This window comes from Lynx rufus, unplaced genomic scaffold (genome assembly GCF_022079265.1).
Source record: "Lynx rufus isolate CCGP_SWC_20201006 ecotype Redwood Valley unplaced genomic scaffold, mLynRuf1.p SCAF_9, whole genome shotgun sequence".
Classification (NCBI taxonomy): Eukaryota; Metazoa; Chordata; class Mammalia; order Carnivora; family Felidae; genus Lynx; species Lynx rufus.
In genome coordinates, this window is record NW_025814897.1 from 101,754,748 (window position 1) to 101,812,427 (window position 57,680).

General features: G+C 36.7%; 4 protein-coding genes and 1 pseudogene across 4 annotated transcripts; 4 read left to right on the top strand and 1 right to left on the bottom strand.

Moving 5' to 3' along the window:
• Positions 1 to 12,746: 12,746 nt before the first annotated feature.
• Positions 12,747 to 13,694, top strand: LOC124505527 (olfactory receptor 8J3-like). The gene has a single exon (XM_047071490.1). It carries the CDS (start codon positions 12,747 to 12,749, stop codon positions 13,692 to 13,694), a length of 948 nt encoding a protein of 315 aa, XP_046927446.1.
• A 10,426-nt stretch (positions 13,695 to 24,120) lies between these two features.
• Positions 24,121 to 25,080, top strand: LOC124505401 (olfactory receptor 1044). The gene has a single exon (XM_047071352.1). The coding sequence runs from the start codon at positions 24,121 to 24,123 to the stop codon at positions 25,078 to 25,080; it is 960 nt and encodes a 319-aa protein (XP_046927308.1).
• A 4,935-nt stretch (positions 25,081 to 30,015) lies between these two features.
• LOC124504669 (olfactory receptor 5AL1-like) lies at positions 30,016 to 30,983 on the top strand (annotated as a pseudogene).
• Positions 30,984 to 38,660: 7,677 nt separating this feature from the next.
• Positions 38,661 to 39,602, top strand: LOC124506489 (olfactory receptor 5AL1-like). Its single transcript, XM_047072563.1, is given in 1 exon segment — positions 38,661 to 39,602. A coding segment is annotated over 1 exon segment (942 nt).
• A 2,427-nt stretch (positions 39,603 to 42,029) lies between these two features.
• Positions 42,030 to 42,989, bottom strand: LOC124505151 (olfactory receptor 1038). Its single transcript, XM_047070967.1, has one exon. The coding sequence runs from the start codon at positions 42,987 to 42,989 to the stop codon at positions 42,030 to 42,032; it is 960 nt and encodes a 319-aa protein (XP_046926923.1).
• Between the last annotated feature and the right edge of the window lie 14,691 nt (positions 42,990 to 57,680).

Consider the following 57,680-nt stretch of genomic DNA (forward strand, 5'->3'; position numbering starts at 1 on the left):
TTTGTACACTCTCTTTTTCCCAAAGTTAGGACCTTTAGTTTTTCTTGTATTTTCACCCCATATCTAATTAATGGCTTCATGCATACAAGCTTTTAGTTTGGAAATTGGAATATATTTGTATCAATGATTAAATGGAATTAGTTACAAGGCCCTAATGTCTCAATTGCAAAGCTCACGCTCCAATTATTTCTAAAAGTCCTTGAGATTGATTTCCTACATGGACTGTACATTGATTTCTTGAATTCCTTTCCTATCACCTCTGTTTAAAAAACAAAAAACAAAACAAAAAAACCCCCAAGATATACTGTTTCTTGAAGGGGCTTTTGCAAACACTTAAAATTTCCCATATAGAACAGAAAGCCATTCTGGCTTCAAGAAACTGGAGAGAGTTGGCTCAAAAAAGAATGATCTCTTGGGGTGCCTGGGTGGCTTGGTTGGTTAAGCGTTGGACTTCGGCTCAGGTCATGATCTCACGGTTGGTGAGTTAAGCCCCGCGTCAGGCTCTGTGCTGACAGCTCAGAGCCTGGAGCCTGTTTCCGATTCTGTGTCTCCCTCTCTCTCTGCCCCTCCCCTGTTCATGCTCTGTCTCTCTCTGTCTCAAAAATAAATAAACGTTAAAAAAATTAAAAAAAAAAAAGAATGATCTCTTTTACTATGTTATCCTAAGTATCCAAGTAGTTCATCCCTTAACTTAACATCATAGGGTCAAGACAAAAGTACAACTTTTAACAAGACTCAATGTTAAGTTTGGGATCAAATTTTGATATGAAAATAATTTAATAACTGCTACCAAATGTGATCCTTTTCAGAGCAGAATGTTCTAAACCTAACCTTATGGTATGCAAGCTAGGTCCTGCGTATCTGGCTTTAGGTCTGCTTTTAATACAGTACACAAAAGATCCAGAATAGCTAAAACAATTTTTCAAAAAGAATGAAGTTGAAGAACTTACAATATTGATTTAAAGACCAACTATAAACCTGGAGTAATCGAGAGAATAGAGTGCCCCAAACATGTACACATATATGTTCAATTATCAGCTAAGAAACCAATGTGACTTAATAGGATCCAAGATATATTCTACAAATCAGTAACAAAAGACACTATGCAAAAACTGGAGAAAAAGATTAGAAAATACATTTCACAGAAGAAATATAAAAGGCCAATACACACATATAAAAAGTTGAACATCCTTAGTCACCAGGGAAATGAAATTAAATAACTATGAGCTACCACTTGCCACCCACTAGGGTGGATAAAATTTAAAATAGTAGGTTGCCAAAGAATCACATATACAAAGAATCATATCAGCTGCTACGTTCAGCTCCTGAAATTATCATACGTTGCTGATTTGAAGGTACAAAGGTACTTCACTTTGGAAAATGGACTGGCAGTTTTATGTAAAGTTAAACATGTTACTTCCAGGAATTCTTTTCCTAGATGCTTACACGAGAGGAATAAAAAGATCTCCAGCAAAACAGGTGTATGTTAATGATACTGGTAACTTTACTCATGGCAGTACAAAATGGAAATATTTCAACTGTCCATCAATAGATAAAACATAAATTGTAGCATATGCATCGACTGAAGTACAAGTCAACAGTAACATGGAATACACATGGAATACCTGTCCATGTGTATAACAGAGTGTATGAATCTCAATAGCATTACGTTGAGCAAAAGAAACCAGACATAAACATTATTCCATTTACATCAAGTTCCGAAACAGGTAAAATTCAGCCATTGTGAAAGAAATCACAGTAATTGTGGCTTAGGATACAGTGTGGGGTAATTAGCTGCAAAGACACACATTTTAAGGTGATGAAACTCTCTCTAATTGGAAGCAGGAGTAATACTGGAAATGTTATTTTTCAAGTGGTGTCCATGCACAATCGGCATTTTATTTTCCCTAAGTTATACCTTAAAAACATATTGTCTTATTTACATTTTTATTTAATTTTTAAAAATACATCGTTTTAAAAGAACCCAGTATAATATGGTCATTTTTTCCTTTTTCTTTCCAAGTTTTTATTTAAATTCCAGTGAGTTGACGTACGGTGTAATGTTAGTTTCAGGTGTGCCATATAGTGACTCAACCCTTCCATACAACCCTTGGGGCTCGTCACAAGTGTCCTCTTTCATCCCCACCACCCTATTCCAACCACTGCCTCACTCACCTCCCCTCCAGGAACCATCAGTTTGTTCTGTAAAGTTAAAAGTCTGTTTCTTGGATTGCCTCTCTCTGCCCCCCACCCCCGTATTCATTTGATTTATTTCTTAAATTCCACATATGAGTGAAATCATATGATACTTGTCTTTCTCTGACTTACTTTGCTTAGCATAATACTCTCTGACTCCATCCACATCACTGCAAATGGCAAGATTTTATTATTTTTGATGGCTAAGTAATATTCCATTATACATATGTGTGTGTGTGTGTGTGTGTGTGTGTGTGTGTGTGTGTATAAGTATATATACACTATAGCTTTAGCCATTCATCAGTTGATGGACATTTGGGTTCTTTCCATAATTTGACTATTGTTGATCATGCTGCTATAAACATCAGTGTGAATGTGTCCCTTTGAATTAGTATTTCTGTATCCTTTATATAATGTAAATACCTAATTGTGCAACTGCTGGATCGTAGACTATTTCTATTTTTAACATTTTGAGGAACCTCTATACTGCTTTAATATTGCCTTTTTAATACTATTTTCAGTTTGTTTCTCAGAAGCTTTTGGTTTGTTTGTTTGTTTTTCAGTTTTAATTCTTATTTTACGTATATTATTCCGTTCACAATTTCTTCTTAGTTTCTACTTTCTCCCTTTAACAAAAGGAATTTGTTAAATTTGTTAAATAAAGAATTTTCAAAAAGGATCTTGCATTGAATATTTCCTGCTTTAGCAATTGAGCACTTTAAGGCAAAAACGATGCATACATTTTATGTATACATAGTGGGAAGTACTAAATAGGATTATACAGTTGCAAAGTTTCTACATTTTAAAGTAATACAATATTAACACTAATTAAAATGTGAAAAATTAGTGGTGTACATTGTGCTCCCTAGAGTCACCATTAAATATATATAAATGGAATTTTAAAAACTCTAGAAACATTTCTATAGTCCAAAATTAGACAGCAAAATAAAAACAGGAATAAAAAACAGAAGGAGAAAAGTGGAAAACAAAAGTTGTTTTTATACATTTCTTTCAAGTTTTTATTTCAATTACAGGTAGTTGACATACAGTGTAATATTAGTTTCAGGAGTAGAGTTTAGTGATTCATCACTTACATGCAACACCCAGTGCTCATCACAAGTGCCCTCCTTAATACCCAACCTAAATACTCTTCTAATCCATTCTCCCTGCCCACCTCCCCCTCCAGCAATGCTGTTTGTTCTCCATAGTGAAGAGTCTGTTTCATGGCTACTCTTTCTCTTTTCCCCCTATGTTCATCTCTTTCAAGTCTTAAATCCCACATATGAATGGAAGCGTATTGTATTTGTCTTTCTCTGACTAATTTATTTTGCTTAGCATAAGACACTCTAGGTCCATCCACATCATTGCAAATGGCAAAATTTCATCCTTATGGATGGCTGAGTAATATTCCATTGTGTATATACATCACGACTTCTTTCTTGTTAAAATGTCTATGCTACCCAGAGAAATCTACACAATTAATGCAATCCCTATCAAAAACCACCAGCATTTTTCACAGAGCGAGAACAATCTTAAATTGTGTATAGAACCACAAAAGATCCCAAAATAGGAAAAGCAATCTTAAAAAAGCAAAACAAAGCTGGGACATGATAATTCCGGACTTCCAGACTTCAAGCTATATTACAAGTCTATAGACATCAAGACAGGATGGTACTGGCACAAAAACAGACACATAGATCAATGGAACAGAATAGAAAGCCGGGAAATGGACCCACAACTATATGGTCAATTAATCTTCAACAAAAGAGGAAAGAATATCCATTGGAAAAAATACAGTCTCTTCAACAAATAGTGTTGGGAAAACTGGACAGCAACATGCAAAAAAATGAAGCTTTTTTATAGCACACACACACACACAAATTCAAAATGGATGAAAGACCTAAATGTGCAAGAAGAAACCATAAAAATCCTAGCGAGGAAAACACAGGAAGCAATCTCCTTGACACTGGTTATAGCAACTTTTTACTAGACATGTATTCAGAGGTAAGGGAAACCAAGGCAAAAATGAATGATTGAGACTTCGCCAAGATTAGAAGTTTCTGCAGAATAAAGGAAACAATCAACGAAACTAAAAGGCAGCTTACAGAATGGGAGAAGATATTTGCAAATGACGTATGTGATAAAGGGTTAGTATCCAAAATCTATAAAGAACTTGTCGAACTCAACACCCCAAAAATAAATAGTATAGTTAAGACATGGTCAGAAGACATGAATAGATATTTTACCAAAGAAAACATACAGATGGTTAACAGACACATGAAAAGATGCTCAATATCACTTATCATCAGGGAAATACAAATCAAAACCATAATGAAATATCACGTCACACCTGTCAGAATGGCTAATATTAACAACACAAGAAGCAACAGGCACTGACAAGGATATGAATGGATAAAGAAGCTTTTCAATTTCTATATAATAAATACAAAGTTTTAAAGAATATATAAAATTATATTAATTATGTATGTTTATAATTTACTTAATAAGTTTCCAAACTACTTAGTTTCTACTATTTTGCCATACTAATAATATACTCATGAAGATTTTTATATAATTTAATAACTTGTATTATTTTGCAAAGCAGATTTCCAGAAGCAAGTTTTCTATATACTGAACATATGTACGTTTTCAACTGTTTTTGGACCTAAGGCAAGATGTTTAGAAAAATTATATTCCTCAGTTCATGACATTGTATCATCATTGGGCCAGGCAAAGGCCCTCTCTTTCCTTAGTTTATTTTTCATTCCAATTTGTAATGCGCTGAATTGTGTCGCACCAAAATCATATGTTGAAGCCTTAACCCTCAGTATTTCACAATGTGACTGTATTTGGAGGTAGAATCTTTAAAGAGGTAATTTGATTAAAATGGCTTGTTAAAGTCATTTGGATAGGGGCCCTATCCAATGTGACTGGTGTCCTTATAAGAAGAGGAGACTAGAGGGGCGCCTGGGTGGCGCAGTCGGTTAAGCGTCCGACTTCAGCCAGGTCACGATCTTGCGGTCTGTGAGTTCGAGCCCCGCGTCAGGCTCTGGGCTGATGGCTCAGAGCCTGGAGCCTGTTTCCGATTCTGTGTCTCCCTCTCTCTCTGCCCTTCCCCCGTTCATGCTCCGTCTCTCTCTGTCCCAAAAAAATAAATAAACAAAAAAAAAAAAAAAAAAGAAGAAGAGGAGACTAGGACACCCAGAGAGAAACTAGACATGTACCTGGAACCGACAATGACCATGTGAAGACATAGCAAGAAGGTGGCCATTTACAAGCTAAGAGACTCCTCAGAAGAAACCAAACCTGTCAAGCCTGTGATCTTGGACTTCTAGATTCCACAATTGAAAAGATACATTTCTGTTGCTCAAGCCACCCAGTCTGTGTTTTTTTGTTATGCAGCCCCAGCAAACTCTACATCTTTCACCTTATTTCTTTATTCAGTTCCCTCTCCCACTACCAGCAGGTAACCTTCCTGATGTATTTAATTTCTATCTGTTTTTTGTGTGTGTGTTCTTACAGGACAGTTTCCTTTCTACATAATCCTATTGTTCATTGCATGCGCAAAGATGTATGTATAATTATTACACCTATGTTATTATATATATATATAAGATTTACTGGTTAAAATATATATGTAGGTGACAGGAAATTTATGGATATAACCAAGAGGCTTCCTTTTTAAAAAAAAATTAATCTTTGGGGCGCCTGGGTGGCTCAGTCGGTTAAGCGTCCGACTTCAGCTCAGGTTATGATCTCGCGGTCCGTGAGTTTGAGCCCCGCGCGTGGGGCTCTGGGCTGATGGCTCAGAGCCTGGAGCCTGCTTCCGATTCTGTGTCTCCCTTTCTCTCTGTCCCTCCCCCCGTTCATGCTCTGTCTCTCTCTGTCTCAAAAATAAATAAACGTTAAAAAAATATAAAATAAATAAAAAATAAATTAATTAATTAATCTTTATTTATTTTTGAGAGAGAGAGAGAGACAGAGTGTGAGCAGGGGAGGAACAGACAGAGAAGGAGACCAGAATCTGAAGCAGGTTCCAGGCTCTGAGCTGTCAGCACAGAGCCCGAAGTGGGGCTCGAACCCACGAACTGCGAGATCATGACCTGAGCCAAAGTCAGACGCTTAACCCACTGAGCCACCCAGGTGCCCCAAAGCTGACCTTTTAAATACTGTGTTTGATTCTTCCCTAGTAGTTACGTTCTACCTTTCCTCACCTGAAATATAATCATTAAGAAAAGATAAAATGATAATCTTACTACCTGAGGAATGTTTTTAGAGGACACATTATCCTTTTAATATCTACTTCACCCCATGAAATAATGGTTAATTGTATTATTTGAAGCAAAAGTGAAGGAAAAAAAAGAAAAGGTGGTATAATAAAAATTTTTTAAATGTGTATTTATTTTTGAGAGAGAGACAGAGACAGAGCACAAGCAAGGAAGAGGCAGAGAGAGAGGGAGACACAGAATCCGAAGCAGGCTCCAGGCTCTGAGCTGTCAGCACAGAGCCCGACACAGGGCGCAAACCCATAGACTGGGAGTGATCATGACCTGAACCAAAGTCAGATGCCCAACTGACCGAGCCACCCAGGTGCCCCAAAAGTTGGCATAATAAAATACTATTTATGGATAGAGATTGTTCTAACTTTACTGCCAGGCCATTGGTTTCTACCTCTTTAATATTGCATTTTTGCAATAATGAATCTCTGAATGCACATGAGTTACTTTGACACACACACTTTAATCACTGTGTCCCTGAGATATCAGGGAACTGAACTCACTTCATTAATGGAGGTTCATAGTGCCACAAACAACACTCAAGGGATGTCTGGTTGAATTCCTGCAGGGAGATCTTGTTAAGGAGCTATTTCCAAGTGGCATCTTCCCCAAGGATATAAAAGGCAATTTGTGGATTCTAGAATCACCCGTGCTTCAGAGTTAGGTATTTTATTGAACCGCATTTAGAGACTGTCACTAAGAGCCTGAAGCAGATTCTCCATTAGAGGTGGGTAGAAAATATTTGTCTTATTTTTGTATAATGGCTTTTGAAAGATCCAAAACTCAACCTCAAACTGAGCCCCTTCACTTCCATTTTGGAAGGCACTCGACACTATGAATAATCCAATAAGATGATACATTAATCTGTTTCCAAGATTTGTAGCCTTTGGGAGAATACATGTTGTTAAATATGATCTGGCTATTATGTTTCCAAATCAGGGCTGGTATTGTTATGTCTTATGTACCTAAATAAGTTATATCCCTACTGAAACCATAACTTTTGCTCACCGAGTTTATGTATATCATAGTTTTATTTCTTCCATATTAGCTAAAAGAAAACTGCATATTCCCCCTGACAATCTGTGAGAAAAAGAATTCCAAATGGCGTTCCTTTTTGAGAATATAAAATCACAAATTATCTTGAGAAAATTCCCATTGAATATGATAACATACAGATATACTATCTCATAGTAAAACTAATCTGCCAATATTATAGTTGAGAAGATCTCACTCATAAAGAAAAACCTGTCTTTGAGGAGAGACGCTGCATAAATAGAAGTGAGACTTTAAGAAACCGCGAACTCCAAGATCTCTGGTTTTATAGGACAGAACCTCTATAACAAGGAAGAAAATGTTCACTTGCTGGGTTGCCCTTACCTCACATGACCCAAAATAAGACGTTCAAAAATAAATTTACTTTTTAAAAAATTCTGCCTCATAATTTTATAGTAAAAGAAGGCTCTAAGTACATGGAAACTATTTCCATATATACTTTTTAAGGTTATTATTATTAGCCATGAAACATTGGTGTTAATGAAAGCTCAACTTTTTACCCTCCACGTTACTCATTAGTATTCATAAGAAGATTGAAAATGCCTAGAGTATGATCAGAGATGACATTATTAAATACTCCAAAATTCACGTTTGTTAGCTTCATTTGACACTACTTTTATTTCTATTTTCTGATCACATGGGGCTCCCTGCTACAAAGGATGAGCAAACTTCCTTCATATAACATGTCACCTCTCACACACAAAGAATGGAGTCATCTCAGGAGAATCAACATGAGGACACAGACAGCCAGAGATGAAAATTATGTTCACTGTGTATCCGATAGGATAGTATGGCCAGAAAATTGGTATAGCCCTGATTGTGGAATGCACTGAAAATGAAGCTGAAGCATCTTTCAATTATTATTATTTTTAAAAAGGCTCAGATTATACACCTTAATTACGCAAAAAGCTTTAGCGACTGCCATTTTTCTACCAGCTAACCTGAGAGAATTATGATAGGGAAAGCAAGGCAGATGCAATAGTCAAGTCCAGTGATAAAGAAAGCTTGACCTAAGCAAGTAGAAGAGGAAGACGCTTAGGATGGGGAAGTATTTAGAGAAATTGGCCAACAATGCATATGCAGTTTTGAAAGAGCAAATTGGAGGATGAATAGGATGTTTGTCTTTTAAAATGGTTGCTTTTTAAAATGTATTTTTGCTTTTTAGTATGAAGGATATAATGAACAACACATCAGATTCCAGCAGAAATGGAAGAGCTGATATAATTTAGATTTTTTTTTTTTTTGCTTAGAGTTGATGTGTTTGCCAAGGGAGACAATGCAGAGCCAGAAAGCTGTGAAAAAATATTAAAAGTCGTAAACAAAGAAGATAAGGTCATAAAGAGGCATGGAGGTGGGGACCCAGAAGCAATATTCTGTAGTGTAATGTTTGAGGATAAAAGAAAAGCTAGAATCTCGAAACAGAGGGTTGTCCCTGTGTGGAAAAGGATGAAGATTGAGGAACATATTAGAAGTTAGGGTTTTTTGTTTGTTTGTTTGCTTTTTACAATTTAAAAAAAAATTCTTGGATTAGATGAAAAAAATGCTATCTTAAGTATCTATAAGACCAACCACACTAATGTGCTCCAGACTTAAATATTAGTTTGTGTAAATTATTGTTTAAATGTCTCATAAGCCTCTAACGCTTACTATGTTCAAAATGCCACTGTAATCACTCCATCTTAAACCACATTCTCTAATATTCAAAAACGTCATGGCTATTGATCCAGTAGCAAAAACTTAAAAGAAAAAAATCACAGTCTTTCCTGATCTGGCCCCATCTGTTAGTCCCTCATATCTGTCTCACATAATATGAATTATGTTGAAGATACCATTTTCTTTCTGCTACCAACTGTTAAATGTATCTCCTTCCCTCTACCTCCAGCTTCTCCACTTGAACCCAAGTCAACATTATCATCCCCAGGAGCCTTATAACAAATGCTTGACTCTCTTTCTAAATTTCTATTCATGTGTACCTCTTTCCAAACCTATAACTTATTATCTTCATGTCAGTAGGAGTTCTCATTTTAAATTTAAAGTTGATCATGTTATTTACCTACCTTAAAACTTTTTGTTTCTTTCATTTTTTTAAATATGTATTTATTTATTGAGAGGGGAGGGGCAAGGAGGGAGGGAGAGAGAATCCCAAGCAGGCTCTGCGCTGTCAGCTCAGAGCTCCATACGGTGCATGAACTGTGAGATCATGACCTGAGCTGAAGTCAAGAGTTGGATGCTTGACCTACTAAGGCACCCTGGTGCCCCAAGTTCCCTTTTATTTTTTTATTTTTATTTTTTAAATGTTCATTTATTTTTGAGAGAGAGGGAGATAGCATGAGCAGGGGAGGGGCAGAGAGAGAGGGTCTTATCTGTCAGCACAAAGCCTGATGGGGGGCTTATACTCACAAACCACGAAATCATGACCTGAGCCAAAGTTGGACACATTACCAACAGAGCCACCCAGGTGCCCTCAAGTTCCATTTTAAAAATGAACAAAACACTGGGGCACCTGGGTGGCTCAGTCTGTTGAGCATATGACTCTGGATTTTAGCTCAGGTCATGATCCCAGGGACGTGGGTTCAAGCCCCACATGGGATTTTCTCTCTCTCTCTCTCCCTCTATCCCTCTCCCTGACTTGTTCTCTCTCAACCTCTCTCCTAAATCAATAAAAAATAAATAAACAGGAACAAGTTGTAGTATAAGTTGTAAACAGAGAAGACAAGTTCTTTTCTACTCCTGTGAAGTATCTTCAAGAAATACATGCCTGCCTGAAATCCTGGAATGTTCTTCCTGTGATCTATGAAATAGTTGGTTCCTTCCAACACTTTAGGTTTCAGTTCAAATGTCACTCTCTCAGAAAGGCCTTCTGCTAACATCCTATGTGATATCATCATCCCAGGTTATACTAATGTATGTTTTCATTCAATTTATTTATTGTGTTTATTACAACCTTCAATTATTTCATTTACAAGTTCCATTACCAGCCTTTGTCTCTTCTTTATTATTGGAATAGAAGTCTCATGAACTGAGGGACAAGTAATTTATCTGGAGATTGAACATTCTCTTGCACAAGTAGGAAATAAACAAATACTTGGTAAATAAATAAGTAAGGAGATGGCTCGGGGTTCCTGGGTGGCTTGGTCAGTTGAGCATCCAACTTTGGCTCAGATCATGATCTTGTGGTCCATGAATTTGACGCCCGTGTCAGGCTCTGTGCTGTCAGCTAAGAGCCTGGAGACTGCTTCATATTCTGTCTCCCTAACTGTCCGCCTCTTCCCCACTCACAGTCTCTCTCCCTCTCTCTCTCTCTCTCTCTCTCTCTCTCTCTCTCTCCCTTGAATAAGAAAATGGCTCAAAGAAACCAAGAAAAGAATGATGATGTAGTAAATACTCTACAATGTTAGAAGTTATTTTTGGTCTTGTTTTTTCTGATTCTTTCTATATTGTTGCTTCATTCATTTTTTCTCACTGCAGAATGGTTCTCCATTCCATCCTATTGTAAGAGAGAAAATGTCAACAACTTGAGCTTTAACAGTTCAGGCATTTATGACCTGTAGTCTTTTTTTTAGACCACTTTATTGAGGTATGGTTGACATACAAAAAGCTTATACATGTTTGATGGGTACAATTTGATGAGTCTGGAGTTACATCAGTGAATCCATCACCACAACATATCATAACCATATCCATCATGTCCGAACATTTCCTCCTACTCACTTTTATTATTATTATTATTATTATTATTACTATTAATTTTGTGTGTTTATGTGCAAGAATACTTAAACTTCTGCTAAATGGTGGATGTTATGTTATATGATGATATAGTCTTGATTCTCTAGAATGTAACACAAGATCTTCATAGAAGAGGCAATCATGGTACTCTTTTGGACATGTGCCCACCACTGGAACTATCAGTTGTAATTGGGAAGGGATTCTAATTGGCTTAGTTAGGAACAGATGACCATTCTCGAAACAAGCAACTCTAGGAAAATATTCAGTCATATTATAATAGCATGCTGATTCGTTGGGAAATATATGCAATGAAATTATCATAGAGGTTTTATAATGTAAGGATGTTTATTATCATTGCAGTAGTGAAATATGTCAAAAGTAGGAAAATATGCAAGATAAAGTTCAACTAAAAACAAAGGCCAGATATATTATGTTTTTAAAATAATGTTATAATATTCTATAAATTAAAAATACTGATTAAAAATAACCATGATGGAACTTTATAACTTGTGAGGCAAGAAGGAAAAGTTATGAGAAAAAAAAGGAAAAAGAAATAGTATCCAATAAAGCATAATGGGTTGTTTTACAAATATTTGTAATTTTTACAGGTCTTATTTTCTGAAAGCTGAAGAGAAAATAAGTCATCTAAAAAATAAAAGACATATTTCCAGGTCACCTGGGTGGCTTAGTCAGTAAAGCACCCAACTCTTGATTTTGGCTCAGGTCATGATCTCACAGTTTGTGAGTAGAGCTCTGCATTGGGCTCTGGAAGGACAGAGTGGAACCTGCTTGGGAGTCTCTCTCTCCCTCTCCCTTTGTCCTTCCCCTGCTTGTGTATGCTCTCTCTCTGTGTTTATCAAATAAATAAATAAATAAATAAACGTAAAAAAAAGACATATTTCCAAGTATTTTTGTCTGGGTTAATAAAATGGAAAATGAGAAAAAACAGTTAACAGATATGGATGGTAGAAATTGCAAATTCAATGTCCATCAGCTAGAAGTTATAGAAAGATAGGATAAAGAAAATGGGGCAGGATAGTGACTAGAATCATCCAATCTTACAATAAAGCAACAAGTCCCAGATTGAGAAATCACAAGGAGAAATTGGATTTTTTGAAGGCATACAATTCCTCAAGGCTTTTCACACTCAAGAGACATATAAGATAGAAATCATGGCTTCAAATACCTGGCAAGCTAATAAGATATTCAAAACTGAATAAGAATGTGAGGAAGGAAATCCTCCAATAATGAATGAAGCTGGGTCATCTATTTAATCTGCTGCACTTGCTTTTTCTCTCTTCCAAATGACTGTAGTTTATTTACTAGTCCTAGCACCTTGATTTCAATAACCGAGTTAGATTCATACATCATTCCAGGAAATCTCACCTAAAGAATTACCCTTACTGCCTAATGAAAGTCCTAAAAAATAAATCTTTAGAGTTTGTAACCACTTCTCCTTTTCTTCTCCAAACAGATGATTTTCCAAACCCTTACATGGCTCCAGGGAACCTCACCCTGGTGACTGAGTTCATTCTCATGGGAGTCTCAGACCGCCCAGAGCTCCAGATTCCACTCTTCTTTGTTTTCCTGGTGATCTATGGGCTGACCATGGCAGGGAATCTGGGCATCATCACCCTCACCAGTGTTGACTCTCAACTTCAAACCCCCATGTACTTCTTCCTGCGCCATTTGGCTATCATCAATCTTGGCGATTCTACTGTCATTGCCCCTAAAATGCTGATCAATTTTTTAGTACAGAAGAAAACCACCTCATACTATGAATGTGCCACCCAACTGGGAGGGTTCTTATTTTTCATTGTAGCCGAGGTGCTCACGTTAGCTGTGATGGCTTATGACCGCTATGTGGCCATTTGTAACCCCCTGCTTTACATGGTGGTGGTATCTCCACAGATCTGCCTTCTGCTGGTATCCCTCACATACCTCTATGGCTTTTCCACAGGTATTGTGGTTTCATATTGTATATTTTCTCTGTCTTATTGCTCTTCCAATGTAATCAATCATTTCTTCTGTGATATTGTCCCACTGTTAACATTGTCCTGCTCTGATACTTACCTTCCAGAGACAATAGTATTTATATCCGCAGCTACAAATTTGATCTTATCCTTGATAATAGTTGTAGTATCTTATTTCAACATTGTTTTGTCCATTCTAAGGATGCGTTCATCAGAAGGAAGGAAAAAAGCCTTTTCCACATGTGCTTCACATATGATGGCTGTCACTGTGTTCTACGGGACCCTTCTCTTCATGTATTTGCAACCTCAAACTAACTACTCATTGGATACTGATAAAATTGCTTCCGTGTTTTATACACTGGTGATCCCCATGTTGAATCCCATGATCTACAGTCTGCGGAATAAGGATGTGAAGGCTGCCTTACAGAGATTTCTAACAATTTCATGCTATTCTTTAAAATCAGTGTAATTTTAGAGCTCTATACATCAATGATGAGATGGTTAAGATAGGTTACCACATGTCGGAGAAAGCAAACAGGTGGCTGACATAGGTTTACAATTAATCCCAGGAATTAAAAGGAGCTAGAATTTGGGAAGCATTGAATTAAAAAGTAAACTCAAGTTCTTGGAAATATGAGGTTGTTACAGAAACAAGCATTGCTCACTAACTTCATACCCAATTTTAAAAGAAATATTTCGGGGCACCTGAGTGGCTCAGTCAGTTGGGCGACCGACTCAGGCTCCAGTCATGATCTCACAGTTTGCGAGTTTGAGCCCCGAGTCTGGCGGGTTCTGTGATGACAGCTCAGAGCCTGGGGCCTGCTTAGGATTCTGTGTCTCCCCCTCCCCTGCTCACGCTCTGTGTCTCTCTGTCTCTCAATAATAAATAAATGTTACAAGAAAATTTTTAAAGAAATATTTCCAGGAATTGGGAGAGACATATGTTTAAAAAAAGTAAATAAACTTGAACAAAGTAATAAAATACAGCTGAGAGAAGTAAATTGATCCTTCTTATCCTTTGGTTTCTGTTTTTGCTTTGTGCCTGGGTATGTTGGGGTGTAGTGGATCACTGCATTTTGAAGAACTATAATCCAGATAGTTAAAATCCTCTTCAAAGCCAAGTGAATAAAACTGAACTGAAAAATATGTTTAAAATAAAACTCCTTACCACTGTCTGATTAAAAAAAAAACATATAATACTGATGAATTTACATTCTGAACACTAAATATGATTGACATTATTTTATTTTATTTTTAATTTAAAAAAAATTTTTAACTTTTAATTTTTTTAATGTTTATTTATTTTTGAAAGAGAGAGACAGAGCTTGAGCAGGGGAGGGATAAAGAGGGAGGGAGACACAGAATCTGAAGCAGGTTCCAGGCTCTGAGCTGTCAGCACAGAGCCCAACGTGGGGCTCAAACCCACGAACTGTGAGATTGTGACCTGAGCTGAAGTCGGACACTTAACCAACTGACCCCCCCCGCGCCCCCGATTGAAATTATTTTAATGAAATTAATACAGTTTATATAACTTTTCAGTGAAAGACCCAGAGGACAGTCATTGATATTTTCGTGTTGATTCATAAATTTACTGGAGGATTTTCTTTTTTCCCTACTCTCTCAGTCTTCTTTATTGTGTATATGTCCTGTACTGTGATATCATTAGACATTCCAGGGATCATGTTTGTGAGAATTCCTTGTATCATTAGAGGGAAATTTTTGTTGTTGTAATAGACTTTTTTGCTGTTTTTTGAGAGTTTTTGATCAGTGAGTATACACCAATCTCTATTGTACAATTTTGAATAGAGGTAACCAGATGGTATTATGGACCTATTGAACCAGCATCACCAGAAAAAGGTTAATAAATCCATATTTTAATCAGCTCTATGGCTGATTTCGACACTTACCCTTAGGAATGAGTCTTGACAAATAGTCAAAGAACTAAACTGGAAGAGATATGGGCATCTGTCATTTCATTGCATTTTGCTTTATTGCACCTCACAGACATTCCTGTTTTTAAAAATGTTTGTGGCAACCCTGTTTTGAGCAAGTCTAGCAGCATGATTTTTCCAAAAGCATTTGCTTACTTTGTGTCTCTAGCACATTTTGCTAATTCTTGTGATATTCCAAACGTTTGTTATGGTAATCTGTGGCCAGTGGTTATGAATTACTGAAAGTTCCGTTGATGGTTAGCATATTTTAGCAATAAAGTTTTTTAAATTATGTACATTGTTTTTTAGACATACTGCTATTGCACACTTAATAGACTATAGTGTAAACGTAATTTTTATATGCCTTAGGAAAACAAAAAAATTCATTTGATTTGCTTTATTGTGATACTTTATTTATAACAGTGGTGTGCAACTTAACCTTCAAAATCTTTGAGGTATGCCTGTATATAGAAAATCATGTTAACCTGCTATGGGTATGTTCACATTACTTATAAATGAATTCCAGTGTTGAAGATCTTCTTCAAGTATAGGCACTAAATATTTAGGCATAAGAACTATGATATAAGAAAAGAAATGCAATCCTACAAAACAAAATTAGACTCATAGACATGAAAGAATTGTAATTGAGGTATCCTTAGATTACCTGCCCCCCAAATCCTTTTTAAACTCTTCCCTACTAATTTCCTCCCTAATTAAGTTAAATTCTTTCTAAACTACCCAATTTGGGGAGAAGAAATTTGAGGCATCCCAGAGAAATGTTGGGGTTTTTTTTAAGTTTATTTATTTTGAGAGAGAGAGAGACAGAGAGGGAGTGGGGTAGGGGGGAGAGAGGCAGAGACAGAATCCCAAACCAAGGTTAAGAGGCAGATGCTTAGTCAATTGAGACACCCAGGCTCCCCGAAAATGTTTTCTTTTATCAGTTATACTAACATCGTGACAAAGCCTTTAGTGGATACTTTGCATTGTCCCTTGTTTCCTTTAATTTTTTGTAAAATTATTGATGAATGGTCCTAGTTTTAGAATGGACAGCTAGAGCAGACGCTTTAGTAAGCAAGGAGACCACAAAGTCCTTTGGAATCTTCTTATTACCCTGAACTTAGGTATGGGAATGTATAGATCCACTAAGTAATAGGAAAGAATAAAATTATGTAGTGTTTAATTTATTTTTTTAGGTTTATTTATTTATTTTGAGAGAGAGAGAGATAGAACATGAGCAGGGGAGAGGCAGAGAGAGAGAGAGAGAGAATCCCAAGCAGTCTCTGCACTGTCATCATAGAGCCCGACACGTGGCTTCAACTCTTGAACCATGAGATCATGACCTGAGCCGAAATCAAGAGTCAGATGCTTAACCAACTGAGCCACCCAGGCGTCCCATGTAGAGTCTTTTAGTATGCACCCACTATTGATGTTAAAATATTATTGATCTAGTCTAATGTTACAAGATGGAAATCCTTAATTTACTACACTTGTCTGATCAGCCAAGTTCTGTTCACTGAGCATGGTTTTATTATACATTTATTCGCAGACACTATGCCTTATAAATCTTGTTTGTGATGAGACATGAGTGAGGAAATGGATGCTTGGGAGGAGCTAAGCCATGAAATACTTATGGATACTGACAGTGATTGCTACAAGTCTGAATAGGAAGGTATGGATTGACATTAAACAGGACCATCGGGTAAATGTACATGCAGGATTCATGGAATAAAGTTTCTGGATTCCCATATAAAATGTAGGTATGGTTTTCCATGACCGTTTATAAAATGTCTTCTATCAGTTGTATTTTATTTAATTGTTTTACCTGATACAATATTTTAAGATTAAAAAAAAGAATTGAGGAATCGAACGTAATTTCTGAACTCTTTACATATTTCTTTTTATTTTTTAATGTTTATTTATTTTTGAGAGACAGAGAGAGACAGCGCATGAATGGGGGAGGAGCAGAGAGAGAGGGAGACGCAGAATCCAAAGCAGGCTCCAGGGTCTGAGCTATCAGTACAGAGCCAGATGCGGGGTTCGAACTCAGGAACTATGAGATCATGACTTGAGCTGTAGTCAGACACTTAACCGAGGTGCCCCATACTCTTTAAATATTTCTGATTCAGAGGTGCCTGGGTGGCTCAGTCAGTTAAGTGTCCGACTTTGGTTCGGGTCATGATCTCATGGTTCCGGAGTTCGAGCCCTGCGTCCGGCTCTGTGCTGACAGCTCAGAGCCTGGAGCATTCTTCGGATTCTGTGTCTCCCCGTCTCTCTGCCCCTTCCCTGCTCATACTCTGTCTCTCTCTCTCTCTCAAAAATAAATAAACATTTAAAAAATAAACAATTATTTCTGATTCATTAGTAAGAGTGTCCTTTTAATTACATTCAGCATTGAATGCCTTGCTCAGAATCACTGCTCCTCAGGATTTTGTTAGTTTGTTTTTAAGTGTTGTACTGTACATAATGGACAAGCATCTCAATGCCAAACCTCAAGTCGCGGCATTTTATAACAAGACACAAGTAGAGATGGGATATTTAGCCAATTGTACCAGATGTGTTCCCCAAACAGGGACGCAGAAGAAAAAGGCAGTATACATTCAAAGTATTACTTAATATCTGGAACATGTAGTTCAAACATATACAATTTCCTATCTTGATCTTTCCCTAGCTTGATCATCATTTACACAATGTAAGCAGCATGTGATTTTTAAGCCTTTGCTATATTTTCTCCTTCACAGTGTCTTTTTAATACATCATGGAAAAGAAATGTAAGACTCCATCCCCTTCTTCATTATATCGCAGCCCAGTGTTATAGTTAACTTTTTGCTCAAAGGATAGGAGAAAATTTTAAATTCATAGCCAGTGTATAAAATTCACGTATCCACACTTCATTCCCCATGCACCACTGGCAACATATTTCTTATTCATCATCTAGGTCAAAGTGACTAGGGTGGAAACTAATGCCCAGAGCTTTTACCAAATGCCCTGTGCATACAGCATTAAGGGGGAGGTCCTTAAAGGAAATAGATACTCATCTCACAGGAAGTTATGAGAGTTTTAAAAATGTAATTCACACCTGCCCTTTAAATCTCAAAGATTGACACTAATCATCTACTACCACAAAAATAATGTTTAAAAATTAACTAATCATAATATTTTAAGAGTTAGGAGAACCTTAGAGCAATAATACTGTACTAATGACAGAGATATAGATATGCAGTTCTTTACAAACAGGGAATCACATCAATAAACCTTCAAAGCTTTCTCGAGGTATCAATTGAACAGGGACTGTAATTTTTCTAATAATCTTGCTTGCATCATGCTGTGAGGCAAGATCTTTTGGGACAGAGACACTAATAAATACGTGCAGTCACCTGCTATTCAGACCCATTGTGTGAAGAAAGAGGAGCACCTTCTACCTGGGTAGATAAGAAGAATATATTTCAAAATGGTGGGCTTTGACTTATTGACTTATTAACAATCCTGTAGCAGCTCAAGATAAGAATTTTAAAAATTAAATAGAGTAGAGGGTGCCTGGGTGGCTCAGTCGGTTAAGCATCTGACCTCAGCTCAGGTCATGATTTCATAGTCTGTGAGTTCATGCCCCACATTGGGCTCTGTGCTGACGACAGCTGGGAGCCCGGAGCCTGCTTCGGATTCTGTGTCTCCCTCTCGCTCTCTGCCCCTCCCCCACTCACGCTCTGTCTCTCTCAAATAAATAAATGTGAAAATTTTTTTAATTAAATAGAGTATAACATGATGGACTAGTGCATTTCGTAAAATAAAAGTAAACTGTTTTCTCTGATTTTGCATTAGATATATTTATATTTATATTTATATTATTTATATTTATATGTGTTTCTTTTTGGATTTAAATATATATTTATTTATGCATATTTTTATTTTTAGATTATATATTTTATATGTATTTTATTTCGTATATATAATTTCTTTTCAGATTAAAGAAAATAAAAATTTCAGTTCAGAATCTCTGAAGAAATTTGGAAAAATCAGGCCCGTGACTTATCAGATTATAATCTATGCCAAAACTGTGTCTCTGCATTTATTATAGCTAGAGAATTCACGCAGGATTAGTGGGGAGTATATTGGACAAAGATCACCAGTGTGTCTTTAGAAATATTTTCCAAAGCAATGACTGTAACATAAGAATAAGAGGAAGAAATATTCAAATATAATTATTATGATATTAATCTCAAAATAGTTAACCGAATGTTACTATTTATTTCTTTATTATCTAACATGTAGAAGAGACTGCACTAGGAAATGACAAAAAACCATCATGGCTCTCAATTTTAAAATGTCTAACTAACATCTAGAAAGGGAAGACGTATGGATACAGATGGTCGTTATACACGTGGCGAGAACTATAAATGAATTATGTCTCAAGTGATTCTAGAAAAAACATATGAAATATGTTAACATGGGAAATAGCTCTTCACAGAATAGATGATGTTTCAACAGGCATTAAGGATAAAAGAATGTTCCTTTCATCATCCATTTTTCTTGTAAAGAAGAGTACAGTAAAACCTTGGATTGCAAGTAACTTGTTCTGTGAGTGTTCCACAAGATGAGCAAACATTTATAATAATTTAATTTGATAAATGAGTGATGTCTTGCAATGCAAGCAGTACATGATGCTGAAAGTAACATGATCACGAATAAGCCAAAGGATCTTCAATCTTTCTCTCTCTCTCTCTCTCTCTCTCACTGCGGGATTGTGGGTGATCATCTCCCATGCTTGGATGCTCAGTCTCAGGCTCTGGTGCCTGGCAGAAATCAGTGATCTTTCAGAACTTTGGATGGAGCCCACAACTGGCGCTAGTGTATTTTTTGTCACTTCGAAGCACCTACGGACAGTCCTTTGCTTTTCCATACAAGACTAAGCTTGGGAATGTTTTGCTTCATTCTAGATCATTGGATAAGTTCTTTGTTAAAGTTGCAGGAAAATAAAAAGATTCCATCGGGCCAATAGATAGCAGTGGTTCCGTTAGTTATAGTGAAAGTTGTCCCAGACAATAACCCTCCTGTCATTCATCTCCCTCACATCAACCAAGAAGGTTTTCAAAGGTAAATGCAGGTTAATTGTTTATTTGTCTTTATATTTTGTATTTTCTTTATTATTCTGTATTATATTACAGTATTGTAATTCATTTTTTATATGAATATTTTGGAGTTTGACAACGAATCATCTGAGTTTCCATTATTTCTTAAGGGGAAATTCACTTTGATAAACAAGTGCTTTAAATTACAAGCCTATTTCTGGAATGAATTATGCTTGCAAACCAAGGTTTTACTGCACTGGAAATGGCAAGAACAAAGTAGAGAAGCAAGGAAGGGCATGCTGTTATTGACAAGTGGAGACCAGTTTGATTAACTGGACCAGTGGATGTCCACTGCTCGTAGAGAGAATTGAATGGAATTGCGATTATAAAAATATTAAGGGATGAGATTATAAAAGTTTACATATACTTTTAAATATAATTCATGCTTTACTTTTAATACAAAGTAAAATGGTTTGTCTGTACAAATGTCAGAATTTTGTGTGTTGTAGTGAAGCAAAACAATTGAGAAGAAAAGAGACCAGAAAAATAAAGGAAATTGAGGTAAAGCTTTCTTTCCAGTCTAGTCTACTGCCTATTCTTCGGCTGCTCAGTTCTCAGACAGTAGTGCTTGGAAATGAATGGTTCTCAATATATATTATTGAAAGAGTGAATGAGTTAATTGAGATAGGCTCCTAAGGGAGTAGCAGTTGGACATAACCAAGAAAAGGGTGGAATGTGCACAGTCTTGCTTATTGATCAGGATGGGAGGTGTTGCTTAGATCTGTTTATAGGTAAGTTGCTCATCTACTCAGATTAGTGAGATTGGTGATGGTGTGTGTTATGCTAGCGTGTAGCTTTTGGAACTGTGTTGTAACTACTAGTAAGTAGATCATGATTCCATTTTTAGAATCTTAACTGTAATATTTCAATTAATTAGAACAGATTCTTTGTTTGAAATATTTTTTGTAGTTACATATTTTTCTATTTTTTTAAATTTACATCCAAATTAGTTAGCATATAGTGCAGCAATGATTTCAGGAGTATATTCGTTAATGTCCCTTACCCATTTAGCCCATCCCCCCTCCCACAACGCCTCCAGTAACCCTCTGTTTGTTCTCCATATTTAAGAGTCTCTTATGTTTTGTCCTCCTCCCTGTTTTTACATTATTTTTGCTTCCCTTCCCTTATGTTCATGTGTTCTGTGTCTTAAGGTACTCATATGAGTGTAGTCGTATGATATTTGTCTTTCTCTGACTGACTAATTTCACTTAGCATAAGTTCCATCCACATAGTTGCAAATGGCAAGATTTCATTCTTTTTGATTGCTGAGGAATACTCCATTGTATATATATATATATATATATATATATATATATATATACCACATCTTCTTTATCCATTCATCCATCAATAGACATTTGGGCTCTTTCCATACTTTGGTTATTATTGATAGCGCTGCAATAAACATTGGGTGCATGTGCCCCTTCGAAACAGCACACCTGTATCCCATGGATAAATGTCTAATAGTGCAATTGCGGGGTCATAGGGTAGTTCTAGTTTTAGTTTTTTGAGGAACCTCCATACTGTTTTCCAGAGTGGCTGCACCAGCTTGCATTCCCACCAGCAATTCAAAAGAGATCCTCTTTCTCCACATCCTCACCAACATCTATTGTTGCCTGAGTTGTTAATGTTAGCCATTCTGACAGGTGTGAGGTGGTATCCCATTGTGGTTTTGATTTGTATTTCCCTGATGATGAGTGATGTGGAGCATTTTCTCATGTGTCAGTTGGCCATCTGGATGTCTTCTTTGGTGAAGTGTCTATTCATGTCTTTTGCCATTTCTTCACCAGATTCTTTGTTTTTCGGGTGTTGAGTTTGAGAAGTTCTTTATAGATTTTGGGTATTAACTCTTCATCTGATATGTAGAACAGTTTCTATTCGAACACAAAAGAACATGCAAGGTAAGTGCATGCCGGGTAATGAGAGTATCATTCTGGATATATTTATTAATTTCATTGCCATCATGTAATAACTATTTATTTCTGTGGTTTGTGACACAAAAATGTTGAGTCTGAAAGCTAATAGTCTACAGAAAGATCTTTTATGAGCAGACCAATAAATAAAAATTTTATTTTATTGCCTCCCCCCCCTTTTTAGAGTGTGGGGGGAGAGGGGCAGAAGAAGAGAGAGAGAGAATGAATCTTAAGCCCTGAGCATGGAGCCCAACTCAGAGCTCAATCCACAATGCTGGGATCATGACCTGAGCCAAAATCAAGAGTTGGAAACTCAATCAACTGAGCCTCCAGGCACCCCATTATTTTCCCTTTCTTGTTCCTTTCTCCTTTTAAAAAAAAAACATTTTGCTTAGATTGACTTTCATTTTTAATATGAAAATTAGATATCTGGAATAGATGGGTTGCTAATTCTTATTTATATCAATTTCCATTTTGCTGTAATTAGACATTAAAACTCCATGAATATTAATGTTTTAGAAAGGAATATACAATTTATTTATGATAAAATTAAAGTAAGTAAGTATTTCTTAAAAGTTTTTACTTACCCCACAGTGTTTCCCAATAAACATACTGATTGAAACAAACAAAAAATAACTAAAATGCGTTTTTGGATAAGTTGAATAATAGTTGTAAGAGCTACAACAGAGCTATTAGTAAACTCTGGATAAAATTTGAAGAAACATAAATTTTTATTAGATTTGTATATTTATTCCCTGTTCAATTTCCAGAGTGTATAAAGCAGTTTGCATGAGTTTATCTAAGAAAGATTTGTTTTCATTTCTCAGGTATAAAGATGAGACAGAGAGATAGAAGGAGAGAAAAAGAGGGAGAGAGGGAGAGTGAGAGACAGTCAGAGAGAGAGGGAGAGAAAGAGAGAGGGAGAAGAAAAGGAGAAGAGAGATGACATTTAACATTAACAGTATGAACACAGTTCTATAATTCTTATGGTTTCCTACAATAGATTTCCATAAATTATATTTAGATGTTCAATAGTTCAATTAGGAAAGTCAGTCAAAATGAATAAGAAAAATAAATATCCAACCTAAAGTAAGAAAATGAGGATGAATACAAAAACATAATTTAAATTTATATTTCCTTAATAAAAGGTAAAAAGAATTGAAAGAAACATAAATTGACTTATAAAGAGACATACATTTTCAAATCTCTTGGAAAGCAAATATCAGTTTATTTTCATTCGAAATATATTGTAAAATTTGTGAGGGTTCATTCCCTTGGATCATGTAGGTTCATGTTTCAGAGATAACGATGTGTGGGCAGTATGATAGAAAGCAAAATTTGAAAATGATGAGATATGGTCTCCTGAGTTAAAAACATACGAGTGTGAAACCAAACTACCTATACTCAGACCAGTTATCTGCTTTTGTTTCAGGTGTTACTACTTCAGTTTCCTCTTCCTCGTGTGTAAAGTGGGCATTACAATATGGTTTTTACATAAAGGTCTAGCAAGATCAAATGAGACCAATAAATATCTCATTGTACCCTCTCTACCCATTTTTAGTATTTGAATTGTTAATATAACTATGAAGATTATTCTGCAACCTAGAAGGGACTTTAAGTGACAAATTATTAAAGTAAGATAAAAAATACAAACTATTTTTCTGTCAGCTTTGGGACAACAATGTGGACTATTCCATGGGTCCCATCTTTCTATAGACAATGGATTTGAGAGAAGGGAAATATGCCTTTCCCGCATATATTTCTTTCTGTTCTCCATCTCATTCCCAGAATCACAATATGCTAACAATCACTATTTTGGCAACTAAACCTCTTCACAAGACAGTAAAGTATAAAATTACTACTCATAGGAGTAGCAACTTGAATTTAACTCTTTTCTCTGCTTTCCTATGCAGAAGCCTTGGAAAGATATGGCTCAGATAAATTGCACCCACGTAAAGGATTTTATTCTCACGGGCCTCACAGATCGAAAGGAATTAAAGACGCCCTTCTTTGTGGTTTTCTTATCTATCTACCTCTTCACAGTAGTTGGTAACCTCGGCTTGATCCTAGTCATTAGAACAGACTCAAGACTCAACACACCGATGTACTTCTTTCTTAGCAACCTGGCGTTTGTTGACTTTTGCTACTCTTCTGTCATTACACCCAAAATGCTTGGGAATTTCTTGTACAAACAAAATGTCATCTCCTTCAATGCATGTGCTGCTCAATTAGGCTGTTTCCTGGCCTTCATGACCGCTGAATGCTTGCTACTGGCTTCCATGGCCTATGACAGATACGTGGCCATTTGTAACCCTCTCCTCTACCTGGTTGTCATGTCCCCAGGAATCTGCATTCAGCTTGTGGTTGTCCCCTACAGCTATAGCTTCCTGGTTGCACTATTTCATACTATCCTCACCTTTCGCCTCTCCTATTGCCACTCCAATGTCATCAATCATTTCTATTGTGATGACATGCCTCTCCTCAGGCTAACCTGCTCAGACACTCACTCCAAACAGCTATGGATCTTTGTCTGTGCTGGGATCATGTTCATTTCTTCCCTTCTGGTCGTCTTTGTCTCCTACACGTACATTATTTCTGCCATCCTGAGGATGCGCTCAGCTGAGGGCAGGCGCAAGGCTTTCTCCACGTGTGGCTCTCACATGCTGGCGGTCACCATATTCTATGGGACCCTTATCTTTATGTACCTCCAGCCAAGTTCAAACCATTCCCTAGACACGGATAAGATGGCCTCAGTCTTCTATACAGTGATCATTCCTATGTTGAACCCTTTGATCTACAGCCTTAGGAACAAGGAGGTGAAAGATGCTCTGAAGAAAGTCATTGTCAATAGAAACCAGGCTTTTGTGTTCATTAAATTAAGGAAGTAACTTGAGTAAATCTAAACAGGCTTTTCTTCATGGTCTGCTCTTTAAAAACTATCAGAATGTCTGTTTTTAATATGCAACTTCTGCATATGTGTTCACTGTAGAATGAAATTTTCAAAATATTTTCACTTAAAATGAGATTTTAGATGTGAAAACAACTGTAAGAATTTATATCCATTCTCATTTTGTAATGGAAAATGTATTAAGAATAATTAATTTTTGGTCCATAGAGAAGTACTGATTTTCTCAATTCTCAAATAAATGAAAAAGCCTCTAATTATCTACATAACTAGTTGCAGGCAACATATGGACAAAAGTTCAGACTTTTCACCTCTCGGAAATTCCCAGTTCAGAAATCTCTGGCTACATTACCAGTATCCCACATAAAAAGCAATGACACACGGTATAAATATTCTTTTTCTGACTTGCCAATTTCTTAGAAAAAATATGACAATATAAAGCTGTTCCATATTATAATTTAGCATACTGCATTTATTAAAAAGAATAGTACTACATCCTAACTTTACTTTGTGACTGATTTAACACAACTTTCTACTGACCTGTAAGCCTGGCTTGGTCCCAAAAGACTCTTTTTGTAAAGAGCAGTAAACTGCTTTTTTTTTAAGCCTATGAGAGCTCACTATATTTTTTCCAATTATCTAAATTAAAAAATAATAATAATTAGGCAGTTCAGGGATAGCATCCCAAGGGCATCATCCATTCCATATAAATTCCATATAAATATACTTAAAATAATGGAAACATCATAAACATTTGGCCAGTAGCAAGGATCATATGATGCATAGTGGGCAAACCTTCAGTAAGTTGGTCCTTATTAATCAAGGTATAGCTTAAAACAAAAGGAACCCATTGGACAATGTAGCCTGTGTGTGGGCTTTCACTAGCTTATCAATTAAATGAGGACAATGATACTCATTTTGGAGTCTTCTTAAGGATTAAACAACATGGAAAGGGTAACCGTCAATAATGGGTACTTGTATATCTTCCTTCCTTCTATGAACCTAAAAACCTGAGTTCTAGTTCCAGCTGTACTGATGAACTTGAGGGGGCAATATATAAATAAGGATTACCACACACAACTGATAACTGTGATATAGATACATAGATATAGATACAGATGTATAGATTATATAATATCTATATACAGATATTACATATAATATACAATAGATATAGATATAGATATGCATGCATCTGTTTCAAATAAATGCGACAATAGTTTTATAATGTTTAATGACATAGAGAATGATTTTTAGTTTGCCACTCATGCATATCATTTAATAATTTTTTCAGTCTAGGGGTCATAGAAATGCTTAATGACAAAAAACTAGGATGTTATTAAGAGCTAGAGAGAGAAGATCATATTTAAACTTGCCTTAGGTCAAGGTTCACTTTTGATCTTACTATACATTTTGATGGATCATAGAGACACAGGGCTACTCTGATCCAAGGTTCTCAAAAGTTTATTCCTTGTCTTTTCATGAAGCACATTTATCTACTATTTGAACATTTCAGTGCTCCCTATTTTTTTTTTTACAAAACTCCTGCAGCAGATTGTGAGTCTGTATTCTATATACCAAAAGCCTATCATTAACATCTTTGACTTCACAATCTCCTGCCTTGTCAAGCTGTGGGTTCACTGTGCCACCACTATGCTATTAAAAAGCATGGATTGAGGGAGCTAACTAGCTCAGTCAGTAGAGCATGTGACTCTTAATCTCATGGTTGTGAGTTCGGATCCCCATGTTGGGTGTAGAGTATACTAAAACAGAACCAAACAAAACAAAACAAACATGGATTCTTTGGAGTCTACAAGCCCGAATGTGAATAGTGGGTCTAACATTTGCTGAATGAAAAGAGCTTAGACAATTTAGTATGCTTACATATGCCTCAGTTTCCTCAGCAGTTAAGAAGATGAAAAAAGTATTGATGAATCAATCTATTACCATAGGATTTTAAAAGGCAAAGGATAAAAAAAAATTCAGAATAAAAACCTTTTTTAAACTGACAATATTTAGATTTCCTACTCTTCTTTTTAAAATGTTAAACATTCAGAAAACTATATAAAGTGAAATTTAAGAACTTCAGATTAAAAGTGAAGATTTGTCATATAATTTTAATATGAGGAAAAATAGTTACCATGATTTTCACTTAGAATTTGATGATTTTGTAAATTAGTTTTGTCCTCTTTGAGGAGAAGTGTTTTTAATTTGTTAACAAATTATTCCACCGTGGCAACGTATTATAATGAAATATTTCCCCCCAAAATGTGGGATTATGAAGGTATTTATAGTGGTAAATGATTAGAAACACTTCACACATCCAAATGGGCACCAGATAAACACAAATTATAGGAATAATTAATATGAAAAATTAAGTTGTCAGTCCTTAGAAACATGGAATGCATGGTAAAACGGAAACGTACATTTGAAATTGAAATCAAGTTTAATGAAGTAGTGTATAGTGCGAAATGTAAAGGATGGTCAAAATGAATAGGAAGGAAGAAAAGACCACAATACCATCTCACAGATATAACCACTGTTAACATTGCGATATCTATGGTTTGCATAGTTTTCCTCCGTGTGTGAAGGATCTGTAGGTCATAATGTGATGTGTGTCTACAGAAATCACTTATGACAATATAACCTGTTTAGCACACTGCCCTTTTTTAACATTGTGAACACTTGTCAATATCACAGGGGGCGCCCGAGTGGCTCAGTCCGTTGAACGTCTGACTTCGGCTCAGGTCCTGATCTCACTCACAGTCGGTGGGTTTGAGCCCCGCATGGGGCTCTGTGCTGACAGCTCAGAGCCTGGAGCCTGTTTTGGATTCTGTGTCTCCCTCTCTCTGCCCCTCCCACACTGACCCTCTGTCTCTCAAAAATGAATAAATGTTAAAAAAATTAAAAAAAATAATAAATCCAGGTTTGTTTCAACTTTTGAATGGCTACCTAATATTTTACTGAGATGTGCAGTAACTGAGTAACTATCAGAGTATTGACAACTTTCATGTTTTGGGAAGTAAAAATGAAACCATTCATATACTTGCATACTTTTATTATTCCACTAATTGCCTAGCACTAAAACCATTGTATCAATCAACAGCAGGACTAATTTAAACAATTTTGATGCTTACTATTACACTACCTTCTAGAAAGATGAACACAAATTTCACCTCCCTTGGTTGTGCAAGGCTATATTTGTTTGCTCACATCTTTACCAACCGCGGATAGTATCATCTTTTAATTTGGTCAACCTAACGAACAATTTATTGCTGGCTGATTCTTTCATATTTGGTAAAAAGAACTTTTTCTCTTTGAAATTAATCAATATAAGCATATGAGTGTAAGTGACACTTATAATTTTAGATAGAAATGCATTATGAAAAGAGACTCATCATTGATTTGAGTATTTCTTTAGCATATGGTGTAATATGCATGTGTTTTATTAAATAATATTTTCTATGATTTTGCTTATAATACCAACTTATTTTTGTATAACTACCACTCTCTCTTAACAGCTTGCAAAAGCTGTAATCTGAATTTATTTCCCAACTCCAGGTTCCGTGACCTTAACTTTGTAGCCTGAAGTCAGCAATAGTCGGAATATTTATACCACAGAAATCAGAAAAACAACAGGTGCTATAAATCAATACTTTTTGAACGCCAGTTGACAAACATTCACTGGTCTGGCAGAGTCCCACTCTATTTTACATTCCATAGCTTATAACACAGTTTACTATTTGTAGGGATAAATAAGTCTTCATTACATTTTAGAGAAATGTCCAGGGGCACCTGAGCGGCTCTCTTGGTTAAGCATATGACCAATTTTAGCTCAGGTCACGATCTCATGGTTTGTGAGCTCGAGCCCCACAGTTGGGCTCTACATTGGTGGTACAGAGCCTACTTGGGATTCTTTCTCTCTCTTTCTGTGTGTGTATGTGTGTGTGTGTGTGTGTGTGTCTGTCCCCTGCTCACACTCTATCAAAGGAAGAAAAAAGAAAGAAAGAAAGAAAGAAAGAAAGAAAGAAAGAAAGAAAGAAAGAAAGTGAAAGAAAGGAAGAAAGGAAGAAAGAAAGAAAACTCCAGACTGTTCTTATAGCTTTATTTAGTAGATTTATGGGTTACCCACCATGCATTACATATCTGAATTAACTTGTAAGGCTTTTCTCCTTTCCCAAATACCATTCAACTAATAAATACGTGAAACTATGAATTTATTGAGCTCAAACGTAAACAACAGGAACATATAGGGCCAACACTGTGCGAAGTTAAATATTAAATTAAACACTAGGCTTTAAATTTATTATTTAAAATGAAATCTTAAAAACTATATTTTCACATTTATTGAAAGTTACATTTTTTATTATAGCATCATTTTCATTATATTTATAACAGAAGACTTTTCCACAATCATAATAAATATCTATTTCCACTGAACTGGTACAGATACAATATCATGTACTTTATAAGTAATATTTTTACCCCTTCCTTTATTGCATTGGCTAGTACACTAAGAATAATGTCTAGTCAGATTTATAATTGTTTTCTCAGTGGAGTTGAAATGTTTAGTATTTAATCTTAATATATTACTCTGAAATGTGCCCCATTTCTTTTATCGTTGATAAAATGATATGCCTATAATACTGGGTTTTCATTGAATATGAGATTCCACATTTTAATTCAAGACATTCATCTTCAACAATTCCCTACATCACTAAACATGTTAGAATTTCTGCCTGGAGCAAATCTGTTGAAGTTAAAAACAGGTGGTATTGAAACCTGAGAATGGCCGGCAGGACCAGTGAGGATTATCTTTCCAATCTGGTCACCATAAAATAAGTATGAGTTAAGTTCTTAATGCCAGAAGTGGAAGATTATCCAGCATGAATGTTCCACAGATAAGAATATGAAATCCTTCTACACGTATTCCATGGCTGAAAGCAATAATTTGGAAGTGACTGAATTCATCCTCTTGGGACTCACACAAAGTCCAGAGCTTCAAGCCCTTCTTTTCGGGATCTTGCTAGTGATCTACTTAATTAGTGTCATAGGTAATCTTGGGTTAATTATGCTAATTTATATCCATTCTCAGCTTTTCTTTCACACACCCATGTATTCTTTTCTCAGCAATCTAGCTTTTGTTGCTTTTTGCTACACCTCCTCTGTCACCCCTAACACCCTGGTGAACTTCCTCCAAGAAATTAAGAGAATATCCTTACCTGCTTGTGCCACTCAGTTGTGTTGCTTTATCATGTTTGTGGTCTGTGAAGTGTATATGCTCTCAATCATGGCGTATGATAGGTATGTAGCCATTTCTAAACCTTTACTCTATACCATTATCATGAACAGAAGGGTCTGTATTCAAATGGTGGTCACTACACATTTGTATGGTTTTTCTGTGGGACTCCTCCAGGCAATTCTAACCTTCCACTTACCTTTCTGTAATTCAAACATAATAAATCACTTCTACTGTGATGATGTTCCCTGGTTGGTCTGGCCTGCCGTAAAACCCATTATAAAGATGCCAAAGAACTGATATTGTTCACACTTGCTGCTTTCAATACCCTTTTCTCTCTCTTTATCATCCTCATCTCCTGCATAGTCATTCTATTTGCCATTCTGAGGATTAATTCAGCAGAAGGCCGACAAAAGGCATTTTCTACTTGTGCCTCCCACCTGACTTCATCACCATATCTTATGGTACCGTTATCTTCATGTATATACAGCCGAAACAAGCCATTCTCTGGATACTGACAAAATAGCTTCTGTTTTCTATATTGTGGTAATCCCCACAATGAATCCTTTGATATACAGCCTGAGGAACCAGGAAGTCAAAATGCTTTGAAGAGAATTATAGAAAAGGTGTGCTTTACTATAAAATAAAAGACCTATGGTCTAACTGAAAGCCCTCAGAGTCGGGATGTGAAACAAAAACAAAAACAAAAGAAACAATGTTAAAAAAAACAGTTCTCGGGTGTTCTGCATTAGCATACTATTAGTAACATGCTTTCCTATAGATATAGAGTGTACGGTAATTTTCTGATTTTATTTTCTATTATTATGAAAATTATGACTCCCGAAATTATTGAAAGATAAGAAAATAAAATGAATTCAATTGCAAATAGTGGGTTCAATTTTGTTCCATAGATCATTGAAAATAAATTTCTTTTCCATAGAGGAATTTTTTACTTGAACACTCCAACTCATGGCATTGGTAAAAACCACATCTATTTCAGATCACTAAAGCAATTAAAGTTATTAACATTGCCTAAAAAATACACATGAGCACACACACACACGTATGTGCACATGCATGCACACACACACACACACACATACATGCACATGCATGCACACACACACGTACTCCCAGTAAGATGAATCTAAAAAAAATTGTTGGTTCTGATGACCTTACAGGGACAATGACATCAATGCTGGTGGAACACCTAACAAAGAGACTAAAAGAGAGGGGAGGCCTGGGCAGCTAAGTCAGTTAAGTCTGACTTCAGCTAAGATCATGATCTCACCATTCCTGAATTCGATCCCTGAGTCAGGCTCTGTGCTGACAACTTAGAGCTTGGAGCCTGCTTCAGATTCTGTATCTCCCTCTCTCTCTGCCCCCCCCCCACTCACACTCTGTCGCTCAAAAATAAAAGCATAAAAAAATAATTAAAAAAAGACTAAAAGAGCAAACTCAAATTTTTGCAAATGAGACAAGTCCTTCAGAGCAGAATAAGGTCTCTGGTTTAAATAGTAATGCTGTGCCAATGTTAACTTGCCTATTTTTATAATAGGACTGTTGTCATTTAAGAATACCCCTGCTTTTAGTAAATATAGACAGATAAGTATATATGAAAATGAAGCATTACATCTTCAACTGGTTATTAAACAGTTAAGGATAAAAAGTGTGGTAAAGTGTTAACATTTGGGGAAATCTGGGTCAAGCATGTACAGGAATTCTTCATAAAATGTAAGCATCTTTTCTGTAATTCTGAAATTATGTCAAAGTAAAAAGTTAAAATGAAAATAAGACCTCAGAATTTATTATTTAATTTTAGTCTTTAGTTGATTGGTATCTTTTAACACATTTCTCATTTTGGTGTTTCAGTTTCAGATTCTTTGTAAATCTTATAAAACTCTCACTTTGTGCCAATAATACAAACATTTTGATGGAAGTTTATTCATTTTAAGAGTGGGAAGAGAAAACTTTATTAATGACCTTCTGATTTGGAGACCTCTGTATTCGGGCCAAGAGAAAAATTACACATTAAAGTTACACACAGCTGTCACTTTTAATCAGTCGGCAACAGGCCATTGCAAAATTTTGTCACATGCAGTACGTCGAGGAAGACAAGCAAATTTCATGCTTGTGAATATATTTCATGCTTCATTTTTTATAAAGTAAACTTCTTGCTCAGAAGCCATGTTGCTCAGAATATTTTAATAGTAAAGACAACACTCCCCTAACTTGCCTGTTTTATCAGAAGCATGGCGAGCAGGAAAGGGAAATCCCTAATCACAATAAGGGTCCATTCTGGTGATGACACACTGTTGTTTCTTCTATGTTTGAAGTGGCTAAAAGAACAAGTCTGCCATTAGAAGCCTGGTTGGCTCCTCTGTGGACATTGTCAAACTGGACACAGAGTTTATTCTCTACTATTGACAGGTTGAGTACCAAGTGGTGCATGTACAGGAATCAGCAAAAGAGAATACAGGGTCTTTTACTGAGCCAAAGAATGACCACAATCCATCCTGCCATGGCTACCTTATTTAAGAGCGCATCGCATTAGGATGCAGGTGGCTCAGTATAACAATAGACTACATGCTCAGTATTATGTTTATAGTTGCTTGACTGTGAAGCAGCTTCTCTGGTAAAAGTAACTTAAGTGACTATTCCATGAACATATATACCTCCCCGCATCGGTACATTCAGAAAAATCACTCCTCATATCGCTTGTCTAGAACTACTTGTGTGAAGTTTTTATTTTCTTACTTCCAAATCCCTGATCCTCAAGCCAAACTGTTAGCCACTACTCATGAAGTACAGTCATACTTCTGGATATCCCTTCTGTGGGGAAAGTCAACAACCAAGTGCATTGCTTGGAATTAAGTTCTTACAGGGCGTTTCGCTTCTCCAGTATCTTTTATGGCTACCCTTGAATAGAGCTATATAACTGTCAAAGAATGTCAAGGGTGTGAAATTTTGTCCCACTTCTAGCCAACAAGTTACTCTTCTATAGTTCACAGATTCTGGCACAAGACCCAAGACACCAAAGTGACAGAGGACTTTGTTACTCATGACTCAGCAAGCTCCATGAGTTCCATGTTTGTATCTGTTACCCTTGTCCCCCAAAGTCTCAAGCGGATGTTGTAGAGGAGCCCAGGTTGATGGTGGACACGAAACAAGATTATGTCACTGCCGAGAAACCCTGAATTCAGGGTTTTGTATAGTGTTGTGTAATGTAAAGAAGCCTGCTTAAAATATTCCCCGAAGGGAGAAATTATCTTTAATAAGTTGCACAGAAAAACAAAACTTTCCTCCCCTCAAAGAAAGACATCCTTTCCATTTTCCAAAGTTATTTCATACATAAACATGCTTACACAATATTCTGGAATAAAGGGTGTCTGCTTAAAAGAGAGTCAGAAAGAGAGGCGCCTGGGTCACTCGGTCGGTTAAGCGTCCAACTTTGGCTCAGGTCATGATCTCATGCTTCATGAGTTCGAGTCCTGTATCAGGCTCTATGCTGACAGCTCAGAGCCTGGATGCTTTGGATTCTGTCTCCCTCTCTCTCTACCCTCCCCCGCTCACAGTCCATCTTTCTGTCTCAAAAATAAATAAACATTAAAAAGTAAAAATAAATAAAAGACAGAAACATAAGAAACGCATGAAGAATTGTCTGTCTACATCCACCCTTCATTTCTACATGGGCTTGGCTTCTGGACAATTTACCCAAAAATATGCCGTTTCATAGCCAATCTGACAGGGGTTGAAACCAAATATGTTCAAATTTCCCAATACATTTTAATTAAGGTAACTCTCAACAGGACTCCAAAAAACAGGATAAGGTCAACCTGTGGTATTAGTCGCAACCAGACTTATCAGAATCCCAGACACAGGCAGGTGAACGAACCCCATAAATCATGGTATTTTGAGAAAAGTAGGTGTCTTTCTCCTGACGCTTCTGCAATGACTTGTCCCCTTATCCCAACACATTAATTCAGGTACAGCAGGATGTATTAGTAATTGCATGGACTCCATCTTAACCCATTTGGATAAAGCCTAAGACAAATTTATCAGCAATCGCTATTTGCTTCCACTATTTACGGCCACAAAGAAGGATGTCTTGAATTTACCAGCAGGCGGTCTAATTTACCATTTAAACAGCTAGGCCATCGCCAATAGCCCAAGAACCAGACACATAACATATATACCAAGGTTCATCAAGGGAAGTATTATCCAGAATTAGTATCTTGAGCTCTGCTTACTGAGTACAGTAACCTCCTCTGTTTTTTGTTCTGCTTAGGTGCTGCTGAGGCTAAACAGCCACCGCAGTCCTGTGGACACAACTGGTTTTCAACTAAAGCACGTTTAGTTAGAGAGGTTCATCAGTTTCCGTGGAGTGACAACAAAGTATCAACTGACCTATGATTGGTGTGCCTTTGGTCTCCTAGAGACTAGAGAGGAAGATGCACATTCTTTTAAATTAATCTTTGCAGTTGTACTGAAATATCAATCATAACCACAATTTGAGACACTAATCTCAGAAGAAAGGTTTCATTGTGACTAATTGGGAAATTCATTTTTGTCTGATGGCTTTCAAAAGCTGCTACTAAATAGAAGACCATGAACTGAATGTTTATTTTTTTAAAAAATCATAATTTTACTATGAAACCAATGTGACACAAATTAAAGCAGAGATAACAATTAATCAAACTGTTTTCCCAAAAGAGATAATTAAAATGTTCTTCTACCCTAGATTCTTTCATTAACTAATAACCTAGAAAGTGATCTACCATTTCAAGGGAAATAACTTTGTCCCTAAACCCTAAATATAAAATAATTGTCTGCTCTTGAATATATATAATTATATTGTTTTTCAATGTTTGCTAAAAATAATTTAATACCCAAAAAAAGCTTCCTGGGGGACCACACACACATAATAGAAAGTTATCTCATAATATCCAGGTAATTTTAAATTTTACTGGCTTCACAAAGATTTCTTTCAGGTGCACTAGACTGGACTACTTGAGGGTTTGTGGTTGAACTGAATGGCAGTGTATTGAATATTGAAAAATATCAGATCATAGGAAAAATATGTTCTTAGTAAGAAAGCCTTTGGACTTATATATCTATAGCTTTTATTCACTTAATCATCAAACAGAAAGTTATTGATAATCTTTGTATTAGATACTATAAAAGGTAGGTGATTCGCTTGGGCACAAAATACAAATATTAGTGCTTAACAATATCAGTTTCAAGTTTAGGATGTGTTACAGACATGTTAGCAGTTGGTTACCATATAGTGTGGCAAGTGCTACAAAGAAGAAATCAATGGATGAAAAACCTATATATGGGAAACACTTACTCTACCCTGAAAAGTCAGGAAAGCCTCCTAGAAGAAGCAGCACAACAGGGTACTGGAAGTTTAGTGGGAGGAAAGTCAGACAAAGGGAATGATGGCAAAGAGAAAGTGTTCTGCGCAGAGATTAGAAACATGTATAAAATTGGGGCACCTGGGTGGCTCACTCAGTTAAGTGTCGGGCTTCCGCTCAGGTCATGATCTCATGGCTCTTGGGTTCGAGCCCCGCGGCGGACTCTGTGCTGACAGTTAAGAACCTGGAGCCTGCTTCGGATTCTGTGCCTCACTCTCTCTCTGCCCCCCACTTCTCTCTCTCTCTGTCTCTCTCTCAAAAATAAATAGACATTTTTTGTTTAATTTTTTTTTCAACGTTTATTCATTTTTGGGACAGAGAGAGACAGAGCATGAACGCGGGAGGGGCAGAGAGAGAGGGAGACACAGAATCGGAAACAGGCTCCAGGCTCTGAGCCATCAGCCCAGAGCCCGACGCGGGGCTCGAACTCGCGGACCGCGAGATCGTGACCTGGCTGAAGTCGGACGCCTAACCGCCTGCGCCACCCAGGCGCCCCTAGACATTTTTTTTAAGTGTATAAAATTCTGGGTTACATTCGAATAGCAATGGTGGCTTGGAATACCTGTGACATAAACACTATACGAAGAGAACCACAAAAGATGAGCCTGATCTGAGATGTAGGAACCGGATTTTCAAGAGTTATGTCAGCCATGTGGAAGAAAGGCTTTTACCTTGAGAAGAATAGGAAGACATTGAAGAATTACACCAGGAGAACATAAAAATGAAGTTCGTGTCTATAAAAGTTTACATAAGCCAAACTGTGAGGAACAGAGAGACACAGGAAAGATTGGAGGCAAGAATAAAAACTCAGGGCCAGTTGTAACCAAATAACAAGTCATTGTGGTTGGATCAAGGAACCGATATCAGTGAAAAGATATGTAAAGTGTGTAAAGTATGAAATAGGTATCAGGGACAAATTGAATATTGGCATGGGAAATAGGAAAGCAAAGTAAAAGATAATTGGTCTGATTTGGAAAACTGAATGGATAATGGCACTGTTAGTTGAAGATGTAAAATATATACTTCAGGTCTGAGTATTAGGTTCAATGCGCAGAGATACCAAGTTATTTTCTACATGTGATACTCTTGATGACCGTCTAGAATATATAAGTGGGAATTTCTGGGAGGCATTTAGATGTATATAGAACATAGAAAATAAATGAGGGATAGAAATACATGTTTGTGCTTAAGCAATGTATAGGTGTCTACTGAAGACATAGGATTGGATAAAATCACCGAACAAGAAGGTATAAAAGGGAAAGGCTGAAGGCTTTGATGAAAGCATGAATAATATGTTGTCTAAATAGAAGCAGAGACTCCAAGGTAGAAAATCAGAATGGACAAATAATAAACACAGAGACTGCTCTGTTCGGGAAACCAAAGGTGTATTCAATAGGGGTCAGTGCTATAAAGCTGCCGAGGTAAAAAGAGCTTTATTGGATTTGGGAATAGGGAAGCTAATAGTAAACTTGATGAGGGGATTCCTCGGTTTAATGGAAAAGGAAGGTAGGTTATATTTGGTTAAGTCATAAATACAATTGAGAAATCGGGTAGATGCTTTTCCTAAGGTATATGGTTGAAAAGTGCTAAAGAGGAGAGAAAAAATAAAATAGTAACCAAGATAAAGTTTCCAAGGGGATATTAATCAGAATTTAAGGGGACGAAGTGCTTTTTATATTTTATTATCTTTTACTTGTCTTGACCATCATGTGCATGCGAAGTAACCTGAGACAATGTGGTGATAAAGGAAAATCAAATTAATTTATCCTCTGCTATGCTTGAGAGAGGAGGGGGGATGATTTCAATTCTGCTAGCTAGCATGCATTCAGAGACCAGCCTGGGTTTATGGAAGTGCTCTGTAACACTTAGTTGTTCTAAAAGTTGCTTCAGTTCTATTCACCTTGGGCCATTTAGACACCTGAAGAAGGAAGGTAAAATAAAGTCTCCGAATCATTGAAAGCTGTTTGAAATTTGGAAAACTATTCTCTTGAAATTTGGCCAATTATTTGCTGGTGTGCATTTTGCCAAAAGACAAAGCCAGAAAAATCACAGTCCTGTTTTTCCTTGAAATCAATATTATGGGTGTATTGAAAAAAAAAAAAAGACAATGGATAGAAGTAAAAAGAAGAAAATTTAAAGATTATACCAAACAGGATGCCTATAAATAACAGTATTCATATTTTGTTTCTTTCATTTTGTATGTTCTGCACTTGATTTTGGTAATTTTTAATATTCTTGTAAAGTAATGAATTTGTAATAACTTCATGAGATAAACTTACAACTTAAATCATTTTTATATATGCTGCCAAAGCCACTTACATTTTTTTTAATGTTTATTTATTTTTGAGAGAGAGAAAGAACATGAGTGGGAGAGGGGTAGAGAGAGGGAGACACAGAATCTGTAGCAGGCTCCAGGCTGTGAGCTGTCAGCACAGAGCCCAGCCCGGAGCTCAAACCCACAAACCAGGAGATCACGACCTGAGCCGAGGTCGGATGCTCAACCAACTGAGCCACCCAGGTGCCCCAAGTCACTTACATTCTTAATGTCCCTTTTTATTTCTTTATATTTAAAGAAAAGTAGAACAAAAATTTTGCCATTATCTTGATTATAACATTTTAATTGAAATGCTCTCTTTCTACTTATACAGCTCCCTGGTGAATTTTTGTATCACAGAATTTTTCCTGGACCAAATCCTTCACACTGAAAGCATAAGTGAAATCCACACATAATTCTGAGTGCTTATCAATATTCTTCTTCGGCCGAATTTAACATAACACCCTGATGAGCCAGGACTCTCTTCTCACAATTGAATTGATTATTGCTTAAAAGTAAAGATTATTCAGAGCCTGTGCTCTAGATGAGTTTATTGTAGATTTGTTGTTTATTGTTTATTGTTCATCTCTTTCATGGCAAAAGGCAATCAGTCAGCAGTCACTGAGTTTATTCTCTTGGGCCTCACAGAGAATCCAGAGTTTCAGGCCATCCTCTTTTGTGTATTCCTATTGATTTACTCAGTTACTGTCCTGGGTAATCTTGGCTTGATTGTGTTAATCCAAATAAGTCCCCAGCTTCACACACCCATGTATTTTTTCCTCTGTCATCTGGCTTTTGTTGATTTTTATGGTGCCTCCACCATCACTCCAAACACCCTTGCAAACTCGTTACGTGAAATTAAAAGTATGCCATTTTATGCATGTGCCACTCAAGTGTGTTGCTTTATCACATTTTCAGTTTGGGAATTATTAATGCTGTCTGTCATGGCCTATGATCGCTATGTGGCCATCTGCAACCCTCTACTCTACGTCATTCTCATGCCCAGGAAACTCTGCCTCCAAATGGTCACTAGCTCTTATATTTATGGACTCACTGTAGGACTCGTATAAGCAGTGGCTACATTCCACATGTCTTTCTGTGGCTCTAATGTGGTCAACCAGTTCTACTGTGATGATGTCCCCTTGATTGCTCTGGCTTGCTCTGATACCCAAGTCAAAGAGTTGATGCTGTGGATCATTGCTGGGTTCAATGTGTTCTTTTCTCTTATCATTGTTCTCATATCCTATGTGTTCATTGTCTTCACCATCTTAAAGATCCATTCTGCTGCAGGAAGACATAAAGCCTTTTCTACCTGCGCTTCTCACCTGTTTTCTATTACCATGTATTATGGGACCCTCAGTTTTATGTACCTGCGCCCCAAGTCAAGCCACTCACTGGATAAAGACAAATTTGCCTCAGTGTTCTATGCAGTGGTGATTCCCATGTTAAACCCATTGATCTACAGCTTGAGGAATCAGGATGTAAAAAAGGCTTTCAAGAAAATCTTTGACAAAGCACATTCTGATAATAGATAATCAGTTGTGCTGTTCCTAAAGAAACTCTGGAAATTAGGAACTTTTAAATGAAGGCTTGTGCATGGGACAGTGCCGGGAAGTGTAGAAAGCTTTGTCTTCTGAAGCTCAGTTCCCTGACTCTATTTCCTTGAAAATAGGCCTTTCTTGTTTCTGCTTACACATAGTAGACATTTTATAAATGTTTATTTGTTTTACTGTTGAATTCTAAAAAGAGAGATGAAAACAACCCATTCTGTTTTTCCGTGAGATGCTTCAACAATAGAGGTGAAGAATAAAGCACCTTAAAATCATAACTTGATCTTATTTCACTATGATATGGGGAATTTTAGGTTGTCTTCACAGACATCAACCATGCACATATGATTGAAAATACCAGGTAAGATATTCCTCCATAGTTGAACCAAAGTGAAAAAATAACAAGGTGTTCGGTTGAAGGGTTTGGGTTTGAAAATGCCTGAAAAGCGACCTTGCTCTTTACTTTAAATGTCCCTGTTGATACGGTTGAACGTTTTTCATAAGACCTCATTTTTTAGAGCAGTTTTAGTTTTACCACAAACTATAGGTCTGAATTTCCTTACCTACAAAAGAAGGATGGTCTTGATGTTTTTATGTGTTTTGTACGTGACATGTGAGAATGTATCCATCCGTATAGATACACCCACCAGGAAAAGTGTGGTGAATAGAAACACCACACTTCTCTGTCAAACCTACTTTAAAAATATAAGATTTCATGCAACTCACAAAGTTCTCTAGCACCTCAAAGAGCACGTCTGCACTATGTTCACATTAAGTGCAGAAGGGGAAATAATCATCTGCATGAGAGGTTGCATTCTATATAATTACTGCAACTATCACAATTTCCTTCTAAAGTGGAAAAATAAGAAGATAATATTAAGAAACCAGGGGCTCCTGGGTGGTTTAGTCGGTTAGGCATCTGACTTCAGCTCAGGTCATTATCTCTGTGAGTTCGAACCCCGTGTTGGGCTCTGTGCTGACAGCTCAGAGCCTGGAGCCTGCTTTGGATTCTGTGTTTCCCTCTCTCTGCCCCTCCCCTGTTCATGACTCTGTCTGTCTGTCTCTCTCTCTCTCTCTCTCTCTCTCAAAAGTAAAAATTTAGAAAAAAGAAACTAATTTAATTGCTTTTTGTGAATATTAAAATGATAAAATCTTACAAATTACTGTTTTCATTAAATTTTATGGCATGATCCTATAACATTCATTGAATAAATTACAGGCACACATAAATAACCTTATAACTTAAGATTATTTCTATCTGAACAAATGTGCAGGTACACTGAACTTATTAATTCATTTAATAACATAATTTCTTATAAACAAATACCTCCCATTATATTTAAAAATCAGAGGGGGCGCCTGGGTGGCTCAGTTGGTTAAGCGTCCGACTTCGGCTCAGGTCATCACGGTCTGTGGGTTCGAGCCTCGTGTCGGGATCTGTGCTGACAGCTCAGAGCCTGGAGCCTGTTTCGGATTCTGTGTCTCCCTCTTTCTCTGACCCTCCCCTGTTCATGCTCTCTCTCTCTCTCTCTGTCTCAAAAATAAATAAATGTTAAAAAAGATTTAAAAATCAGATAATGACCATTTAAGATTAGATCATCTGTATTGCAGTATCTTTTTAAAATCTACAATGTTAAGAAAGAAAAATGCAAATAAACTTACATTTGCATTTAGAATTGTCATATTACTAGTGATGTGAACTTAGGCACTTTACATATAACTGAGACCCAGAAGTAAACCCTCAGACATTTCTTAGGTTTATTTTATTGTATTAGGTAGGAGTGCTTGATTCAGTGCCTGGAAGCTAGTAGAAACCTGACCAGGCTTTGTCCTTCTTTCTTCAAGACTGATAAGCTTTTGAGAGCTTGGTGAATTAATCTTTAATTATATACAACAAACATTTATATAACAAACATATACATACCACTTGTTATCACAGGATATTTTTGTAAGCACTTCATAAATATTAACTCGTTTCATCTTTAAAACAAACCAATTAGTAGGGTCTTCTTATTTTCTAGAATTAGAAACAGAGTCACAGAGTTTAAGCCGATTGTCCAAGGGGTCATAGTTAATAAAGGAAAGGCTTGTCATTCAAGCTCAGGCAGCCTTCCTTCCAGAATAGTAAGTTCTACCAAAGACACGCTGCTACCTTTGCTTGAGCTACACAAAGGTGTGTTTGAGGGTGTATTTGAACATAATTTCAGTGGTCTGTCAAGGCTGCAGTGGCCTGAACCAGACTCTTTGGATCATGCTGACTTTCCAGAATTGGCCTGGGTTCTTGTAGAAAAAGTCAAGGTTAGCTGAACTACAGTCACATTTTTAGTTGATTGGGAAAGAATTACAAGAAATATCAGGAGGAGGAAGTTTGATTTATTTACCCTCTTGTATTAAATTAAGCATTCGTTATGCTTATTTTCTTAACTTTAACAGCTTTAAGGTTTCACAACCTTTATCCAAGGCTTTCCTTGAGGCATCTTTAACCTCTTTGTTCCTTAGACTATAGATCAGGGGGTTCAACATCGGGATCACCACCGTGTAAAATACAGACGCCATTTTGTCCGTGTCCAGGGAGTGATTTGATTTGGGCTGTAGGTACATAAAGATCAAGGTGCCGTAGAAAATAGTGACAGTCACCATATGGGAGCCACAGGTGGAAATGGCCTTGCGTCGCCCCTGAGTAGAGCGGATCCTTAAGATGGCAGCAATGATAAAGATGTAGGAGGTGAGAACAATGGAAGAGGAGCAGATCATATCAAAACCAGCAAAGGCAAAGATCAGAATTTCCTTCACGTGTGTGTCTGAGCAGGACAGAGCCAAGAGAGGAAGGTCATCACAGTAGAAATGGTTAATTACATTGGGGCCACAGTAAGTTAGATGGAAGGTGATAACGGTATGGAATAGGGCAACCAGAAAGCTGTATATATATGGAACTGCCACTAATTGAATGCAGAGTCTTTTTGACATCAGGGTTGAATAGTGCAGGGGACTACAGATGGCCACGTAGCGATCATAGGCCATAGAAGCCAACAGGAAACACTCGGTGATCATGAAGGTGAGAAAGCAGCCCAGTTGTGTTGCACAAGCATAGAAAGGAATAGTGTTGATTTCCACAACAAAATTCACCATCATCTTTGGTGTGATAGCAGAGGAGTAGCAAAGGTCAACAAAGGCCAAGTGACTGAGGAAATAATACATAGGCGAGTGGAGTCGAGCATCAATCCTGATTAAAGTTATCAACCCCAGGTTGCTCAGCACTGTGACCAGATAGATGATGAAAAACACCACAAAGCATGGGGCCTGAAGCTCTGGCTGGTCTGTGATTCCCTGGAGAATGAATTCAGTGACATGGGTGATATTGGTCTCAGCCATTTATTTAAATGAATTTTACTGATTTCACTCCAAGTTGAAGAATAAAAATGGCACTTCTCATGGCCCCTGCCAATGTTGGCAAAAGGTGATCGCTGGTGTCTTCTTGCCTTGAATCCTGTTGTCTTGTGGGCAAAAAGTACACCTTATATCTTGGATAACATGCAGAGGACTCTTGGCTCAGGGAGAGGAGTCCTTTACTCTCACAATAGCCTTCTTAAATGTTGTTTTGCCTTGTAATTTTAGAAAATATGGAAGGGTGCTGGTTAAAATTGTAATGCTACCTGAAAGAAAACACTTGAGACAACAAACACTGACATTTCAGCATTTTTGCTGCCACTATCTTTTCTCTGTATTTATAAATATGGCAGCACAAAAATGTGTAACTCATAAATGAAGCTATTTTAACTTTTTTCAACATATTTGCATGTTTCCACAGGCTTAAAAAACATCAAAATAATCTGCTATGACTTACTTGCTTTCCTATATCCCCTCCTTCACTTACATAGACTAAGTACTTGAGGCTGTAGAAACTAGAAGAAAATTAATCAGAAATATAGAAGAAACATGCAATTTTATTTGTATAGCAATTAGGGACTCATTATTTTTTTCCAATTCAAAATTCACAACATTCTAATGTTTGTTGTCCAAAGAATTAACATTAATTAAGTAGTCTATCATTTAACTTGTTAAACTACAGGGAGATAGCCATCTTTCCCCATAAACACGTGTCTGTATACTCCAAGGGCTTAAAATATCAAAGCACTTACTCTAGTAGGTTCTAGACATATCAACAACATAGCTTAAGGAAATAATCAGCGGCAAGCAGAGTTTAATAGAAACATGTATAGCTAGGTGGAGTTCTTAATGCATGCTTCAGAATAATTGCAACTCTTTCTAGTTCTACCAGCCTTAAAAAGAGGACTAATCTCATTAAGCTCAATATTAGCCTATTTGAATTTAGTTTTGTCCTTTGCCTTATATTCTACAGAATATAACTATAAAATATTAATAAAGAAAGGCACCTTGAGAAATTCATCAGGTCTACTGCCTTCATATTTCAAATTTTATTTTTTTCTACTGTTATTATGTACCTGCTGCCACTGAAGGCTGTTCTTATCAGATACTCTATTTTTTGTCATACATGAATTAACTTATGCCAGTCTCTTGCTAATGCTATGACGAAGGTTCTATCCCAACATCCCTGATTGACATTTGCAAAAACCCAGGCTTATGGCTGTGGTCAGAGTAGGTGGTATAATGTGAGTGTGGCTGGGTTTGTTTGAAAGCAGAGCCCAGGGGGTGCCTGGGTGGCTCAGTAGGTTAAGCAGAGGACTCTTGATGTCGACTCAGGTCATGATCTCATGGTTGGAGAGATCAAGCCCCGTGTTGGGCTCTGTGCTGACAGTGTGGAGTCTGCTTGGGATTCTCTCCCCCCTCCCTTTCTCTGCCCCACTTCTCATTCACATGCATGCATGTGCTCTCTTCTTCTCTCTCTCAAAATAAATATAAACTTAAAAAAAAAAAAAAGCAGAGCCCATATTCCTAATTATCATGCTACACTGCCCAAAGTGCATGGCTTGCTCTTTTAGCTTTAATCACTAGGATAGAATTTTAAATCTGGAAGATGTATTCATTTTTCTGTAATATCAAACAGAATGTTTCAAACTTGGAGAAGACAAATACAAAAGTGGTATTTTTTTTTTGAAGAGTCCTGGGCTTTCTATGCAGTTTGCCAAAGTAAAGTTGCAGGAGTCTGAGCTTTTAAAAAGTTATCAAGTAATGCTGTCCATTCTGCTAAATAACTGTTTCATTCAAGAATATTCAGAATTAAGGCCTCTCTTACTTGCTTATAGGGCTTGAACGCATTGAACGTTTTCTCACAAAGTCTTTTATTTCAATTCCATATGTGAAGTTATAATGTCAAACTTAATTGAAAATAATTATAAGACTGCCATGAGATGTATAAGTAAAGGAGACCTTCACTGAAAAAATAGTGTCAGAGGAAAAGACCCATTTATAATTTGATAATATTTTACATAAAACAGCAAAGACCATCTGTGCATTAGAATTTCTTATATCATTGCTTTTATTAACTTGAGGATTTGTGGTGGTTACAAGGTGCATGTCAAACAAAATCAGAGGGAACCTTTTGAGAAGAAAAATGCATCAATTAAAGCATTAAATATGGTGGTTATTTACTATTAATCAGAATATTTATGCACCACATTACTGCTAGAAGAACAAAGTTTACAGTGGAGGTGCCTATTAAGGAGGAGTTTTGGATTCCTAACTCAAGAAACTTAAATCACCTAGAAATAAAATTACTTATAAGCATCTGTTAAAGTTCTCATAAAATCCAGCATTTATGATTTTGTATCTACCTTAGAACTCTATGGGTTATTTTATCAATCCCCCTAATTTTTCAAAAGTAATTATTTTTCTCATAGCTTCCAATTACTCTCAGTAGGTTGTTCTGAAGCGACCACTATTTCAAAGTATTACTAATATTTCTGTCATTTCCACATCTCTGGAATAGGGAAGTCCTCAAAATCATTGACATATTTCACCTAAAGATTTATTTAAGAAGCATTGTTGTTTCTTGTTTCATTGCATCCTTCCTGAAGTGGGTTTTCCTGGAACTTTACGGCACATTGGAAATGCCTATGAAGTTTTTAACTCAATGTCCCGGTACCCCCCACCAATTTAACCAGAACATTTGGGCCGTACCCAGGCATCAGCATTTGCAAAGCCCCCTAGGTGGTTCCAATGTACAGACATGTTTGGGAATAAGTAGCCTGAAGAAGGAATTTGTTAGAATGGCCAGCAGAGATCAACCATTCTTTGAAACTTACTTTTACTTCTTTTTGGTTTTGTTTGCCTGATCTATGGCTGAATTAGTTTGAATACTAATGACTCTACCAATGCAGTGGAATTCAAACTGGAGTATGGCTGTTTCTACTGATGTGAAAAGACTCACCAAGGGTTATGTGGGCAAGAATACTTTGAAGAAAATTAATTTACAGGTCCTCCATTTTTTTTTATCTGTTCCTTTCCAAATATCATTTGCCTGAGAAGGCACTCGTACTCTTGGTTTTTGTTTGTATCGTCCCTTTTCAAAACCCACACTTCTCACACTTGACAAATGAAAGACATATCTCTCACCCATCTGGAATCCTATTATGTTTCCTGGCTCCAACATTTGGGCATTTAGATGATTCTTTTCAGATCAACCTATAAATATACCCCTGGTTCTTAATAAATTCAATTTCAAATGAAAATTAAATATATATTGAATAATTATCCACCAACAATGGACGTATATAGATGATTTTAATCATTTAATTGTGATAATAACTCAAATAGAAATATTTTACCACAATCACATATAGAAGCTATAGAATCTATTATTACAAAAATTAAATTCTAATCAGTGTGTGTATATTTGAATTTCAGAGAAGCAAAGCAAAGTAACCAGGAAAATAGTTACATTATATAATATAATAAAATACATTATTATGGTGAAAATTGAATGGACAAATGAATTGAAAGAGAAAAAAAAAGAAATGCTCTATTCTCTTTAATTGTACAAAGGAGTCTCTGTGTTTTCAATGGATGATGACAATTATTGGTTACAATAATATTACACTATTTTTAATGAATTTAACTTTATATAGACATATATATGTATGTATGTAAAAATTCATATATATAAATATACAATGCCAATATTTATATTATAAAATTATCTTTTGTACTTATTTAAATATTGGTGAAACATTTTAGGTGTTTACTTAACTATATATAATGAGGCAAATACTTGTTATTTTTAGTTATTTGAGTACAAAGATTAATCAGTAATAATCATTTTTATTTCTTTCTGGTAGTTGACTACTTTGTTAACAACTAGCAACTTCATTTATTTGATCCTCCATCATCTGTCTTTGTAGATTCTATTTTGCCCATCCGGTTTCTCAAAACACCGTTGCAAAACAAATTAAATATTTCCTTTATACTAACTCTTAAAGGCTTTGCCTTGCTTATTAAGGATTAGGGATGTATCTCTGATGTTCTACACAGGCTTTGGCAATTAACACAATGGCAAGCTTTGCACAGAGAAAGTGTGAAAAGAAGAAGGAAATAGTTACTGGGAAACATCTTCTTTCCTATCCACAGCTCTATTAGTCAATAAATTGACTTGATTTACTTGGTGTCTCATCTTATCCAGGTCCTGCTCCCTGCTTTATAAGGGTCTGTATAGCTTTTCCAAGCCAAGCATCCTTCATCCTTCACCAAGCTTGGTTTCCTCCCCAGAGGTGACCATCTTGCAAAAGCACACTGCACACCATCAGTGTACTGGGCATACAGATGTACAGATTGGAGACATTGTGACTTCTTTAGCCATAAGATGCTCCCTCTGTGTATCCCAAAACACGTACAACTGACATGACATGACATGACATGACATGACAAGATGTGACGTGACGTGATGTGACATGACACGACATGAAAAAGGGTGAGGAAGCACTTGGTGTGAGTCTGACTGCCTTAAAGCCCTGCTTGAGGCCAAACACCTCTTCTGAGAAGGAATATTAGAAAAATGAAATACCAGGGGCACCTGGTTAAGCCAGGTTAAAGGTCCGACTTTGGTTCAGGTCACAATCTCACAGTTCCTGGGTTCCAGCCCGGAGTCAGTCTCTGTGCTGACAGCTCAGAGCCCAGAGCCTGCTTCAGATCCTGTCTCCCTCTCTCTCTCTGCCCTTCCCCCACTCACGTCCTGTCTTTCTCAAAAACAAATACACATTAAAAAAAATTTAAAGTCAAACGAAATACTAGTGGATTTCTATTTTATTTCGGGTTTCAAAAATTACAGTGAGTATCCATTCTTTATTTAAAAGGGAAAATTTTACCATATATCTGGTGTTTTCCAAGAATAGAAAAACACTGTTACCATTACTTCAGTTTAGAAACATTCCTGGTCACCCACTCTTATAAGAGAATTTTAGACAGGAGAGCCACCTGCCTTTGTATCTCTCCTCGGTTGGCCATATAACAACTAGCTTTTACGAGTACTGCTGTCGAGGAGAAGGTGGTTCTAGATGACCTGGATAACTCAATATGAGGTCATTTAAGGAGTGTGTGTGTGAGAGAGAGAGACAGAGAGAGAGAGAGAAGGGAGACAGAGAGGGGGCAGGAGGGAAGGGCAGGGAGTTAGAGACAAAGTAGTATTTTAAGTACAAGTAGACATCCTTTAGAAAGTACTGGCAAACAGAGTATGGAACTAAGAAATGTAGTTAGGATGTTATAGGTGTCATCTCTAAAAGCATACTGATTCTGGGGCACCTGCGTGGCTCAGGGTCGGTTAAGCATCCTACTCTTGACTTGGGCTCAGATCATGGTCTTGTTGTTCATGAGTTCCAGCTGCATGGCTGGCTATGCATTGACAGTGAGGAGCCTGCTTGGGATTCTTTCTCTCTCTCTCTTTCTGCCTCTCTTTCTCTCTCTCAAAATAAATAAATAAACTTAAAAAAATATATTGAAAGCAGATGGATTCCATCAGATACCACAGCTTGCAAAGGGGAGAGGTTCCTAATGGGAAGCTAGGTTATGGGTGGAAGGTTGGCAATTCGCTCCATGTAAAATTCCATGACTCACCTGCTTAGCCATGATCCTGGCTCTTAGTGAGCTCATTCTGAAGGTGTTTGGGTGATTTACTAGTTCCTGGATCCCTTCGGGTTTAAATTTGATCCTCTGGAGATATCAGAAAGCTGCAGTATTTATTTTCCTATTTTTCTCAAATTAAGATAAGCTGGACAAATTGTATTGAGGAGTTAAAAAATGTTTAATTATCTGTATTCCTGAAGGAACAATTTCCATGAAGGTAAAGGTAGACTATACTACTAGAAACAACACAAAAAGACTGTAAACCTGGTTCATTTGAATAAAAATTCAAGTTTTTTGAGAGGAAAACATCAACCCTTAAATACTGAGTAACTCACTTATGAGACCTTGGACAATGTCCAAATTCTTTCTAAGCCTTAATTTCCTTAATTGTAACATTCAGTAAAAATGGTCCATATTTTATGATTTTGTGAGTATTGAATAAATTAATGTATGGGAAGGACTCAGTAAACTCTATGGTAAATATTAAGAGTTCAAAAGATATTTCCTTTGAAAAGTAAGAGGAGACAAAAAAATAAATGACACCAAAATAACCCAAAAACCTACCTAAAAACTAGAACTGCTTTCACCATAGTTTCAGATTTTGTCTTTGTGAATCTATACAAGAAGGGAAATGTGTTTTTATGAATGGTGAAGTTCAGTTTCTCACCAAATTTCAAACTAGAAAGCCATTTTCAAGTCTAATATACATCATATGTTACTAGATACATGTGTGCGTAATACAAAACTCATAGCAGAAGCCAAAACCACTGGAAAATCTGCCTACTGCTTCCAATTTGCCCCAATCATTTGCCCCTTCCAATCCAGCTTTGCCCCCCACCACTGAAGCCGGTTCTTTGTAGCTTGTCTGCCTATCATCTCACCGGTAAATACAACGGACGCTTTTCAACTCTTTGTCGGATTTCCTCTGAAATCTGAAAACGTTGTATATGGTCTCACTCCTTGTCATTTGTTAAGCCACACTTTTTTTTTCAGTTTTGTTTCTTTTTTTAATCATGGTAAAAGCACTTTTACATGAGATCAAACCCCATAACAACATTGTAACTGCACAATACAGCACTGTCAGCTATAGACAAAATGTTGTACAGCAGAACTCTAGAACTTATTCATCTTACATAATTGACCTTTTCTATCCTTTAGCAATCAACTCTTATCTCCCCCACCCCCCTCCTTGGAAACCACCATTCTACTCTTTCTATGAGTCTGACTATGTCAGATACCTCATATCTAACATATGAAGAATAGAATAATGCAGTACTCGTCCTTCTGTAACTGGCTTATTACGCTTAGCATAATGTCCTCCAGGCTCATTCATGTTGGCACATATGCCGAGTTCCCTTCTTTATTAAGGCTGTATGATATCCCATGGTAGATCCGTGCCACATTTTCTTTATTCATCACCCATCAGTGGGCATTCAAGTTGTTGCCACCATGTGACTACTGTGAATAATTATGCAAGGAACATGAGGACTCAGATATCTCTTGCAGATATTGATTTCAATTTTGGGGGGATACATATCCAGAAGTGAGACTGATGAATGATATAGTAGTTCTATTCCCACTTTTTGAGGAACCTCTATAATGTGGTCAAGAGCAGCGATACCATTTTATATTCCTACCAATCGTATACAAGGCAATTTCTCCGCATCCTTACCAGCACCAACCCTTGCTTGCAATTTCTCAAGGCTTTACAACGAATTATTTGCATCATCCTTGACACAAATATTTGAGGTCATCTAATTTGACATGATCATTTAAACAGATGAGGAAACTAAGGCTCCTCAACCTTGAGTAATTCTGTCTCTCAGTTTCCCCCTAAGAGCATATAAAAGAGCGTCACAGTCGTCATTAACAATAATATCCACAAACTCCTATTTAAGGTCACTTTTATTGCTCCAGACTCCACTCTGTGTGTGTGTGTGTGTGTGTGACATATTTTATAAATATATTTTTATGTATTATATATAATTATATACAGCAGTACATTTACTTTTCACAACAATCCTGCGACATAAGTGCTGTTATTATTCCCATTTTAGAATGAGGAAACCAAACTACAGAGATTGAGAACCTTGCTCAAGGTCACCCGCTGAGTAAGTGGAAAAGCCGTGTTTTGACTGGCTGTAGAGTCGTACCCACTAACTGACACTCCTCTTCCTTCCCTTCTCTGCTCTAAACACGACCAGATCGACTGCATCTCCCAGTCATGGGTGAGGGCTGGCTCTAACTGGATGCAGCCAAAAGGGAGTTGTGACAAGAGGTGAGACTGCACCAGGAGAGGAAGGGCAGGGCACTTATCCCCTGCCCCTGCTCTCTCCTCGCTTTGGCACCATGTCTCAGACAGCAGATCAACACTCTGCCCGGCTCCCTCCAGGAGCCCCACATCCACAACCTTGATCCCATCGGGCTCCTACATTTCCCTACGTCCCTTCAGACCTTTCGGTGGTGATGAGGTGGCACCGTTGTTAGGCTCTAGGCGCGTCACTAATCTTTCCTTATTGACGTCTCTTCATTTGAATTATATGGGTTGGTTCTCAAGATTCTGATCAACAATTCTCTAACTGCATTGCAATCAGGCTCATTTTGTGGTTGTTGTTTTTGAAAACTAAATGCTTTGGGAATTTTTTAGGAAGCAAGATCACGTCTATTTATTTAAGTGAGAGTGGGTACATTCTAAGACCTTTGGAAAAATCAAACACTGCGGCCAGGACTTAAAGAACAGACACGATTACCATTCCTAGAAATAGGGAAATGATCTGTGAGGTGCATGGATCTTTACTATCTGCTTAAGATATGAACTCTTTACATTTTATCCATGTAATCAAAATTATTTATCTTAAGTGAGATCTGTGTAGATATGACAAAGAAAAAATATCTCTTGACAACTGACAGGTGGGCCCTGATCTGGTACTAAAAGTTAAGCTGTACTATCATATCAATAATATTATTGATAATAATATTGCTAATAAATTAATATCAATAATACCAATAATATCACAGAACACCAACATGAGAAAAGTTTACTTGGTAACAGTAATGAAGCAAGACAAAAACAGGGTCACTCAGTAATAGTGCCAGAGATCTAGACAAAATCAAGAACGCTGTCTAGACCACAAAAATGGTCCAACATTCTTTTCCTCTGGCTACTGTAAGGGACTGTTGCTTCATTACCATTTAAAGCTTTATCCCTACTCCAATTTGTCCGTGTTCTATATAGGAACCATTAACGTATCAAATCATAAAAACGTGTCACTCCATGACAATACCCAATCCACAGTGCCACCATGCTTTCTTGAACCCTACTCTAAATAACCTCATAGGATGCAATCCCACAGCAAGCTTGATTCCCGTGGTGTACAACATCCATTGTTAAAACACACAAAAGTAACACAACTTTGACCAGAGATTGTTCCTGGTGATCTTTGCCTGGAGCACACTGACAGATGAAATGGAGTGAATTCTGGGATTTATTTATTTGGAAATAAAGATTTATTTATTTGGAAATAAAGACGTATTTATTTCCAAATAACTTTGGGGGCTAATGTATGAGGTAAGTAAGAAGTATGGATAACATATACCTGACCATTGGGCACCTAGGTGGCTCAGTCAGTTAAGCGGCTGACTTTGACTCAGGTAATGATCTCATGGTTGGTGAGTTCAAGCCCCATATTGGCCTCGCAAAGCCCACTTCAGATCCTCTGTCCCCTCTCTCTCTGCCCACCCCCACTCTCTCTCTCTCAAAAAATAAACATTTCATATATATATATATGTATATATATATACATATATATATATATATATATATATATATATGTATACCTTATCATGAATGGAGACACTGAAGCTGGACAATTGTTATTGGGGTAAGGATTATTGTATCAAATCTTCTAATTCTGTATATGTTTGAAAATGTCCATAATAAAAATGGTTATTAATAATAATTAGTCCATTTACTGAAGGGAGAAAAAGTTTTAAAAATTGTAAGTAGTCATATTAGTTGGGAGGGTTAAAATATCAGTACACATCTATTAAAAATATGATCATAGGGGTGCCTGGGTGGCTCAATTGGTTAAGCTTCCAACTCTTGATTTCAGCTCAGGTCATGATCTCAAGAGAGCATCTAACCAGCTTGAGATTCTCTCCATCCCTCTGTCTACCTCTCCCCCACTCACACTCTCTCTGTCTCTTTGAAGTACTATCACAGAGGCCAAAAAATCTGTAGAATGGAAAGATAGCAGACATAGATTTTTTTTAAAGAAAGAAATAAAAATATGTTTCACAAATAATGTGATCAGCAAAACCCAAGGAAATCAGTGAATCGGAATAATAAACTTTCACCAGAAATAACACCTTTATATACTAGAAATGTGAAAAACACAATGGGAAAAGATTTATGAACAATATTGTGAGGTTTATTATATATGTGTGTATTAGACTAATACATACATTAAAAATATTCAAATAAAAAATCACTAAGGAAGTACAATTTTTGCCTTAGAAATAATAATAATCTCCAATGTTGTTTCTTTTCTCTTAGATCATTTTTTCTAATAGTTCCATTATTTACTAAAAGTTATTAAAATTATTTATTTTTTTATATTATTTTCCAAGTAGCTTAGAGTCCAATGAGAGAGACAGACATGGAAAATCTATATTATAATGTAGCATGAAAAATACAATAGTGACATAAAGAAGAAACGGAGTATCCTGCAAAATGATCATTCAACATTCTTCCCCCTTTGGGGAGAATCAGGTAAAGAGAAAATTGTGAATTGCCTGAAAATTTTACCGAGATGTTAACTGTGACGTTGTACTAGGAAGGTGAGAAGGTATTAGCCATTACAGAGAGGAAAAGCTGTGGGAAAGTATTTCAGTGACGCAGGATATGCAGAGACAAGATGTGCAGCCACAGTCAAAGAAGGAGAGGCATTTTATAGTGGACAGTGAGAGAGAAAAAGCAGGAGAAATTAGAAAAGACAGCCAGGGCCATGAACACAGAACATTGTAGATCATACTAAACAGTTTTGCCTAAACCTCATAATAGAAACAATAGAAATGCCTTCTATACAAGATTGATATATCAGATGCATTTCAAAAGCTCCCTCAAAAAAAAAAAAAAACATAATGGCTTAACATTATGGAATTACATGCAATGAATTTGAAAGAGACTGATATGTAGAAACATTAAAGCTTGTGGAATTTGAAATAAATAAAAAAGAAAACTACATGTTGCAGCTGATGTGTATACCTTGAAAAATGAGAGAATTTAGGAGTGTGATTGATAGTTTACTATTCCCTGGGAGTGATGCAAAATCCATTGTTTGAGTGAGATTCTTGCTTGGGGGAGAATAAGAATTTCTTTTTGATCACTATGTATGTGGACCTTTTTAGTACCTTGCCAGGCACATAATAAGCACCAACAAATTCTCGTCACTGTTATTATTATGATCATTATCATGCTACTCATAACCATTGCAACATCACCAACTTGCAGTTTGCAAAGCAATTTAATAGCCATTATGAGTTAACGCCCCAAAGTAGCCCTGTGCGACAAGTTAGTATTTTCATTTCTTAATTTAGGCTCAGAATTTATTTCCTTCCCAAGAGCACACAGGTAGATAGTAGAAGGGCCTGTGTGCAAACGTAGATCTGGCTTCACATCCCCTTTTCTTCCCCCTACACTACTTCGTCTCCCGGAGGAGGGTGGTTTAAGGTAGAGGAAATGGCCATCCCTGAGGAATCAGATGATTAATTTCACACACTCACACTAAACTGTAGATTCATTCATCCTAAGCTGAAACTTTAAGTTTGCTGAGGTGGGTTTCAATTAAAACGTCCTCATGAAAAAACTGAAAACCTAGTCATTTTAATAAGGCCCCTTGAAACTGATTAGCAAGTAGTCTACTTGAAGCAATGCCCGTAGGGAATTGATTGCAACGAAGAGTTTTATAATAAGACACAGAGAGACAGTTTCATCATCAACGCTGAAGCAAACTCTGACTTTTTTTTTTTCTTAATGACCACCAATTATTGAATTAAAATCACCAGATGAACAATGGTGGTGACAGAAGCTGACATTTTTCTTGACTTCTCAGATATGCAGAACCTTTGTAGCCTGAGTAAAAATGGAAATGCTAACTAATCGCTTTCATATTCTGTAGTAGGGAGGGCAATAGGCCCTCTGGAACTTCTGGATCCTGTCAAGATACTGCATAGTCACCAGGAACACATAACTTGGAAACATAATCAGTAATGGAAATCGTTCAAGTTCCGTGTCAAACTATTACTTTTTTCACAATTCCCATTTTGACATGTGCTGTGACCAGACAGTCCTGCTAGAATGCACTGAAGGAAAATAATGGCTATTAAATCCTTCAGTGAACAAAGAAAGCCAAAAGAGTCCACGAGGCAAAAGCCTACTCAAAAGAAGAGAAGATAGAAGTATGAAATAGAAAACATGCATACTAGCGGTGAAGTGTGGGATATGAGACATGTGCACACTTGGGATGCAAGTGACCGTCTCTGAGCTGCAATAATTAGGTGAAGCCTTGGTTTCTGCAAACCTTCTGAATGTGCATTATAGGCTGAGCTATGAGAAGATACTCAGGGCTATGTCTGATCATTTTCTAGAAACAGAACAGGACCCAAAAACCTCATCACAATGCAAACATTATATTGAAAGGTATCAAACAGTCACTCCATGAAAAACAAATAAACGTGCTTGGAGGAATAAATCAAATTTGAGCTTTAAAAGTATCAGGCAAGGGGCACCTGACCTGGGTGGTTCAGTTGGTTAAGTATCTGACTCTTGAATTTGGCTCAGGTCATGATCCCAGGGTCATGGGATTGAGCCCGAGGGCACTGAGGGTGGAGGCTGCTTAAGACCCTCTCTCTCTCTCTCTCTCTCTCTCTCTCTTTGCTCCTCTCTCCCCTCTTGCACGCACACATGCTCTCTCTCTCTAAAAAATAAAAAAAATAATAAAAAATACAAGTATCAGGGGAATAACAGCATAAGTGTGTGTATTTAAATAAAAACTGAAAAAAAAAATGAAAGACATGTGGAAGATTATTTATTAAGTGCCAAACTGGGTAAAGAAAAAAAAAAAAGCCTTATGTAAATTGAGTTAGTGATTAAAAATACAAGGAAAAAAAGAACAAAACAGAAGTCTTGTTTTAGTTGTTTTTTCTTTTTCTGTAGTTCCTGACAAAAATGGGGACCTAATAAAGTATTATTGAACAATATAAATAAATCTCTTGGAAAATTTTTGGCAACTTGACTGCAGAAGTGGCAAGCTTATAATTTTAAAATGGTGTTTCCTCTTTTATTATATTTATTTAATCATTAGATTAAATAATGGATCTTATTGGTAAGTAATTGGATTTTACTCTGGTAAGATATAAATTTCTAATATTTAAATATTATTAAATATTTAAAATATAAATGACTAATTTACATTTTACCAATGATTAAATAAATAAATAAATAAATATAGAGTAAAACCTCGATTTGTGAGCACAATTTGTTCCAGAAATGAGCTTATAATCCAAAGCACTTGTATATCAAAGAGAATTTCGAGAACCGTTGGCTCAATTGTGATCATGTGACATTCGGCATCACGTACTACTTGTATCACATGACATCGCTTATTTATCAAATTAAAATTTATTAGAAACGTTTGCTTGTCCTGCAGAATACTTGCAGGTGCAATTCAAGGTTTTAATCCATATTTATTTAATCATAAAAGAGAAAACACCATTTTTAAGGAGTGAATCAGGCAAAGTGATCTATACATATAGATATAGATATAGATATAGATGATATAGATATGTAATTATTAATGTTAGTGCAGAAACAATACAGCAGTGTTGGGAATCAAATTTGTTGAGTCTCTACTTAGTATCAAGAACTATAGATAAAGAGACCCGAATCTGCCCACACAATAAATAACAAAGAGATGACAAACTAACCAAGTAAAAATATTGTACATGATATTGAGAAAAATAAAGTAAATTGAGGAAAGGCAGCAGTAGTCGTGTCAATGTTTATAAAGCACATATGCTAATCCAAACACGATTCTAGGTCTTTTCACACTTTTATTCATTTAATTCTCAAGCAGCAGTTGAGGCAACTACTATTACCATTACATTTATTTAGTTGTTTGGGGAGAGAGAGAATCCCAAGCAGGCTCCACACTGTCAGTTCAGACCCCTACATGGGGCTCGAACTCAGGAACAAGACCATGAACCGAGCCAAAATTAAGAGTCAGATGCTTAACTGACTGAATTACCCAGGAATCCCACTATTTTTGTTTTAAAGATGATGAAAACAAGACCCAGCATGTTACATGACCAAGTACTATAATGACAGATTGAAGAGTTTAAGACCCAGATAATCTGGTTCCAGTGTTCTCACACTTTACCACTGTGAAGGAGTGGAGAAGTAAGGCATCTAAAAGCACTGTAATACTGGAATAAAAACAAATTCCTAAGGCTGGTGTGACCTGGGGTATTCCAAGTCAGTGTGGACAGAAAGATGGGAAGGGGATATAGGGATTAACATAGCTGAGGTTCAGAAAGCCAACAACGGCCAGATCATTCCTAGTCTTGCACACCCTTGTAAGAATTTTGGATTTTACTCCAGGTGAAATGGGCAACCATTGCGGGATTATGTGCCAGGGAGTGAAAGCGCGTGGGATACTATTTAGAATAATTACTGTGTTGAAACACAACTGTAGAGGGAAAGGGTGATGGATGAGATGATGGAAGGGCAGAGTAACACAGTGGTTGGTAAAAAGATGCTGGATACAGTGAATGTAACAGCAACCAGAATTCCTATCAGATTGGAGTAGGATAGGAGCAAGAGGAGTCAAGGGTCACTCCAAGGATTTTTGCCTGGAGCAGCTACAGAGAGAGAGAGAGAGAGAGAGAGAGAAAGAGAGAGAGAGTTGAAATAAGAAGAGCTATAGAGGAGAAGTCTTGTGGTGGAACTCAGTTTTGGACAATAAACCCAAG

Excerpts from the sequence above, each read along its gene's own strand:
- LOC124505527 (XM_047071490.1), top strand. The coding sequence starts at position 12,747 with ATGGCTCCAGGGAACCTCACCCTGGTGACTGAGTTCATTCTCATGGGA.
- LOC124505401 (XM_047071352.1), top strand. The coding sequence starts at position 24,121 with ATGGCTCAGATAAATTGCACCCACGTAAAGGATTTTATTCTCACGGGC.
- LOC124505151 (XM_047070967.1), bottom strand. The coding sequence starts at position 42,989 with ATGGCTGAGACCAATATCACCCATGTCACTGAATTCATTCTCCAGGGA.